This window comes from Ricinus communis, chromosome 1, assembly GCF_019578655.1.
Source record: "Ricinus communis isolate WT05 ecotype wild-type chromosome 1, ASM1957865v1, whole genome shotgun sequence".
NCBI classification, from domain to species: domain Eukaryota; kingdom Viridiplantae; phylum Streptophyta; class Magnoliopsida; order Malpighiales; family Euphorbiaceae; genus Ricinus; species Ricinus communis.
The window spans coordinates 7,321,410-7,393,498 of NC_063256.1; the positions used below are offsets into that span (position 1 = coordinate 7,321,410).

Below are 72,089 nucleotides of genomic sequence, written 5' to 3' on the forward strand. Positions count from 1 at the left end.
GTAAGAAATCTTGACTAATCTTAAATTGGCCAGAATTGTCACAAACTTATGAAATAAGAGTAGTTTTTGCCAAAACTAAAAGAGTTTACCAGGATTAAATTGCGCAAACTTTTTTTATAACTAATGGGTCTTGTAACAAATTTTAAATCAATGGGACCCTTAAAGGCGTTAAACATGTACATACATTGTACTACAAAGATTTGCAAGAAATTAGAGTACAGTAATTAAGGCAGCATTTTGCAATTTTGGCTAAAATAACACTAAGAGTGCAAAAAAGAGAGGCACTTTTTATTCAACTTTTCTCGTCTTGTTCCGCATCGTAATTATTAATCAATCAATTTGAATCTAAAGTTTGAGTTGTAATCATAAATTGGAAGATTTAGTCTGCTGGAAGAAACAATGCGTCTCTGGTGTGAAATTTTATTGCTTATGGATTTGTATAAATTATTGACAAAAGCTCCCACAAAACGTATTCCCCTATAACTTCGCTATACGAAGGAAAAAACCAAATGGAAGAGTAACTAATTGTAGATCAACATATATAATCTGCTTGGAAGCAGACTCCGTGTCATCATCATCATCAGGTTAAAAAGAAATCCCGAAACAAGTCGCACGATACCCATTGCGTTCACTTGCTTCTTCTGGTACTGCTTTGTTGTTTTCTCTTCTGTCATCCTTTGCTGCTTCAAGATCTTGCTGATTTAAGCTGCTGGAATTAGAGTTCTCACGATCTTGGCTCGTTTCAGGTTTACTTACTGCTAGTTCTTGTGAGGTGCTGGTAGGCAAGATCTCATTCTTTTTGTTCTTGTAGATCATGTACAGTACCATCTGAACTATACCAAACAAGAATCCTAGGATGTTTGGTGACTGAACAGGGAAACGAAAAAATAAGTGGGGATATTATTAAGTAGAGAAAAGAGAATAGTAATGCTAATATATATATATATACAGCATATATTAGGGTTAATTAAAGACTTACTGCGATAAAGTAATCATTCACAGCAAGGCCATATCCCAACCAGGATATAGCACAGAGAGTCAAGAAGAATGACAGTGAGAATGGCATGTACTCCACACTCTTTGTTTTAATAACAAGCCTCTGAGATCAAGAACGAACATGTGTACAGCAATTTATTAGAAATTAGCACATTGCTCATTCAAAAGTTGGTCATTAATCGTTCAAGTATTTAAAATTAGCAGAAGGCATATTATTTCATACCATGATACTAAGAGGAGCAGCGAAGACACAGACAGAGAAGACGGCGCAAATCCACCCAACAACTTGTACCCTAAGAGTGCCATGTGTCAATTCGGATGCCAACATTACGATTAACAGATATGTCCCCAAGTTGAAAAGGATAAGCAGTTTGAAGGTGAATTTCTGCCAAATGGAACAATAATATATATATGTCAGATTTTAAATGGTGGATTATAAAAGAAATACATGTAATAGAAGAGAAGAAAGAGAAATATATGGATGGAAAGTAATAGGTATATATTTACGTACCCTGGAGGTCTGTGTTGCATAGATCATATATATTGTTAGATAAATGCCTTCAATGAGGCAGCCAATGGAGTTTATGGTAAGGAGCAGAATTGCATTTTCCTTGAGAGTGGCATAATAGAGAGTTAACATGGCACTAAACAGTGCTACCGAATACGGAATGGACTGGAATCCTTCTGTTGATTTTTTCTTGACAATCCTCCAAAAGGTTGGCCTGAAAACAAAAGCAAATAAACTAACGAGTAAATCGAATGCAACCGATGATGAGTGCATATAAAGAGAGGGGGAGAAACAGAGAGTTAACTTACAATGGAGCCAAATATACGAGGAAGGACACGATATTACCTGAAAATGCAACACATATATAGATGAAATGAAAGCATTAGAAATCTGTCCAACATGCACTTGGAATCGGGAAAGAAAGAAAGAGAGATTTACCAAGAATACCAAAGGCAAGAATGAAGCGAGGATCATTTAGTGCCATTCCTGAAAATATGAAAAAAAAGTTGTTTGTAAGGTGATCTGATACTTGATTATGCTATCGAGATCACCAAGCAAGAAGAGCTTAACTTGTATGAATGTTGATTCCAAGAAATTCACACCCTTAAATATGGCTATAAAGGGAAGGAGGTGACTAGGAAACTACTCATTTTAGACACTCTTTCCATTAAGCTAAAGAACAAACCGTTCCCGGATATTTTGTAAGCTCAAGAAACCTAATACTAGATGTGCGTTTTTGAGTTTTGCCATCTTTTATTTCCCTTTTTGGTCGTCATCTACTCCCAGCTTTTGAGCTTCCCTGTTCGCTTTAAGCTTTAGATGATGTATCTGATGCCATCATGGTAAATGGGCCTTCAAGGCCCGTTGTTTGTTTTTCCTTTGGTAGTTTGCTGCTCAATGGACTATTGCCAGCTAGCATTAGCTTAACGTATATATGTCGTGTAAAGTAACTGTGACGTTTCGTTTGTTTCCTGAGAAAAGTTCCCATTGTCCAAGAAAATATGAATTGCAAAGAGATCTATTGAGCGATGAATTCCTTGATCGATGCGTGTGTTCGTTTGAGGTCATTATTTTATCTGGCTATTCCTGCTGGTATATTACCGCCCAATCTTCTCGTATTCAAGAGCGATATGCACTTTTTAAATGTTTTATGTTTAGAAAAGTGACACTCTTCTTAAATGTATAACTATTTTGAAACTTTTTCTTTTTCTTTTATTATGTATTAAATGCCCAATGAACCCATTACCTACCATACAATTATAAACTCTCACATTATATATAATATGGAAAACATTCTAACCTCCAAATTTATAAAAAAAAAATTATTTTATTTAAAAAAAATATAAAATTAAAAAAATATTTTGATATTATAAAATATACTAATTTATTAATATAAATCTCATTTAGAAAAATTCTACTGACATTGTTAAAATTTAATTTAATAATAAATAATTCTTTATAAATTTGATTATATAAAATAATAAATTAGCTCTCATTCTATTTAAAATATATAAATTTTACATTCGTAAATAAAAAATTTTATAATTTCAATTAAACACTATAAAAAATTTATATATGGAGATGCAATTCCCATGATTTTTAAAATAAATATCGCTTTATCTTGTTTCAAATTATTTGACATTTAAAAAAATTAATAAGATATTAATAGTTTCTTTTAGCTTTATTCTTATTTATTACGAATAAAAATATTATTAATAAAATAAGAATAAGAAAAATATAATAAGTGAGTATATAAGATTTATACTAATTCTGGACATATTACTAGAAAATTATTATATTTTTATAGTAATTTATAGGAAAGGAAAGCAAAGCCCATTTAGTGGCGGGAAATAGAGAGTAGCTTGGGGCTTGAGGGTTGAGCCATTTGCTGACGTGAAGCAAATGATTGATACATAAAAAAGGACAAAAGCGAGGTTATGATGGAATGAATCTAAAAGGGTAAATTGAAATGCTGTGTTTAAACTTGGTTGTTGCACGTGAGATCACAATTTAGAAAGACCCCACTGGCGGTTACATTTTGAACTCCTCCTCCAATCAAGGGGGGTAATTTCGTCTATTTATAGGACATCCTACCCTTTAACATTTCTTTCTTTTGTCAAATAAATAGCTAAAATAATTTCATCTCAGTTCCTATATATATATATATATTTGATATATTAAATTTAAGTTATATGTAATTTTATAAATTTTTTAATTTATTAATTATAAATTATATTTTTAATTATATACTAACTATAATTTTAAAAGTAATATATTAGTTATATTTTAATATTATAATAATTTTATAATCAGATAATAATATTAATTTTATCTTAAAAATAATATATTAATTATATTTTAATATTTTATTAATTAATAAATTAATTTTTAATTATATAATAATTTTAATTTTAAAAATAATATCTTAAATTATATTATTATTATTATATTTAATAATAAATTAATTTTTTATTATATAATAAATTTTTAATTTTTGAAATAATAATATTATTTTTATTGATAGTATTAATTTATATAATATTAAAATTAATTAATAGATATTTTTAAAATAATTTTTATATTATATTATTGTATTAATAAAATTTTAAAATTTAGAAAAAATAGCAGTGACCAGCAAAATTTAAATTTAAAAATTAGCTGATTTGAGGTACAATAAAAAGACAAGTGTCTTTTAACTTTAATTAAGCAATAATTGAAGGAGACGGGGCAAAATTGCCATATTTTATTTACTCTCTTTGGCGTGCAGTTAAAAAAACTCTTAGAATACTTATTTTGAAATCCCACATCATCTAAATAAAGAAATTTATTAATGTTACTAAAATGAATAATGCTAAACATCCTATTAGTATTTATTCCGACTCTTATCTACCTGATGAGATATAATATTTTTATAAAATTACCTTTTAATTTTAAAATATTAAGAGAGCTTAGTAAATATATTATATATTACATCATATAGAAAATAGTTGAGACAAATATTGATGGGTTGTATAGCATTATTTTATTAAAATTATTAGTAATTATTTAGTTATAAATTAAAATCTTAATATATTTTTGTTGCAAATCATAAAATGTAATAACTGCATTGTAATTCACCTTAAAAATATAATATTAGAAAAATTCACCGATATTATTAAAAGTAAATCTCAGTAATAATTTAATTATAAATATAAATTTTAATATTTTTTATTACAAATTGTATCCACTTATAAATTTCAAAAAACTGAATAAGAATTAATTTGAAATTTTATTAAAAAAAATTTAGGTATTTAAAAGAAATGTTGAAATTCAACTATTTTAGTTTTAGCAAGTCAGTTATTATAAGTATAATTCATACTAAAAAAATGTCATATTTGTGTAATCAGCAGATTTGATATATAGTTGGGGAGGAGGGATATACTTTCCAAATCATCACTTGGGACAGAATTGTTGATCAGCAAGAATGCAAAAGAAATGATATCAGCAATCACCCATTTAAGGGCTTTTCTCTCCAAAACTTTAATTTGCATTAATCTTTCTGTTATAGGAATACAGTGTAACCCTTCTTCTTGCATTGAATCTTACACATATTTCTTTCATATATTTTAATGCGATGCTTCTATCTGTATTTCCTTTCTTTGGTTTCTTCTTGTTTTCTCTTACAGGAAACCCTAGCTGCTACTCATTTAGAACGTTAGAAAGCACATTTGCAAAAACTTTTCCTTCTTGTTGTTTAGTCAGAGTTTGCAACAGCTGTTCTTGGAGCCTTGTGCTTAGCTTCTCTTTGATGGACATGAACACATATCGTGTACGTCAATTAAAATTAACTTCAATAGTTCAACTGGGGATCCGTCTTAGTTAATTCAGTGGCAACAAATTACGTACAATACATTACCTTTGATTTTATTGGCGGTGGAGGTTATATATATGAATACAACCCACCAAATAATTTAGGAAAATATCAAAAATATTCATATCTTTTTTTTAATTGTTTTTAATCAAATTTATAATATCTTTTATTTTTACTTTGTTAAAATATTAAAAATACGATTTTCTTTTTGTATTTCTTTGAATAAATAACTGAAAAATAATAATAATATTATAAATTAAAAAAATAGTATTTTTAGAAAATAAATTTATACAATAAGAATAATAATATTATTAATTTTAGAATATTTTTAAAAAAATTCCAATAATTTAGTAATACAACTATAAATGGCTTGTGGAGGACGTATAAATATAGTTTTAGGTAATTATTATTTACACGGTTCAGCTCAGGCAAAAGAAAAACATTATTTTGGAAGAAGATGCATGTTTCCATTTGTTAATTTTATGGCAGTGGGTACTTCCACTTTTAGGATGTGTTAGGTTGTTCTTTAACCTAATGTTTGCTTAATTAAATACCATATTATTAATTCATTGATTTACATGCCCATGACATCATTCGTAGGTGCATGAGATATTCTACTAATATATAAAAGACGATATGGTATTTCAATAGCTGATATATACATACTTGCTGAATCAATGGATTATTATTATAAATAACCTCAAAAATATTGCTCATAACAATGTTTTTATCATAAATAACAGCAAATCTATGAATAAATGCTTGCTTTCTACTTGTCAACCAAGTGATATTGTTTTCCTTCTTGTTTTCTATTTCAAATTCAAGCATCCAAAAGACTAGAATTTTCTCTAAAAAATAAGGATAGTTTTTCGGTAAATATATAAATGTTTTACACACTTTGATGTTGGATCATCGATATATACTCTATTATTTAATCTTCTATCGGTTTAGTACATGGATAAGAGTATATACCTGAACTAATAAAAAAATTTCAAGAAATAAAATGTTCACATTTTAGTTACAGGAACACAAGTATTGATGTTTCTTTAACATATATACAAGCTATGCTACTGACACATACACACTGACAATTTTCTGATACATAGAAACAAAGCCTAGCTCTTTCATACATGAAATCTGCCGATTTTGACATCTCTGATTTAATATTACTGTAAGAAAATATTTGAAGTTGAAGATTTAGTTTCACTTCAACTAGGATTATTAAACAAATAATAGTACACAAAATACTGTATAATTGTAAGCTAACAATCACATCATCTAAGGTCGTAGCTGCATGGCAGAATGCCAGCCATTCATCCTAGCAAAATATCCAGCATGCTGTTTTCTACCTTAATTTACCCCCATACTCGAGAAATCTGCTGTGTTTAACAGACGAAAGAGATTGCGTATATCAGGCATGAAAAGGTCACAGCACTATGCTAACAGCAAAATATATGTTACTAATGCAAATCCATTCTGCTATGACCAAGTTAATGCAAATAGCATACCAAAATTCAATGTCTGCAAATGAACCAACAATATATTGATGTATTTGTGTGGCCTACGAGCGCCATCCAATGCAAATAAAGCAATCCATATCACATAAAGCAGCAGTATAATAAATATTGCTTACCACTATTTCAGCGATCCATCTTTGCAAAGCGCCCTCTAATTCTCGTTCTGCTTTCTGCTCGAGCCTTCCTTGATTCATATCTAATGTGCTTATCGTACCTATTTTTTATTTTTTTAGAAAAGAAATGTTAGTTCATATCACATGTGCAGAGACTACAACTTCACATATGCCACATTAATGCTTCCTGTTTGAGTCAGGCTTTATATCAGCACTATCAGTGAATGATAAAAGAAAGCAATTTCAATTTGGAGAGTAAACTTATTTCTAGAGCAAATTTTGAGCACTACCTTCTTGTTTTCCTCTTCTCCTTGTACCGTGAGATTGCAGAGTCCCTCTCCTGGCTGTTTATGTCATGAGATACAACTTTTGGGAAAACTGATATCAATCCTGTAGAGGCAGGATATTGTGGTTCCCCTTCATGACTGCCATTGGCATAACTTGCACTGCCATCAATATTGGACTGCTTGTCAGGAACAACAGGACTTTCTTCCAAGTGGCTTCTTGGTAATGTACAAGGAACAGAAACTTGATTCCCAGCCTCACCATTATCACTCAACCAGTTAAATATATTTTCCTGCAGAAAGAGAATATCGATTATTTCCAATTACAGAATATTCTCAATCATGGCAGCTAACTGAAAGAAACAAGAACAGAAGTAGCTTCTTGCTGAACGAGCCACTGAATTGCAAATATAAAAATAAGCAATCAACTAAAACCAATTACAATGCAGACCGGATACCTTGGTTAAATAAGAACCTGCTTTAACATGAAATGAACAGAAGGTTGTGTGGATACCTATTCATAACCCAGGAAATTACCAAGGATAAGTTGAAACAGCACACAATTTGATGATCCGGTTGAAGTGATTGGAGTACATGGGCTACTTAGTAGAGCCAGTGTTTGTTACCTGATGGGACTAAGGTGATCTTAACATTTATATACTATATGGAAGCTTCTTTATAACCTTTTTCCATAATCTCTAACAACCAGTTTCAAGAGAATAAATGACTGCATTATCAATCACCCTAATTATAGCAGCTTTCATATTGATCGGATGGTATAAGTAAAAGATGCTTCTTTTGGCTGTTTCTACAATGTGAGATGCAAACTTGTACTAAAATAAATTCCACAAAATACAACATTTCTATACTGAAAGTCTGGTACAACTCATGGAAAAGTGATTAAGTCCTCTACTAATGAAAGTCATTTTTGGCAAATGACACAAATGTATTTTTTTAATTAAAGCGCAAGTCATGTTGAGGCTAGATGGAGAATAACAGTGTGAGGTGCACAAGGGTGTGGCACTATATGCGGACCTGCTAATAATCACAAACTCGCAACCCTGAACATCATATTTACTCTTAGAGTGTCTTACCTACCATGCACCGACACTACGAGCATTGCTCTCCCCATAAGCAGCAACCCTCATGTAATCATTGCACTGTTCTATTGAAATTCTCTCATTTAATCAAGTAAAACTTCCGAAACACATTCCTCTTTCCAATTTCTTTGATCATATACGTTCAAAACCAGATAAAAATGACACGGCATACAGTTTGAGTTAGAAATCATATCATGCATTTACATGCACAATTGTTATTACATCAAAAGATGCAACACAGGAGATATAGGAGTTCAATTTAGTCAAAATAGAAAGAATATAAGCATTACCTCATAAGAAGGTGATGAGATTGGCCGAGCAACAGGTTCACAACACTTATGCGTCATCCTCGTTTGCATATTTTCTCCAGCAGCTGACTGGAAGACATAGGTAGGTTCAGTCTCTGGATTGTGGCAATTTGGGTCAGGCTCCAACCCTGCTAGTTCACGGAGCTGACGAAGTATTTCTTCTTTGTGTTGCCCGCATACAGCATTACGATTCTGATGCAAGGATGATGTCCCGGATAAAGTCAAAAAATCACAATAGTCGCAGGCCAATTCGACACATCAGGCTCAAGTACACTTGACAGGCTTTGAACTTCTCTTTTAAACAGTGTTCGAAAAGTCTAAATATGCAACAACTTCTTTCAATTAAATTTGATTTTCATGGTTGGAAAGACTATAATAGTTAGAATTCAGTTATTTCAAGTTGAAATGAACCAACTCAGTATTTTATATCTAAGATAAACTGAACAAGACAAGCACAAGCAAACTAGACGCTTTGTTACTTGAGATTTACAACTAAAATAAAATAAGCTGAACCGGAACACAACTAATGATCAAATTTAAAATGCAAAAGGAGGGGAAAAGAAAGCATAAAATCCAAGACCGAAAAAACAACAAAAAGAAGCTAAAACTAACTTGCCTTTGGCAATGGAGGCACGCCTAAAGCCGGGAAATTTGGACCTGAATCACTTGAGACTATCAAATCATCAATGCTAACAACAGCAGGAGTTTCCCAAATCAACAAATCCGAATACCCATCTTCAAAACCCGACCCATCAGGCCCAGAACTGGCCAACCCATTATCGCCTTCATTAAAAAGCAAAGCTTTCTTATCCTTCTTATCACCAAGATCTTCAAATCCCAAAATACTGACCAGCTCGCTCACTGAAGGAAAACCACTAAACCCTTCAATCGGCCTACGGTTATGCACAGAAGACAAAGAAAGATTGTGCTTTTCCCAGTCACAATTTTGGCAAAAAACAGAGTGCTCTGTCTCGCAAAAGATAGAAGCAGGGGACGCATCACAAGAATCACATAACAAAGAGCGAGTGTGCTTAGAGAAAAGCTGATTTGTAGAGTGAACTTCACGGTCACATGAGATGCAAAGCTTAGCAGAGTCAGCTCTGCAATAAAGAAGAGCTGTAGTGTCATTACAGTAATCACAGAGTCGTTCCTGTTGGTGGTGCTGTTGAGTCATCATGGTTTGCTGCTCATCTGGGGTTCTACCAAAATCACTCATCAACCTTCAAAACTAATCTGTGGAAAGCTATGTTACGTCGGCCTGTTCGGTTTAAATTAAAACAGAAAGAGAGAAAGAGAGAGAGAGAGAGAGAGGAGAGAGGAGAGAGATTAATAAAAGAAAGGCACAATAGCCTTAAAATGGGGCTATTGCTATTCTAATGAATGGATAGAGACTGTACAGAGAGAAAAGAGTAGATGAGAAAAACATCTTATCATTTCTTGTTGTGCAAGATGTATCTTGAAAATCAATTTCCTGATATTTTTCTTTGTTTCTTTTTGCATTTCCGTACGCTTTTTGGCTGTATTCTTTTCTGTAATAATAAAATGGGATAGATTATAGCAAATTCAACCAATAAAAGAACATCATAGCGAATTGAAGTCTCGGCCGAGAGTCAGGCCCCCAAGGTTGTTGAATTTTGTACTGCCACTCTGCTCAAACGTCCTTGTTTCACCCCAACCATCTCCTATAAAATTGTACCCTCTCGTCTTCAACAATTATCTCAAATCAAAGCAAATATCAGTCCATTCATACAAACTGTTTACTTTTAAAATTAAAAAGAGAGTAACCTTTTTTTCTTTTTTAGAGAGTAACATATTAGTGCAAGTATGGCAGAATATGGCTGTACGAATTAGTAAAAAAGTTGAATTAGGACAGGACTAATTGAATTGAGATGTTAGTATATATTAATGACACAGCCAACAACCGGGCAGCGTAGACCAACGAAAAGGACCTGTAAAAGGAGAGATTCATGAAAGATTTTATTGTCAACCGCTCCTCTTCCACATTCTTAGATCACAATCGCTTTTACTAAAAGATTTCGCTGGAAACAAGAGACGCAAATATTTGTCATGCACTGCCCTTTTTTTTTTTTTTTTTTTTTTTTTATTACAATTCAAATCCTAATTTGAAGATAGCTCAAAATCACATGTGTGGATAAAATCACAAGAGTATGTAATTTGGCAAAGTTGACAATTCAATTCCCATGACTTGCTCCCTAAAGTCTATCTAAACCCACTTTCTTTTCATGCGAGTGTTGTGTGAGAAATGCATGGAGCCTTCCGCCTACCCTGTTTACTCAGATAATGAAAAAACAAATGTAAGGAAAACGGCAAAGCAATTATTTGGCATTTCCGACACAAACAAATTAAGGGAATGGTGGCCCTTTCTTTTCTTTTCTTTTTTCCGATTAGAGGCTATTAATGTTATATGATTACAGAAAGAAATTGGGATAACTGCTATTTGCTCCATGAGGTTTGGCATTTTATTAGTCTTTCCCAAACATTTAAACAATATTATTAGAAGCCCCTTTTCTGTCTTACTATATTATACTATAATCTCCTCCTATTAAATTTTCTAATCTAAATTGAAATGACAAATCTAACTCTTACAGAAAAACCCTCTCCTATTTGACTTAAAATCTCTCTCTCTCTCTCTCTCTCTCTCTCTCTCTCTCTCTCTCTCTTATGCTCTCTTTCTTAAGTTACTGACTAAAGAAACCCCTTTATTTAAACACTCAGCATCGCATGATCTTTTCTTTCCTTTTCAAGTTTCTTTAAAGAAAATGAAAATCTCTCCAACATCCCGTTGCCATCTTCTTTCTCTTCTATTCTCTTTCTTTTCTAATGGCCGAAGATCGTTGAACCACTAGCCTCTGTCGTTTGGATGGTGGCCAAGAAACTTATGATTATAAACCGATAATTATTTAAGAAGACAATGCCTTCTATTATTTATGAAGGAAAATAAAATGCTGTTTTCTTAAATGGGCCTAGCTAATGAGTTTGGCGATTTGGGTAATCATCCATGTCTTGTTTCTTTTAATAATATAAAACTAAAACGGTTATTATGCTTGGAGGTTCATTTAGGAATGTGATTTCTGATGAGTTGTTGAGCTTTCAAAAAGTTGATTTTGGCGGTTCATTTTCCCAACACCTAAAAGTGATTGTGCACATACGTACAGGGAGAAAGAAACTTTTGATTGCGTTTGACGGAGATGATGGCATTCCTGATGGTGTAGGCAGAGGTGTACGTTTATCGAAGTTGGTGATAGAGATGGTGATTGGCAATGGATATGCTTGTTAATTTATTAATTTCTCTTTTAAAAAGTGTTTAATGGTAAAGAAAATAAAAGAGACAGGAGAAAAAATAAGAAGGATAATTTTGTCATTTCCTTTAAAGTAACAGTTGGGTGACGAAAAATACAAGAGGATTGCAATTTTAATTTATATTTGAAATATCAGGGGATAGAACTAGGACAATATGACAAATATGGGGGGTAAATAGTATTTATCCCAAAGAAAATTTGGCAAAACAAAACTAAACTAAGCTCACTGCAAGGTTAGCAGTTTACAGAACCTCAAACGTATGTGGCTGATTGTTTAAACAACTCACTCATTGACCAGCTGGTGTTGAAATCCTTCGCGTGTTATAGGATTCGCAGTGACTGCACTTAAGCCCAATAACGTGAAATGCAACTTTGCTGGTCTCATTGCAGTCATTGCATAAAATTGGGACCTGCAAAATATCAAAAGCTGCTTCTAAGTAATTTGTTTGCTGCACAAAATGATTGAAAATTTACGAGCAGAGTATGATGTTTGCGAATGTTTCGGACCAGAGAGATCAGAAGCATGGGACAAGATCCCTCCGTCTTTATAAAATAATGCCCAAGACAAGATTTCACTTTTCAAAGAAAGAGGGGTAACGTCGAATGTAAGAGAGATCCAAATCCATGACATGGTACAAGAACAAATCTCACCGCACCCATTGCAAATCACAAAAACCATCAGAATAATCACTCGAGGGAATGTATCTTCTGCAGCCAAGTAGGCAACTTCTCACAACCAGGATTTGTAATGTGCTTTCCAATTTTCTACAGACAATGCAGCCTGATTCTCTATTTTAGGGCTTATTGATGGAGAAACATGCTCAATTGAGAAGGTTCCACTCTAGAGTTAAGCGAGGAGCGAGTCAATTTGTATTTATAGTATGGCATCTTCTTTTCTTTTTCCTTCTTACAAAAAGAATAACTTGTTTAAAGAGCTTTCGAGGGCAGTAGGATCCCGCGGAAAATAAACAAGAAACTTGAGAACTGTGCTGATGGATAATAGAGAGAGATGTTCATTGCATGTTTCTAACAATTGAACAAAAAAATATAAATATGAAAGAAGAAACTACCTCATAACGGTATTCTCTGGGCATTTGAACAGCTTCGATCTATATAAAAAAGATTCACAATGTTATTGTAGAATTTCCAATTCATATATGAAACTCGCAAATTTGAAGAACCTACAGAACAAACTGAAATTCACAAATTGTACAAAATCAGTAGCATCAGCTTTGCAACCGTCATCATACTCGAAAAGCATGCATGCTAATCATTGTTATAACTGAAATATATAGACTCCTAAAACTGGTTAAATAGACTTGGCTGAAAAGGAATTTGCTAGATGCTTGAGTCTTCACTGGTCAACTTAAGAATCCTCAATATTAGTCACTATAGATTCAAGCTTGGCAGCTCAAGTTTAAATCTCCATCAAAATAAAAAATTTATGGAGTCTTAACACCAAAACATACACAACGAGAGCCTAATAATCCCAAGCTCCACATAAGATAAATCAAGACATGCACAAACTCCTATCACAGCAAAGGCTTTGTTGAGAAATTGAAGCAAGTTTGAATAGTAATTAAGCATCAGTCTTATTTGTACATTCTAGACGACCGTCTGCATTGCAATGTCATCAATTGCCTATCTAAACACTGCTTTAACTTGACCCATTCAAATAAACTCAACAAAAAAATACACATGCGCAATTGATGTAAAAAGAAAAAAAGCATACCCAGTTGATACAGTCTGGTCTTCCACTAAACCAACAGATTCCACATCACTATTAAAATTTTGGAGTGTCTGATATGAGAAGACAATCTCCCATCAAAAAAACTCAAAGCTTTTGGCATAATACATAACAGAGAAGTATACATATGCCACAGATATCTGTAAGAGATTGTCGCTAAATGTTTAATTATAAAAATAAAAATGCATGAACATTGAAACTACTACAATCCAAGCATATTATCAATGATTTGATAAAAGTTTACACTTGAATTTCAAATTTGCACTGAACGCTTATGCTTAAAAGGGAACAACTTTATCATACCTCCTGGTCTAGCATTCTCCAATAGCGTCCCATTTCCAGTACAGTCTTGGAGCAGATTGGACAACGGTACCTGGGTGATGAATTAAACACATTATATTTAACATTTAATTTGTTGGCTTGTCAACGCTAGACAAAAAGATAAGCCATTATAAAATAATTAGAAATTTACTGATTTTGTTTAGCCATCTCCTGAAAGCAATCTGCATGCATGGTGTGTCCACACCTCATAACTGTTGCACCTTTAACTGAATCAAAAAGATACTGTTGACACAGACAAGGTTAGTTGTTACAGATAGAATTCTGCCCCATGCTTTAACAATGAAGATGACCAAATTACATACCTCATAACAGACTGGGCAACAATTCTTCATGGAATTCTCAACACATGAATGATTATTACGCAGCTCCACTTGATAGCAAGAACCTAAAGCAGTTAAAATTCATTTAATTAGAAAGTGAAAAAAATGTACAGGAGTCCACAAAGTAACATGTATACATGCAAGACCATATTGAGGCATCTTCAGTATCTCAACCATTAAAAAATAGATAATTGCAAATCAAATATTGTCATCGGCTAAAAGAACTAGTATAGTAAGACTACATACCACACTTCTCACAGTGGAAAAACTTGTCTTGACCGCCAACTCTGAATATCATAAATCATATCAAATCAAAAATTTAAGATACAATATAGAAGCCCTCAAATGAAGGCAAAACAAAAGAACGAATTGTTGCTAACCTACAAATTCCACATCCTTCGCAGTGAAATTGTCCTTTAGTTGTCTGTAGTAAATGCAAATAATCAAGTAGTACTAGAACTAAATAAAAATTACATACTCATTACTCAATATTCAAAAACTTAAATCCAAATCGTCTAAATGATTAATAGATCAAATTTTCTTACATCATCGTCATAAAATTTGCATATATTACAAAAGTATTCACCCATCTTGACTCCACAATTTGTGCAAACCTGAGCAACCTGAAAATACAAGAGACAAATAAATTCAAAAGAAGAATGTCTCTTATTGGCCAGTAGTGTGTGACAAAGTGTTAATCATTTACTTATATATGTGATTTTGCCTAAGGATGCGACCTTTGACATTTACTTTTGTTTCCAACTTACAAGATTGACAAAGAACATAAATGTAGCATTAACTTAAAGTAATATTTCACTTGAATTGATTAAGGCTTAAAGTAATTAACATAATTATATAAATTCAGACCTGCTGCTCAAAATTGCAAAGTGAACAAATAACCTGTAATGTCAATCATATACACCCTAATTAGAGCAGTAAAATAATAACAAACAATAACAATAATAATCTCATGTAATGTATTGAAATTTAGAAGACAGTAAGAGAACGAGAATATACTTGTTGAATATCATGCCTAACAATTTCATGACGATCTTTAGGTTTGCTCATAGCATTCTGTAGCACAAAAATAATTATAAAAAGAAAAAAAAGTAAGAAAGTCTTGAATTAACAAAACTAAACTTTCTCAATATGATTATTATATAAAAACAAGAGGGAATAGTTACAGTAGCCTCGTTATGACAATGGCGGCAGGAGAATATTTGTTGACAACACGGAGCTCGAATTTTGCATCTCCTACGGTAATGATCACATCTATTACCAAAAAAAAAAAAATACACAATTAAAAATCCATTACCTAACCATTGAAATTCAAAATGAAGCTTGTGGAACACAATACAAGTGCCTGTAAAGAGTGCATGATAAACGGTACCCGTATTCAGGTCTTCCAGTATCTTGTATTGACGGAAGAGGCGCCGTGTTTGTTATGTCTGCCTCTGCATCTGCCATTGCTCGTGTTGTTTTTGAGTAGTGAAAAAAGAGAGCTTCCTGATTTAAACTTCGGCTATAATGGGCCCGAATTTACAAAATCTTGGAACCTTGGTTCAGGCCTATCTGATTCCCTAATTTCTTTATTTATTGGATAGGGAATTTATTAAAGAACACGAGCATCAGCGATTAAATAATCAGGTCGGCGTGCAAGCTTGCCCTATTTACTTGTCTGAGACAACAACTCATAAATGCGAATTTTATCCGAGCAAATGGACAAGAGCTGTTAGATAAATAACATCCATTCTGAGTATTTATATTTAAATAAAGAGAAATTATATATATATATTTTTTAAATTTTATATTATTTATTCATGAAAATAAATCTAATGAGAAAAGTGGACACCCAATTTTCCTCTATCTTTGCTTCTTCAGCATTAAACTTCATTTGAATTTTGTTAATGGTATCAGCTTAAGGGAGTTGCTGTGGAATAAGATGGAAAGTTGCCCACCTGAATAAATTACAGGTCAATAAGGTCTGCTCGTAATCCGTTTTGTCTTGAGAATAAGGAAATCAGTTTTGTTGATTCTATATCTAAGGGCTGTTGTTTGTTGAATGAACTTCAAGCAATTGTATTATTTTTGTTATCTTTTGTAATGGATTTAAATTTTTGTGTTGGATTATAACACACGTGTTCCGCTCCATCTTATTCATGGCTAGTTTTTTTTTTTTATTATTTTTTTATTATTTTTTTACATTGGATTCTTACTGTCGGTAATTAGATAATAACTATTAAAAATTAATCTTTTCAATAATTATTATGTAAATTATTGTATAAGTTTAGTATATGTTTCAAATTATATATTAAATTTAATTAATACATATTTATTAGTCTTAAATAATAGAATATAATAAAATCTTTCTACAATTATATACTTGCGATTAAATAAAATTTATTACTACGAGTAGATTATAATTTAATGGAAATTAGAATCATAAAAGAATTTCTTTAGACTTAATATACTTAATTTTGTTAGTTAATCGATAAAAACTATAGATAAAATAAGTAAATATTTTATATTATACAAACAAAATTAATGAGACAAAATAATATTATAGTAAAACAAAATATAACATAATATATATTTTTTAAAAGTTATATATATAAATATTATTAGATAGAGAGAAAATATTTTCTTAAAACAAAATTTAAAATTTTATGATTTTACTAAGAAATTTATTCCTATTTATTAAAATTGTATCTGGAAGCTTTTATCATATTATATAGAGTATTAATAGAGAATCACCAAAAGTGTAAAACACTTGTATGTAAATGCACTCTCTTATTAGTTGTAGTTAGGAATGGCAACGTATAGTCCATTTAAAGATATCCAAACTCAAATCTGATTAAAATATTCATACCCGAATACGTCCCAAATTCATTTAAAAAGTTATATTTGTTACCGAACATATTCTAAACCTAAATAAAAATACCTTCATACTGTCTAAAATTTATTTAAATGAAATAATTATTAAATATATTTATGAAAATTTAAATGGATAGCGAGTATTCTGCCTGTTTATATAAATATTCAGATAATTATATAGATATCTATTTATCGAACTCGTTTTCCATAATTAAATTTTAAAATACATTAACTAATATTATTATAAATAAAAAATAAAAAATATAAACTAATTAAATCTAAGTGATGAATATACTAACACAATATAAACATAAATTTAATAAAATCTAAAATAATATATTGAATAGTAAAAATATAATATAATAATAATTAATTTTAACATAATCAATTTCAAATAATGTTATAGACGTTGGCTCAATCTGAAATTGATACGGAAAATAAAATAAAATATTAAATTTATTTATTGTTATCTGAAACTGTCTGATTAAAATTCAATTGGTTCGGATACTAAAAAATGGCGGTCCGAACTTTCATCCCTAATTGCGACGTCTCAATCACTATTGAATCCGGTTATCACACTTTACATTGAATTCTTATTACTAGCTTTTAGATAATCACTGAAGATTGATCTGAACCGTTGTTTTTTCTTATGGATATAAATCCACCTAAAAAAGAGTATTAAAAACAAATCACAATATCCACACACTATCACCGTTCATCTTCATTTTATTCATTTTTAAAAAACTCTATTTTCCCTTATTTGCCTCTACTGACCTGAAAATTACATTGTCTAACCATTATTTATAATTGACAACAGCCCCTCCTACTGAACAAAAGGAAATCCACATATTTGTTAAAAGGGGAATTCTATGCTTACTTACTTTATTTTCAATCCACTAATAACATAATAACAATTTATTTAATTTTTTTTTAAAAAATTAGTAACCTGTAATTACAGGTTTCCAAGTAAAATGGAGTTTGCCAAAGTAATATAAGGTAGTTTTAAAAATTCATACACCCTTAAAATATATGAAAAATTAGTTTAATTTACAAAAATATATAAAAATGATTGTCATTTTTTGTAATTTAACAATAAATTTTGCAACTATGAGAACATTTAATATTTTCACAAATTTATTAATTTTTTCATAATATCATTCATTTTTTCGCAACTAGTTTCACTTAATAAAAATCACTGTAATTTATAAAAAAATATGAAGATGATTGTCATTTTTCCTAATTTAGCAATATATTTCGTGATTACGAAAAATTTAGTATTTTTGTAAATTTTTCAACTTTTTAAAAATTATTAAATTTCGCAAAAATAATCAATTTTTCGTAATATCATTCATTTTCTCGCAACTAGTATATTTACGAAAAATTAGTATAATTTGTGAAAAAATATAAAAAAAATTATCATTTTTCGTAATTTAGCAATATATTTTGCGATTACAACAAATTTAATTTTTCACAAATTTATTAATTTTTTGGTAAATCATTAAATTTCATAAAAATAATTATTTTTACTTATAAAATTTTAAAAATAAAGTTTAATCTAATTAAGAATCAATAATTTTGTTTTAAACAAAGGGAAGCCAAGAAAGCACCTTGTTAAAATTATTTAAACTACCAGACATGATACATTTACAATTGCAATGTTCATAAAATGAGCTGCATTTGGTTTGGGGTACGAAAAAGGGGGCCTTTCACTTTTAAGAATTGAATTCCATAACGATTTAAATGGCTGTTGACCTAGATTTTTCGTTGTTCCTGATTCTTTGGCCATAGCAACCTTTTCAACTGAAGCCTCCATCATGCCAGTTTGTATGTGGTCTTGTAGTGTTGTTGCTTCGGCCATACCCATAAAGCAGAAAGAATGCAGCCCATAAAAAATAGCGACATCCATGATGTGAATAGTGGTTACAAAGAGATTAAAGTAAGAGATGGGATCTCCTTTTCTTTTTTTTTTTTTTTTTTTGGAGGAATTAAGATATAAGATCTAGATTCTAAGAAAGGGAAGTGTATTCTCTGCACATGTTTCAGTTTCCATCCCTAGACAAACCCTTTCTTCTGCTTTCTTTAAAGCTATATGATTTCTGTAAACTAGAGATGGATCTAGTTCCCAAGCTGGTCCCTTCTTTTGTTACAGAAAGAAAAACTATATAATTTCTATAAGCTAATAGTGTTTTGGAGTAATAATGATGGAGATAGATATCCCTTTCTCTTTGCCTTTGCATACGCAGAAATATCTGTTCTGAGGAATAAGATTGTGTAGCCACCCTCTGTTACTTTAATTTTTCCCCCTTTAGTGGATTGATCAGAATCCATCTCAAGAGAAAAGGAGGAGCCACTAGAACATCATTGGAAGGTTATAGAATCTGTAAACTTTAAACTAAGAGTTCATTTGGACCATTAAATGCAAAAGAATAACATTATAGATTTCGAGAAGCAAGGAAGCTAAGGAGAATTTTCTGTGTATGACGTTCGCATTCTTTTCCAGGAAAAAGAATGGGCAAGTAAACAACGAGGATAAACATAGAAATTTACACTTGCAACTATTGTTTTCTCCCTACTATAAAGTGATACTGAGATCCTGCATTGCTGATTTGAATATCAGAATCCTTTAACCATTTTCACAGGACTGTTCACTCACAAAAAGTAATAATTATAGTGCCTTGATTTATTAGCTATATAAGCAGACAACTTTAGCATTTTATGATTCTCCAAGACCACATTCCACTTCAATGATTGTGCCTTTTTAACTTTTTGTTGTTTTTATTCTTGTATCCTTACGCCATTAAAGAATCTACTTGCCAATGTTTGTGTACGGTTTACATTTAATTCGCCAATCAGCATCGATAAAAGAATGAAATATCTTTGATGTCTATGGCCTTCAAGTTGATTAAAACTCTTCTGTGAATCACATAAATCAAGTGGGCGAGGAACAGTGGAGTGGGGGACTGGTCCTGTCCGAATATCAGTGCCTGTAATCCTCAAGTTGTCGAAATCAATATTCTGTTTGCACGAGTTTACATTTTTATTACCAATAAACTAATTAATGCTAACATTGCCAAACGTTTCCTTGCCTTCTTGTCAAGTGCTTATCAGTTAAGTGTCTTTTGGTTGTGCTGAGACTTGTCAACCTGTCGCTATCCGTAGTCATAGCGAAATATAAACTCTTGTAACAGAAACATGTAGCATATCTGCTTTATGTTCTTATATATTTATTTTATCAAGCTACAGTTTGATCACCATTCACCCCAGCAGATATGACATGGCCGGAAATGGATACACATGGTACTATTGCTGTGGAAACAATTTGAGGAGTAAAAAAGAATTCCCTTTCTTTGTTTTTTCCAGCAATCTTCATTGTTATATGTTTTCTTTTGGAATTATTCACCACTTTTTTGGACGCTAATTTGGTTTCTCAACATATACTTTCCCATGTCTAATTAATTACAAGGGAAGAAGGATGCATGTATAAGTTAAAATGACAGAGAGATGTACTGAAGATGTCATGTGTGGCTAAGTAGTTCCTGTATTGATGTTATCTAAGTGCCATATAACTAGCTCCCAAGTTTCTGACGGACCCCAGACTATTATCACCCACAGAGACATACACACACAGACAAACCAAAACAAAAAGAAAGGAAAAAGGTAAAGGAATGTAATGCCTTTCTTTATCTGAGCTAAAGCAGGACGGTCGAATTTGGTAGCAGTATAAACAAGGAAAGTTAAGAATATTACCTTCAAACTTTCTGCATGTGGTGGAATACGATAGGGGGATCTAAAGTTGCCTCAAAAGTTCATTCCCTAGATGTCCCAATAAAATTAAAAAATGTTCTTTTCTTTTCTCCTTTTGGTGGACCTGTGCCTCGAAGAATTTTGTTTCTAATGGTGTTTAAATTTTGTTTGATGCCATAAAACTCAGGATATAGAATGCTAATAAAAATATTCTCCAGGAAATAAATTAATTAAAGCTGTTCGTCTTTTGTATATTCTTTTTCATTTGTTCTTCCCTTCAAAATGTAGTGAAATGTTGAAATTCTGCATTAATGCATGATGAACAAACAGATAAAAGGAGAAGTATATAATTGCTAATTAACTTCATTAACAAAGTTGAACTTATTACACACTAGCTAATGAAATACATGATAACACAAACAGCTACTTGTACTACTTAATACAGAGGGCACACTAGACTACTAAATCAAGCCAATCTTCTTATTATTTGAAGCCATTGAAGTACTGAAAATTTAAGACAGACTCTGATGCTGATATGGCTTGAGCATTTGACTGAGATTGCCGCTTAGATGAAGTGACATGATTTCATTAGTAGATCCCATCAGCTTTCCGCCGATGAAAACAGCCGGTACAGGTGCAGTACACCCCATCCTCATCAGAGCTCTTTCCATTTCCCTGCCTTCAGGGTCTTGGTCAAGCTCATACACCAGAGGGTCCACTCCAATTCCTTGGAATAGGATTTTCACTGCATAGCACATGCAACACGAACTCTTGCTGAATATCACTACCCCCTTCTCTGAAGCCAGTCCCATCACCTTTTCCATTGTTCTCACAATTCCTGATTAGGAAATGTTTCCCTTAATAATATTATAAAGATATGTGCAGAGAATTCTCTAATGTAGAGAAGTTTCTCCTCTAGCTTTTCTTTATACTTTAGTTTAGAACCTCAAGACCATCGGACCGAATTCTGATCGAATTCGGTCTAATGGTTAAATGTAAAAGGTGGGAAGTATTGAAGGGAAATGGACTAGCTAGCTAGAGAGGAAGAAATTTAAAGCTGAAGGTTGTTTGAACTTATGCCCTCATGCTAGTCTATTTATAGGGACAACTTAGGACTGGAGTCCTTTGTTTGAACATGAACATTCAAAAGTAGAGGAACTTTTGTTATTACTTAAGATGCTCAAGTTGAGTTACTTTTAAAGATAGAGACTATTATTCTTCCATGGGCTGAACAACTTGCCACCCCCAAACAAAATTTTCTGGGCTCTTCTTATTCTGGAAATCATATATTTACATTTATACTAATATAATTAAATAATTATTAGCCATCTAATCTAATATTAGTACTATTTTCTTTTGCACCCCAAGAATGACTGTATTGCTGCAAAAAGTCATAATCGCTATTGACCGTTGGTTCGACTTCTGCAGATTTATGAGAAGGCACAGCACCACAAAAGCAAGAAAAGAAAATAAAAAAAGGAAAAGGAAGAAGATTCTCAAAATGCTAGTCAATTTTACCAGATTCTCACAATCACCATGCTTTGAATCCTTGTGCTGAAAGATTGAGAATGAGAGGGCTTTCGGTGGCTAGCTTAGATTCTTCGTGTTGCGCCCACCAACTTGGCAGGGATTCCCTTCTAGCACCCATACAAGGATGTGAGGCTCTTTTCTATATAGCAATGCTAGCTACACGCTTCACATCACTGCTCCCCCACACATGTGTGGATGAACAAGTAAACGATGCACACGTGCTAGATAGAAATGTAAAGTTCTACTTGACCCTAGTGGGACTATGTTCCTGAGTTGTTTGAACAGGCTGCATAAATATTTGCAACTGCAAGGAATGTAGACAAGTCGTCAAGTTATTACAGTGAGTGACGGCATATAAGACTGATGATGGTGGAATTCTTCTTCCTCATCTTTTGTCCGCTGATGTCCGAGCTGATCATGAATATGTGAATTCTTCTGCAGTGGTCATTTTGAGAGTCCGACATCTAAAGAAGGCCTGAACCTGGTAAATGGTTGAGTTCTTGATAAGCATCATACTACACATGTTTTAATACCCGATTGTTTACATTTTTATGCATGATTATCCCGTTTTATGCTAGAATCACCTGTCTTTTATTTCCTTTCTCGTTTCAGGTCATTTTAGAAGGACACCATCAATAATCAAGAAAAATACGTGTGATTATGGACCAAAATCCATCAAATTGGGCGAGGACTAGCACCCCGAGGGTTGAGCACGGCCTGGACTCTGGCCGTGCTGAATTGCCAAGAAGCTATCCCCAATTGTGCCATTTCAACACGGCTTCCGAAGCCACCACGGCCTCCAAGATGCGACTGTGGTGGCTCAAGACCGCTTAGAAGGAGTCAAAGACACTGGACTCGGCCATGTCGAATCAACTATATAGGCAATTTTGAGTTCTTTTGGAAAGGACACAAATTTTTGACTCAATTCCAAGACACACACTCAATCAATTGTTTCCTATACCTCAATTGTAGACCTTGAGAAATCAAATTCATCAATTGAAGGAGGGATTTCACTTGTTCCAACATCGAATTAAAGATCAAGATAAACTTTGGGAGCATTCAAGAGGCAACTAGGGTTTGAGATTTCGAATTTGCTAATTTAGGGTTTCTCATTCAACTTGAAAGAGAAGGGTGTACATGCCTTTAATTTTCTTTTTCTTATTTTGTTCCTTAATTGCTTTAACCATGAACATGAGTAGCTAGATCTTTTAAACCCATTGGGGTTCACCTTTGTTGATGGATTATGCTTAATTGTTAGATTTATAATTCTATTTAGTAATGAAAGTTTGATTCAGTTAATTTGAGACGTTGAATTAATTGTTTGTGGGTTGTTTCTTGACATTGAGAAATGCTTGTTACAATTGGACATTGAATAGTAAGAACTGGTAGTTAACATTTAGAGATAAAGTTGATTTACTCGCCGGATTAAGAATTAATAACTCTTAATAGTTTTAAATCATGCTTAATGCTAATCTGTAGTAATCCGATAGAAAGAGATTCCATTAGGTTAGTGCAGGTTTAGGAACTCGGTAAGCTCGAGAGAGGAGCCGGGTTCAATTCAGGATTTAGGCACGGGTAAGCAAGATCGGCAATCCATAAAATCCATCTTTAGAATTCCATCACTTAGGCCCCTTTTTGGGTTTGTTTCTCTCTTTGCAATTGTTTTTTTTATTGTTCATTGTCCTTCATTTACTTATTTGCACTCATAACCATTAGCTGGTAATGTTAGAACTTTCACAATCTATTTCAGACTAGATAACATAGCAAACAGTAGTAACTCTAAGTTCACCCGATCTCCAGGAATACGACCTTGATACTCACTAGTGCTAGGCTGCATCGGTAGGTTCACTGCCTTAGGTGTAAGTTGCATAAATAGACCATCAAGTTTTTGGCGCCGTTGCCGGGGAACAGTAACGGTGAACTAGAGTGAATTATTTTTATGTTAATTTAGTCATTATTTGTTTATTCATTTATTCTTTATTATTTATTATTATTTATTGTTATATTATTTTTGATTGATTGGTAGTTGTTTGGTTGTCGGTTTCAAGTAGTATATGACCAGGAGCTCTAACCTTAATCCCATAGCACCCTTATCTGACCCGGAGTGCTCTTTCAGATTATTGAGACGACGTTTGCAGGCAATTGAGGAGGAGAACAGAGTTACAGTTCAGGTTCAAGGAACTGACGCGATGGAGAACCTCAATCCCTAGGCCGATGAGGATGAGAGGACGATGTATGAGTTTGCTAGACCATCTTTGGATGGGACGAAAACTAGTATAGTCAGACCTGCTGTAGCGGCCAACAATTTTGAAATAAAAGCCAACGTGATCCAGATGATCCAGCAGAGTGTGCATTTTGGAGGATTGCCCAATGAGGATCCCAATACACATATCTCTAATTTTTTAGAGATTTGTGACATATTCAAGATAAACGGAACAACCAATGACGCCATTCGGCTGAGATTGTTTCCATTTTCCTTGAGGGACAGAGCTAAGAGATGGTTGCAATCCCTTCCACAGCAAACGATTACTACTTGGAGGGCGTTGGTTGAAAAATTTTTATATAAGTATTTTCCTCCCGTTAAAATTGCTAAACTTAGAAATGACGTATCTTTTTTTGTGCAGTTTGATGATGAAAGCATGTACGATGCATGAGAAAGGTTTAAAGATCTTTTGAGATGCTGCCCACATCACGGATTGCTAGTGTGGATGCAGGTTCAAACCTTCTACAGCGGGTTGAACCTTGCAACGAGGCAGATGGTGGATGCTGCAGCAGGGGCGCTAAACAAGAAGACGCCCGAGCAGCTCGAACCCGATAGAGGAAATGGCCATGAACAACTATCAGTGGCAATCCTCTAGGAGCCGACCAGGAAGACAGGGAGTGGTCAACCAAGTGGATTCTACAGCAGCCTTGGCAGCTCAGGTGGAGCTTCTAGCCAAGAAGATTGACCAACTCCATATACCAGTTCATGCAATGACGTTGGTACGCGAAGTTTTGTGGTGGCCCGCATTACGCGCGAACTCGCATCATGCGGGAGGTATGTTTGCTTTATCCTATACTACTTTTCCATCTAATTTTTTTATGTCTTCTGATGTTGAGCAGGTTGACTATATGGGGAATGCCCCAAGGCAGCAGAACGATCCTTACAGCAGTATATACAACCTTGGGTGGCGCAATCATCCCAACTTCAGTTGGAGGAATAATAACGCTCAGGATCCACCTGGTTTTCAGAGACTTCATCAGCAGCCGCAACAACATTCAGCTGGGCCTGCACAAGCTCCTTCTCTACCAGAAAAGAAGTCAAATTTAGAGGAGCTTGTGATGAAGTTTGTGACGTCTACAGAGATGAGGTTCTAGCAAACTGATAGTGCACTTAGGAACCAGTAGGCCTCGATTCAGAACTTGGAGACCCAGATTGGCCAAATCTCTAAGATGTTGTCTGAGAGGCAACAAGGAGCGCTCCCGAGCACCACTGAGTCTAACCCGAGGGAGCACGTGAACGCCATCACTTTGCGTTCAGGTAAGTTAGTTTCAGCTCCTTCTAAACCTGTTTTTGATGACGCCACTATTGATGTGCAGGTTGAGGCGAGCAGTAAGGTTTGGGAACCTGAAGAACAAAAGGTGAAATCAATTCCAGTCAGGGAATATCAACCTAAGATTCCTTATCCTGCTAGAGCTAAACAAGCAGAGGCGAAAGAGCAGTTTAGTAAGTTATTAGATATTTTTAGACAACTGCATATTAACTTGCCTTTTATTGATGCATTGGAGCAGATGCATATAAGAGCAATGAGAAAGTCTGATGTGTGCGGTAGATGACGAAGGATGCGCTCTCTGGACCGATTTGGGATGTCCATTCATCCACTCCAAATTTCGACTAAGTGACCTGTCAAAAACAAACTTGCAACTACCCTTCTCGGGTCTATCATAGCACAAAGTCTCATATTGATACAAGTTGTTTTTTTCAAATGAATAACACATACTAATAGGGGAAGAAACATGTATAGCATCATCCATTTGTACATCTTGTGGTTGTGTATTACATGCAAGATCAATTCCATCAATACTACAAATGGCATGAACATGGTTGGTGGAAGAATTATCAAATGAGGGTAAACTAAAAGTGGCACAGTCATCCCCTACATTAAGTTCTAACTTCCCATCAAATACGTCTATTTTAGCTCTAGCTGTGGCAAGGAAATGTCTCCCCAAAATTAATGGTACACCATGCTCATTGTCCATATCCAAAACCACAAAGTCCACAGGAAATATGAACTTATCTACCTTAACTAGCACATTTTCCACAATTCCCCTAGGAAGCTTAACAGAACGGTCAGCTAATTGAATGCACATCCTAGTGGATTTTGACTCCCCCAAACCTAACTTATTGAACAAACTAGTGGGCATGACATTTATGCTAGCCCCCAAATCAGCTAATGCATCATCAACACACAAATTACCTAAAGTGCAGGGAATAGTGAAACTCCCTGGATCGTGACGTTTCTCTGGCAACTTGCTCTGAAACACCGCTGAGCACTCTTCATTAAGCTGAACATAGGCGACCTCCTCCAACTTCCTTTTTTTGCTAAGTATGTCCTTTAATTGAGCCTACCTTTTTAATTTGCCCGCGATGCAGGAATGCTGATGCAGAGTCCAACTAGACGACTCGAACAAAAAGAAGCACCTTCGGGAGGCATTCCTAAATCTATTTTTGCTTTCTGAATTTTTGGACATTTATTTTATTTTATTTTATATTGTTATTTGTAGTTAGATATTTCAGTATGTTTTTAGTGAGTTTGATTTTTAGGAGATGCTATCTTATTGAACCTTTTACTAGATGTTGCTTGGGATGTGTTTATTCTTGAGTTTTGCATGAGTTAGCCTACTTGATGCTCGTACGTAATTTTGAGGACTAACATATTTTGAAGTGTTAAAGTACACATCAAAGGCAGTATCTAGTAGACTTTCTAGTTTTTATCTCTTTTTGTCGTCTTATTTTTCTCTTAGTTTTCCAATTTCTTTTATGGACTCCCATAATTAGCTTCATTTTATGTATTTTATTCCTTTTATTTTGGAGTGCCTACCTTGTTCACACTGAGGACAATGTTTTTCACAAGTGTGGGGTAGGTACCGTAGATTTGTGCAGGTACCAATTTTGTCTTTGCTGTTTTTATCTTGTTTTAATTTTCCTTATTGATTGAGTCCGTTCATTATTACTGTCCTTATCTTGAGTTTTATTTTAATCGAGTAGTTAATAATTTTTTCTCCTTTGAATGGATTCCCTTATAGCTTTTATCGAACCTTGTTGGAAAAAGGCAATAAACAAATCTCTTAATTACAATCCAGCCAGGTAAAACTGGTGTTTTTCCTTAATTCTTCCATTTTACTTTATCTTAGATATAGAACACTGTTAATATTGCTGCTTATTATTGTGATTGACTGTTTAAACTTTGGTTTGAGAATTCATGCACTTTTAACCTACTCAAATGGTGAGATTTTGAGCCAATTTGTGCATCACTATTTTTATGCTCCCTTTTGTTTCATTAATGAGCATTGGACAGAATCTCTGTTTCTAGAACTTGCTTTACGATATTTTTTGAGATTACATGAATTGTCGATAATCGTGAGATGATTTGGACACATACACAATTTGGCCAAAAGCCTAACCCTGTTTTTCCCTTAATGAACCAATTTTGAGCCTTAGCCTTTCCTTTCGTGATAATAATAACAGTGACACTCATTTTATCATACTTCTATTCATTTTACCATTCTTTCTACCATTGTTACTGGAAATTATGTAAGTTTATTCTGCATTTCATTTTGGATCAATCTGCATTCATATATTTCACTAAGTTGCTAGATTTTTCATAGGTGCTCCCTTCAATTCAAAATTTTTTTTTTTTGGATATTCAGTCTTATTGTATGTGTCAATAACCAACAACCGCTACATAAGCTGTTGTAATATATATACATAGTATATAAATTGAAAAAAAAGAGAGAGTATTAATTTAGTTCATTTCGAGCATCATCTTATTTTTAGAGCAACTTAGTGTTCATTTTGGTACAACACTTGATCCTTCGTTACTTTCTTGCATTACCTGCTTAATTTCCAGCAACTTGTAGCCTACTTTCCATATTTATCCGTATCCTACCTTAACCCCATTACAACCTGGCTCAAGACCCTTTGATTATGATTATTGATTATTTCATAGTAATGGAGATTGGATCTATAAGCAAGCCTATGGTAAGCACTTTTTCTGTATTTTTGCGTTGAGAGCTTGGCGATCTTCTTTCACCTATATACACTTGTGTGTTTTGAGTGACATCTAGTGAGGCATGGTTCTCAATTTCTCAATTTAGATGGTTTATCATTTTAACTTTAGCAACTTTATTAAGTTTGTTCTCTCTCTTAAGGATTTAGTCATTTGGGGATTTTGGGGAAAATCATTACGGAGTTTTGAAATTTGTTTTGAGGTAACCTCCTGCAATGCATTTGATTGAGTTATTTGGTATCTGTTTGAGGAGTAAGTTGTTGATTGCTTGAGGATAAGCAAAATTTTAAGTATGGGGTAATTTGATAAGCATCATACTACACATATTTTCATGCCAGAATGTTTATATTTTTATGCATGATTATCCCGTTTTATGCTAAAATCACTTGTCTTTTGTTTCCTTTCTCGTTTCAGGTCATTTTCGAAGGACACCATCAATAATCGAGGGAAATATGTGTGATTACGAACCAAAATCCATCAAATTGGGTGAGGACTAGCACCGAGGGTTGAGCACGGCCCGGACTCCGTGCTGAATTACAAGAAGCTATCCCAATTGTGCCATTTTAGCACGACTTCAAGCCACCACGGCCTCCGGCCGACGGCATGTGGTGGCTCGTACCGGCTTGGGCATGGCTTGGAAGGAGTCGGCCTGATAGACTCCATGATTGACGCTCGGACTCCGTGTCTTGAATCATCACACTGGACTCGGCCATGCAGAATCAACTATATAGGCAACTTTGAGTTCTTTTGGAAAGGACATGAATTTTTGACTCAATTCCAAGACACACACTCAATCAATTGTTTCCTATACCTCAATTGTAGACCTTGAGAGATCAAATTCATCAATTGAAGGAGGGATTTCACTTGTTCCAATATCGAATTAAGGATCAAAACAAACTTTGGGAGCATTCAAGAGGCAACTAGGGTTTGAGATTTCGAATTTGCTAATTTAGGGTTTCTCATTCAACTTGAAAGAGAAGGGTGTACATACCTTTAATTTTCTTTTCCTTATTTTGTTCCTTAATTGCTTTAACCATGAACATGAGTAGCTAGATCTTTTGAACCCATTGGGGTTCACCTTTGTTGATGGATTATGCTTAATTGTTAGATTTGTAATTGTCATTCTTGCAATCTTCTTGCTATTTAGTAATAAAAGTTTGACTCAGTTAATTTGAGACGTTGAATCAATTGTTTGTGGGTTATTTCTTGACATTGAGAAATGCTTGTTACAACTGGACATTGAATAGTAAGAACTGGTAGTTAACATTTAGAGATAAGGTTGATTTACTCGTCGGATTAAGAATTAATAACTCTTAATAGTTTTAAATCATGCTTAATGCTAATCTGTAGTAATCCGATAGAAAGAGATTCCATTAGGTTAGTGCAGGTTTAGGAACTCGGTAAGCTCGAGAGAGGAACCGGGTTCAATTCAGGATTTAGGCACGGGTAAGCAAGATCGGCAATCCATAAAATCCATCTTTAGAATTCCATCACTTAGGCTCCCTTTTGGGTTTGTTTCTCTCTTTGCAATTGTTTTTTTTTTTATTGTTCGTTGTCCTTCATTTACTTATTTACACTCATAACCATTAGCTGGTAACGTTAGAACTTTCACACCCTATTTCAGACTAGATAACATAGCAAACAATAGTAACTCTAGGTTCACCCGATCTTCAGGGATACGACCTTGATACTCACTAGTGCTAGGCTGCATCGGTAGGTTCACTGCCTTAGGTGTAGGTTGCATAAATAGACCATCAGTTCTCCTTCTCCATTTAGTAGATATTTGAGTCCAAACATAGTGAGTGCTTGAGTTTTCCTTACTACAGTCTCATAATCTAGGATGTTTCGTTGTTAACTGATTAAGACAATATGTCCATCTCACAGCCTCCATTTTGGAGGCACAAGGAGAGATGTTTATGTCCAGTCTCACTTTGAGATTGGAAGTTAGACGATTATACATCGTGGTTGATGTAAGTGAGACCGAATTAGCTCAGTTACAGTTTCTGAGACGTGTACAATATGCGAGATTTGTGTATTGATTGCTTAAATAAATAATATGATACATAATCATCATACAAAATATATAAATATTTGTTTTGACTGATTTGAAAGGGCGATTAATGGTTGAAATCGAGGCAACTAATGCTAATCAGACTGGTTCATATGTATAGACAAGAAAATGTTTCCAGATTATGGTTGCCTCATGTTTTAGCTTTCATTAGACAACAGATTTCACCTATCATCCAGACTTATATGGTCTTGGGAATGTAGGAAAAGGTATGCTTATAGCATGCTATATATTTATTCATTTGCATTAATTGATGTAAGATCATATTGACAAAAGTGTTGGTGTTGCGTGTTTGCGTGTCATGTTCTTGATTTATGAATAATAAGTCGCATCAGAAAAGTTCTTGGCATTTTGGATATGGAAGAATATATTGGAGGCAAAAGTTCCAGCATCACCTTTTCCTTGGATCCTTCCTCTAAATGAGGAAATACGCAAGAGACATAAAATACTATATAAAAAGAAACTTAAAAATGCCAAGGTGCATATAAAGGCAAATTGAGTGATAGCAAACAAAAAGATGAAGAACCAACTATTAATTAATAGTATTCTATGTGTTTAATTAAAGATTAATTAGAGAAAGCAGAAGCAAAAATATTAAATATAACACAGACAGAATATAACGAATTATAATAAACTAAAAACATATAGAAAAGAAATAAAGAAAGAAAACGCACCATGCCATATCTATCCACAAGCATTTTTCAATGAGTTGACGGTTTTGCAAAGGAAGTTCTGCTGACTGTTGCAATTTTCACTTCAGGACACAGGGTATCATTCACGTGACTTAGTGGATAAAATTTTTTGGAGGAATATTTTTGATTACATGGCACGATGATCTGCAATTGTCATGAAAACTTTAATAGTGCAGAAGCGATTATGTTAGATGTTCCAAATTTTCAAGCATAATTCTGCAGGATTCTGCCTGATCTTCACATACGAAAGTTTACAGTATTTAAGTTACTGTATTTCCACTCTTTACCTTCATACAGGCAGAGGAGATTGACAACACATTTGTTAGTAATATTATCATTAGAGACCAGTCTTCTCAGTATCAGACAGAAAATATATAGGAACCTGTTAGTCCATTTTGATAGATTAATTCACTTTTTTTTTGCATACAATGTAGTCAAGAAACCAGAAGAAACAAAAAGAAAAAAGAAAAGCAAAGCCCTTAATACAGCATTGTTTTCAACACATACAGTATTAGAGCTAATACTTGTTCATATTACTACTACAATAACTTAAGTACGAAGTGTATTATTGCTGTTTTGTTTCAATACTAGAACCATATAGCTCTTGCATCTATGAGCATTTGCTTCAATGAACCATCCAAATGCAGGGATAAAACATCTTTAGCTGAGCCTACATATTTTCCACCTATGAACACAGCTGGAACTGAAGGACTACATCCCAATCCTCTTAAAGCCCATTCCATTTCTCTCCCATTGGCGTCGCGATCAAGCTCATGAATTGCAGGGCTTGCACCAAGTTCGTAAAAAAGTGTCTTGATGCTATGACACATGCAACATGAGCTCTTGGTAAAGATCACGGCAGCCCTTGTTGATGCCAAGTCTCTGACCCTATCCATTTTTTGCAAAAAGAAGTTATGTTCTGGGTTTTTGCTGAGAAATAAAGCAATTCTTTTTCTATATACAGATGATAGAATGAAGAAAGCAGGAAAGAAAGAAAGCTAGGTATAAGGTTATGTGAAGAGGAAAAAAAACGAACTACTAAGTAAAGTAAGGAAGGTTGTATGTTGTGTGTTGCTGCTGATGAGCTACGGTACACTCTGAGATTCATCAAGGCTTATTTATAAGGGGGGGGAATTGCATAATTTAATCCTTTAAGAAAATTAAAAGGATAAATAACAGAAAAGAGAAAGTTCTTTGAGATATTTGTTTGGATAAGAAAATTGCCACTTATGATTTGTTTGATAGTGACTCTTTGTGCTGTGAACAAGTTGCATTAACACTCGTAAGTAATCCATAAATGGCTTACTTCTTATTCAAATATCTCTCTCTCTCTCTCTCTCAAGTCCGTACAAGTTAATTACTAATTAAAGTTTTGAAGCATTAAGTATTAGCAGAAGGCACTTTCGGCTCCGGTTGGTGGCATAAATATATATATTATATATAAGAGATTAAATATGAAGATATAATGGTATCTAAAACGATTTTCTTTGGTGCAAGATGGAATAGAATAACTGACACTTTCTCGATATCAAATATTAAACAATATAATCTTCCAACAGCAAGAATTTTCAGGTAATGTCAAAGGCATGGAGGGATCTCAAGTCTCAGAACCATTAATCTATTTTTTAATCTGGCTAGAACTAACAAAAAGCTTTTCGTAAAACATGATGATGATGATGGTAACAAGTGTGATCTTGCTTAATGGATTAAGGGCCTGGATATCTTATATATGAAATTGCATGATATATGTATGACGTATAGGTATAGTCCTAAACTCCTTTTCTTTGTGATTGCATGTCGTTTTTAAGTAATCTGCATGTCATTGTATAGCATCTGTTGGCTGATGTGGAGTACGATAGAGTTTATCCAATCCATTCCCACCTTCTTGCATTTTGGTTTTTGGTCCCCTCTCTTCATATTCATGGCTTACAAAATCTCACTAAACAGACCATCTTTTTCCAAAATAAGAAGAAATGAATGGGTAATAATAACACCAAAATCTGAGGGCGAATGTTCCTTTTTTCCAGTAGTAATAACTTCAAATTAAATGAGACGTACATGTGTTAGCTATATGATTTTTAAGAAAATATTAGCAAACGAAAAACACACTTTACTTTTTTCTGTTCATGATTTCATCAACGTGAAAACTTAGATTATATTCTGAGAATTCTCCTTGTCAGATTGATAGTAACAATTTTCTGTACAGATATATTATTATGGCGTCGATAACTTATGCCCTTAGAAAGATGGCAAAGGCCAATACACACAATAATTCACGTAAAGGCAATTGGATAAATAGAAGGCTGCTAAAAATCGAATCTTTTATATAAAACTGCATCTTCTTCCCTTGTTCAGTTGTTCTGCCTCATCTAAAAGAGAAACGTTCAAGAATCCTTCTGTATATGAAAGTCTCAAACGAATATGCAGTATTCTTTGTTCTGCATGCACATGTCGGCCAATTTCAGTAGAGATAGTGATGACACGTAAAATTCTACCCCTTTATACATGGTAAACGTGTACATGCCCCATTTGCCGATTACCCCATTCATGTTTGTTTCCCTTATCCTGTTTGTCGACTTCATCTTCATCTTCAACCTTTTTATTTTTCCTTTTAGTGCGTGCGTTTTGAGTTTGAGAAGATCATGAACCAGACAAAGTCTATAACAACTAAGTTTGATATAATAAGTTTTCTCATGCACCAACAAATCATTGTTATTATTATGTAATATATTACTTTTGGTTTATAAAAATTACATACACCAGAATTAAACAAGTTAAGTAATTTCCAATTTACGTTTATCTCGTTACTACAAAGTCGCATTAAATATAAGATTTTTTTTTTCATCTTTTATTCTTTACTTTTTCTCTTGACGTGCCTCAGAAATTCCCGACTTCTGATATTATGAAGCAGATCTTTATCAACATTTGCCCAAAAAAAGCGATTTACATTTTCCCAAAAATTAATTTTGTTTATGGATTGACGCCTTGATATTAATTTATAGACGACAGAAATTCTTTTGTGAGAAATGAACAATTAGTACTATGAAATTGACTCAAAAGTTTGGTAGAATCACTCACATAGTAAACAGTCAGTAGTGGGAGATACTGATGAAATATACAAATGAATGAAAACGTCTTCCTTCAGCTTTTATAAAGCATCATTTTTCATTTAGCAGGATTGTCTGCTATCCTGAAGATAAATATATCATTTTCGGATTGAAAGTTTGAATAAGATTTGAAAACTCTAAAAGCATCGATGGGACTCTTTATTTCAAAATGTACTATATTTTGAGTTACTACATATCCACTCTTTACCTTCAGACAGACATAGGAGATTGACAACACATATGTTAGTAATATATCAGCAGAGGCCGGTCTTCTTCAGTATCATACAAAAAGATATAGAGGAACCCTTTAGTCCATTTTGATAGATTAGTATACGTTTTCTTTTTCTTTATCTTATATATGCCAAGCATTTCAAGAAATTTTTTATTAAAGTAAAAAGTTTTAATTTAGTTTATAAATTGGACTTATAAAGAATTTAAAGGTGTGTACAAAAATTAAGCCAAAAAAATCATTTTTGATATTTATTTATTTATTATTTATTATGGTATATATATCAACTAAAATTATCTATTCTATTATCATTAACCTAATGTTTGATTAGTGGAGATAATCCAGTTATATTTGCTTAACACTGTGCATTGTAGACGTTATAATATTGACTCTAAAATACTCTCATGATACACATTACTTTCTTCTGTTTCTTCTTTGCTGGATTACCTGAAATACTTTTCTACTGCTATTTATTGGATCTTGGAGAATTATTGAAATTAATCGTGCTTTTTACACGCCTCAAACTTTATTACAACTCTTTTTATCTGACATCTTTTGGATACAATGTAGTCAAGGAACCAGAAGAAAGGAAAAAAGAAGAAGAAGAAAAGCCAAAAGCCCTTAATTCAACATTGTTCTCAACCCATATAGTATCAGTGCTCATCCGTGTTGATATTAGTGCTACAATAACTTAAGTATGAAGTGTATTATTACTGTTTTGTTTCAATACCAAACCCATATAGCCCTTGATTCTATGAGCATTTGCTTCAATGAACTATCCAAATTCAGGGATAAAGCACCTTTAGCTGAGCCTACATATTTTCCACCTATGAACACAGCTGGAACTGAAGGATTAGATCCCAATCCTCTTAAAGCCCATTCCATTTCTTTCTCATTCGCATTGCGATCGAGCTCATGAATTACGGGTGATACGGTAAAAAAGTCTTTATCAACATTTTTCAAATAACACTTTTGATAAATGTCAATAGAACATATATAAATAACATTTTCTAAAAACATCATTAAATAATTGTCTTCTATGACACTTATTTTATAATAAATTAATACTTAAAATAAATTTTGATATAATTGCACTTTAATAATGTTTATTTTAACTTTTACAATAGATATCACTAATGATTTATTTTATGTAACATTTATTTTGACACTTTCACAATTGTTACTAATTGCTATAAAATATTTAATGAATTATTTGTTCTATTATTACTTAAAAATCATTAATAATGTTGTTAAGAAGTTATAATAATTAAATTTAGATAATATTTTTTTAAAAAAAGTGTAATCAATTCGATCTTGCTCGTGAGCAATTCGAGATCGATTCGAAAAATACTCAAATTTAATTCGATATTAATTGAGTTGTGTTTGACGTTTGAACTACAGTTTTATAATATTCAAATAGGTCGATGTTTCAGTTCAACAGGTTCGCAAGTTTTATCGAACTATTATACTTTTATTGCTTTACTAAGTTATATTTATACCTAAGGATAAAAACAAAAAACCTCTATTGTACCTATTTCCTTATGCAAACAAGAAATTGTCATCTCTAATTTCCACCCACGCCCCTCACATCGCGTCATGCCTTCACACCTACCCACCCACCTAACCACTATCTCCACCACCCATATCGGCAAGCCAAGAAAACTATGGAGAAAACCAAGTAATTATATTAGATTTATTGTCGATTTATCTTTTAGTTAAAATTCATTTTCAATGTCTGTTACAAAATAAATAAATTTATATTTAAAATGAATTGTGGGCTAAACCAAATGAATATATTATATATAATTTTAAATGAGATCTTTTCCTTCCTTATTCTTGTTGTGATGTTTCTTTCTTTTCTTTCTTAATTTTTTTCGTTATAAATAATTTTATATGTAATATCAAATTCTAGAATATGATTTAATTACTTAGTATGTAAATAAAAAAAAAAGTATGATAAAAACTAAACTAGACTATGCGTTTTATAGGCATTTTTTTACACATTTTCATATAGAAATAGAAAAAAAGAACTAATAACACTCTTTGTAATTTATAATCAGTAATTCTATTTTCATTTCAAGCCTCTCTAGTTTCTATCTTTAACCTCCCACTATAGCCACCATTCCTAACTTCACACAGCTGACATTCATTTTCATCTCAAGCCTTCATCATCATCTTCTTAGTCTAAAAGCGGGTTTGCTAGGCATTCATCATCTTTCTCGTTGGATTCGAACGGGTTTGAAGAACTAGTCATCTCACTAACGCTCATCTCAAGAAGTTCTTCATAGACTGGGAAGTAGTTGAATTTGAACAACTGGTCATACGTTTGTGAACCTGTCTTAAGTTTATTTTAATGATTAAATTAAACCCGTCATAAGTTATTGGTTGTTGGGTTCTATATATTAATTTGTGAATTTCTTTTTTGTTGAAAGTTAAAAATAAAAATCTCATTTCAAAATTTGAATACTATATTTTGACAATAGTTGGTTTTTCTATTATTATGGTGTTTGCTATAGTTAATCTAGTGCTAATTAATGGTTGCGTAAAACTATTGTATCCTAAATAAAACTCATCCAATTTCTATATTTAAAATAAATATGCAGTTTTTGAAGGAGTTGAAAGAATTCAATAAATTTGAGAAAACGCCCTCAAGTTTCTTTTTTTTTTTTTTTTTTTAACAAATGTAACTAGCCTGAAAATAATAGAAACCATTCGAGCTCATGCATCTCAGAAGCAGCAAGAAACTGGATCATGCGTCTGATGTATGAATCTGATGTATGAATGCTTAGAAGCTGAAGTTTACTTTTGGGATTGATGCTCCAGTTTAATCTTAAGATTAGATGGATTAATTTACATGAACTTTTCATGGAAAAATATCTATTCATAAGAGTGCTGTTCCTCCGATTGGTTGATTTATATTGAGGCTTATGTCTAAAAATTATATGCATGCAGAAAGGAGATAGCACAATTGAACTGAAAAAAGCTGCAGCAAAAGGTCGCAAGGCTGAACAGAAAGCTAAACAGAAGCAGGTTGAAGAGCAAATCTCTCAACTTTCTGCTAAGCTAAAAGAAAAGCATGCTGAGGAACTTGCTTCTTTAGGTTATAACAGCGTTAATGGAAATGAGAAAAGCAATCTCGACAATTTGGTGATGGCCATAGCTGGTGTTTCAGTTGCCAACCAACGGAACATGCAAAGGTCAGCAAGGGTGCAAAGAGAAGGGGAAAAAGAGCTCAGCAAGAAGCAGAAAGGGAGCAAAGAATTCAAGAAGAGCAGAGCAACCTTGTAAGTGTTGATTGAAAATGAGAAATTGAAAGGAAAGCTTGAACCCCTTGGATTGACTGTTAAATAATGAAAAAAAGCCAGATGGGCACTGCCTTTACCGAGCCATTGAAGATCAGCAAGTCCTTTCTGGAGGTTCTTCTCCCTATACTTACCAAGACCTTCGTAAATTGGTGGCTGCTTATATGAGAGCACATGCATCAGCTTTCCTTCCCTTCCTTCCTATCGGATAACGCAACAGAAGGAGATTCTGATGATTCACTAACAGAAAGATTTCAGAATTACTGTAAAGAAGTTGAATCGACTTCAGTATGGGGTGGACAATTAGAGCTTGGAGCTTTAACTCACTGCCTCACGAAACATATCAAGATATTTTCGGGATGGATCCTTTCCTGATGTTGAGAAGGGGAAGGAGTACAAAAATGATGAAGGAGCTGGCTCGTCCAGCAGAAGTATTTTGTTATCATATCATAAACATGCATTTGCGCTGGGAGAGCACTACAACTCTGTGGTGCCAAATTTGATCATGTAGGCACTAATTATCACCTGCAAACAGTTACCTTTTGCAATGCAGGTTTACTTTCTGTATTATCATAAGGGACAAAAGATATTTTTTGGAATGCTAAGTAAACATTAAAGTTTCAGTAGCTGAAGTTGCATAGCATTGGCATTTCATAGTGGATTATCCTCTAAACACTTGGAAGGTTCAAAATTTCATCGTCTAATTCATAACCTTAAGATTCTTCTAAACTATTTAAAGATTGTCTTTTTAGTTTCATCATACGTTTAGTCGTTGAGAGATTATATCAAATCGGCGTCGGCCCTTTTACCATCTCCATTGATCATCGTCCACCGTTTACCACCAATACTACCTTAAGCTTGAGCCTATCTACTTCTGGAGGTTATTTATTTCTTTCTTTTTTTTGGATGAGAAATGTCTACTTTTTTCATGCTAAAAAATCTCACAAGATGAATTGGAAAAAAGAAAAGTCATGAAATCACCAAAATACTATGATATTCTAACATCATCATCACCACCATCACCAATTAACTCTCTCTTTCATGAAAATAGTAATAACATCTAAAGCATCAAGACGAACAGGAAAGAAAAGAGAAAAGACATGAGATTTTTATCAACAACTATAGACCTCGTAGGCTCCTTTCAGTAAATCCAATAATGGCAAAACCAAAAAATATTTATTATCAACACAATCCCCCAGCATCACGGCGCCACCACCATGAAACCCAAAACCAAACATATGAAACCCATAAAAAAAAAAATATAAATTAACAAAACTGATATTAACTGGGTAAAAATATATATTTTGGGAATTTCAACTTTATTCATTTGATCACTTTCTCACTTTAATTTTAAATATAACCCCATAAATACCTCAATTTGAATACTCTGTGATATTTAAATGTTTTTTAAAACATTATGTAAACAATATTAGAAAGTTTAGATGTCTGTAAGATTATATTAAAAATTAAAAATATTTAAAAATTATAAAAATAAAATATTTATTAAAGTAATTAAAAGTTAAAATATTAAAATATCAAAATAGTTAAAGTTTAAATGTTATATTACATAAAACACATATATACTCCCGAGCTAAACAATCCAAGTTCAAATTGAACAAATTGCAATTGTAAGAAAACGAAAACGAGAAAAGCCCAAATCAATTTCGTGGTAGATTCTGTTGGGCCATCGTTTTGGGAGTTCCTTTCCAGCCTTCGGCGATTATTGGCAATAATGACTTGGGCCTTGACCTCTAAACCCAAGTTGGGGAGGAAAATTGACCCTCTTTCCAAGTGAAAAGCATTCCAAAACTAGAGAGAAGAGAGCATCACGAGAATGCAAAAAATTTACCCCTCTTTGCCCTGTCCCAACGCCACTTTGTCCATCATTTTTGACTTCAAACATGTATTTTCAATCAGAGCAGACTGAGAGGACTTCCCAAATCAAATCTTTGAGACGCGACGTTCAAGAATTATTGCCAAACGTAACACAACGATTCCAACTCTGTATATAACCCCACCTTACTTCAAAGACAAGTACTTGAAACTGGGCCAAAATGTCTCGAACGTTTTACGTAATCTTTGAAGTGTCAGGAAAAGCCATGCAAGAATTGAGATCTTTAATTGTTCTGACTGTCCGTTGTCCTTTTTCTTAATGCAAATGGATCCATAATCCATTAAAGTGACAATTTTGTAGAAACAGCAATAGTTGCTTCCGACAAGCAAAACGACAAAAGAAAAAAAAGAAAAGAATAGTTAACCACGTGGTGTAAGTAAAGTAGAAAATAACTGCATATGCTCAAAGATATAATATATATACCCATATCCACCCAAGGGATTTCTTGATACTGAAATACGCGTATTTAATTTATTTATTCTATTCTCCACAAAAAATCTTAACTATATACATTAAAATTCTAATTAAAATCAACATGGACTTATCTTATTATCATTGAAAAAGTAATTGATCCAGTTTCAAAAAATAAAAAATTTACTAATAGATAATAAAGTATTTTTTAATTAGATGCAATATAAATTAAAAAATTTAATAATATTTATATTTTATTTTATTAGTACATAAATTTTTTAATAAATATTAATTTTATTTTTTATTAGAAGTGAAAACCAATATAGAATTCCTGAAAAGAGAGTTAAAATAGTTCTGATTTTTAAATATTTAGATGGTACGTACTGACAATAGGAACCGTTACGAACAACTTAACCAAATAATTGCAAATATTAATAATAGCCATGCAATAAAATATAAAATAAAATATGTGTCTGTGATGCGAAGAGCCGACCTCGCTTGCACCTTTATATCCATCCATTTTTTTTTTATTATTATTTTCTAGATTGTGTATATATGTAGCAAAGTGTCTAAGAAATTCCTTCACCAGAACTTTCTTTTAGGCCTCACATTGCATGTCCTTGTCTCTCTGTATCCCACTTCGTAAGATTTGTGAAACAAACGCCTCTTTCACCATTTCAATATGGATTAATTCAAAGACTTTCTTAAAAGCAAACAAATCCCTATACAGTACTTGAAAAAATTCCTATCTACATTCTATCAATTGCTTAATATCAATTTGCAAACCTTTTCTATGAACAATAAGATATGATTAGTTTTGAAGAATTTGATAAAATGGGCGTGCATGTAATAATAACTTAATAATAGGACCAGCAGGGCAAATATTGTGGGATTTACCAATTAAATTATATAAGGAATTTCAAAATTAAAAAGGGGAGGGAAGGGGGTACCATACATAAACTGATAAGTGGCTTTTCATTTTATAAGGAGCCGTTTAGAGAAAAGCATATATCGTACGTGTACGTACCTCATAGTGATAGGATTCTTTTCTTTTATTCAAGGCCATAAGGACATTGAAAAGAAAACAAAATGTGCTGTAGAATCTAGTGAGCAATAAAACTTAAGCTCAATGTGATGAATAAATTTATTGCACGAGCAAATTTTCTTTTCTTTTTTAATATATAATTCATTTTATTAGAATTATGCAGTTATTGATCTACGTCTAAGCGTTTTTGTTTTTTTTACTATTTTTCTGTGTTTATTTTATGAAATTTTATAAAATTTAAATTAAATTTATCTAAATTTTTTGAGCAACTTACATAATTAAATTTTAATATGTACAATCTATTAGTTTTACATAAAAATTACAAATTAAAATTTTTATATAAATTAAACGTAAATTTTATAAAGTTTTACTGAATAAATGCATAAACACATTAAAGAAAGAATTGTACCATAATAAACAACCGTGCCGTACCAAATTCTCCAATCAGATGTGATGGGCATTAGAATGCTATGTTTTTCAGATTAGGGTTAGAATATGTTATTCTAGTATTTTTAGAGGCTGTATAAGTACTCAGTGACACTGCTTTAAGATTGCAGATTAGGGTTTCTTTAAATAAAGGGTTTTTTTTTTTTTTTTAGTTAGGTTCAAGCGTTTAACCTGCGGCCTGTAATCCTCTGCTATCTATGCCTTCTTGAAGGCTGTCGTAAACGACTTTACTACTTGAAGAAGAATGACGAAGAAAGGATATGATCTGCATCATAATGCTACAACTTTAAAGGTTATAGGCCTTTACTTCCAAATGCACCTATTTCATATGTTTGCAATAAAACCACTATGGGAAGTCACTCTCCTATGCGTAAAGCTGGTATATTTGAGGAGACCAGTTGAGCACTTTGATTGTGATTATATTACTGGGCAAGTGGTTGTATTAGCAGGTATTTATTTCCGACGAACAAATTGCGACTACAACATAAATATGCTTGCTATCAAACCAAAAACTGAAAGCCGTGACAATGTGTACAACAAAATGCTCCGGAAACTATATCAGAACCCAAACTTAAAACTTATGGTTATGGCTCTATAAAAATTAACAAAAAAGTTCAAAGTTCTCACATACCTAGCTAGCTCCTACAATGTAACCAACACAAAACCAGTAAATCTAGATAACGATTATGATGAAATTTAGCTCTAGCTCTGGTGGGCGACACCAAAAAAAGGTCCAGCAAAAGAAACGTCGGTGGCGTTGCTGTTGCCCGAGACGAGGAAGACACCAATGGCGACATTCTGATGTGCTGCTATTGATCGATATTGCATTCAACAAGACAACAGCGCTATTGGCGTTTCCCCAGTTTGATTTCTTTTGTTTGATTACTTATTTATCAGATATTTTTTGTTTGAAAACAAAAAGTGTTGAATGATAAAAGAAAACTGTTTGATTAAAAATAAGTGTACTTTTGTTAGGTGGTTGGAGGAGGAGAGGAGTGAGTACGGCTGTCTTCTTTTCTGTTTTTGATGATAAGTGTTGAGGAACAAGCTCAAATCACAACCAAGTCCAAGACCTCCAGGAAGAACTAACAGATAAAGACTGTTGGTCATAGCCTCAGACCAGATCATCACAGGCACCAAAAACAGAGAAAAGGAGCAAGAAAGGTCACTTCCACATTTCCCAAGCTAGAAAGGAACGTTAGAATAGGATCACAGATAGCAAAAGAACCGTTGCAAGTATACATGTATATAACAGAACACATGTACTCAAATAATCTCATAATTCTTATGTAAGATAATCATTATAGATCAATATAATCAGTTTCAACATGGTATCAGAGCAGGCTTGATCCTGTCATCCCCTACCAATCCAAACCAACCAACAAACACAAATAATCTCTTTCGCCAATGGCACACAGTGATATCACAAAGTTATCCAACATAGTGCTAAAGGATAATCAAAATTATTTTGAATGGTCAAGGTCAGTTTACATCAGCCTTAATGGCAGGAAGAAATTGGGGTTCATCACAGGGACCCGAAGTAAACCTCAGCCGACCGACCCAAATCAACCGACTAAGGAAGAAATGGAGGCAACTGAGGAGTGGCAGACGACAGACCATTTGGTCATGTCACTGCTCACTAATACTATGGAGCCTCAGATAGCCAGGCTTTGCATGCTCCTGGAATCGTCACAGGCAATATGGAACAAAATGAAAGGCCTCTACGGCCACGAGCGAAATTTTGCTCACATTTTTAATCTAAAGCAAGAATTAGCACAGATTAAGCAAGGGACCAGAACAAGCACCACATACGCAACAGAAACTTTGACAAGATGGGAGGAGCTGCAAAGCTACCTCCCACCAACTGTCGATCCAGAAGAGGCAAGAAAAAGAGCTCAGCAAGACCTAGTGTATACTTACCTAGGCGGGTTGGACACAAGCTATGAAGCTCTTCGATCCCAAATCCTGCTGTCGAGCCATCTCCCCTCAATAGATGCCGTCATAGCCACCATCCAGCAGGAGGAAACCAGACGGGCAACCATGAGCATCAACAGCAGCCTTGACACTGCATAAACCAAAGGTTACATCGCCTACTCATCGCACCCTCGCGAGGCAACTTGGGCGAGAGAAGTGCTTACAAGCGCCGAGAGATGCGACCACTGCGGAAGGCAGGGGCACTCCCAGGAACGCTGCTGGCACCTCCATCCCAGCCTTCGGCCAAGGAGCAGCAGGGGCGAGAGGAACGGAAGTGGGAGACGAGAGAGAGATGAAAGAAAAAGGTTCGGCGGCACAACAAGTCTTCATAACCCTAAGGGTTATGAAGAAGAGTTGGGGCGGGTAACTTGTCACGGGTCGGGTCCTTTTAATTTACACCGACCCGACCCAGTTGTTTTGACCCGGATCTGGCCCACTTTGCTCAACTGACCCGACCCGGATCCGAATCCGGATCCAACCCTACAGAAATAACTCAACTTAAAGATTTAATTTCTCAGCTTCAGACAATGATCCATCGCCAGCAAACCCGGGGGTCAGGTTTGGTTTCAAAAAATTCAATAAAAGCATTACATGCCTTTCACAATTGGATCATTGATTCCGAGGCAACGGATCACATGACATGGGATGCAACAAAATTGCAAAATTTTGTTCCTACTAATTTCCAACATGTAATTGTTGCCAATGGAAATCAAGCCAAAATCTCTGGCTTCGGCTCTTCTCAATTATTGCATAAAAATATTTCTGATATTCTCCTTTTACCTGACTTTAACTCTAATTTATTATCTGTCGGTAAGATTACTAGAAATTTAATTTGTAATGTTATATTCTCACCCTCTAAAGTGCTATTTCAGGATCGAATATCAGGGAAGATGATTGGTGAGGGTCACTTTGAAAATGGCTTGTATTATCTCACAAATTCCCCCAACCGGTGTCTTGTCTCGACCAATTCTGCCAACCCTGCAATGTTGCTTCATCGGCGGTTTGGTCATCTGTCTGATAGAGTTTTAAACCGCCTTTTTTGTTTAAAAATGAACTCTAGTAGCTGTGAAATTTGCAAATTTGCTAAACACACTAGACTTCCTTCATTCCGACGTTTGGGGACCTGCCCCCGTCACTTCATATAACCTTTTCCAATACTTTGTTACGTTTATCGATGATTATTCTCGCACCACTTGGGTTTATCTGCTCAAAGGAAAAAAAATGAAGTTTTTTCCTGCTTCCAAAACTTTTTTAATTTTATTCAAAATCAGTACAATGCCAAAATTAAAACTTTTCGCTCAGATAATGGTACTGAATACGTAAATAAAATTTTTTTGGATTTTTTCTCCACCCAAGGGATTCTACACCAAACCACTTGCATTTACACTCCCGAACAAAACGGGGTCTCTGAAAGGAAAAATTGACATCTTCTTGAGGTTACTAGATCCCTTCTCTTTCAAAATAATGTTCCCCACATTTTTTGGTCCGATGCCATCCTAATCGCTGCCTATCTCATCAACCGTCTACCCAGTCCCAAACTCAATAATCTCAGTCCCCTAGAAACTTTCAAAGGCCGAAAAATTGACTTAGGACATATTCACACTTTTGGCTATACAGCCTTTGTCCACATTGGGCGTCACCATAAATTCGACAGCAGTTCTGTCAAGACTACATTCCTAGGATACTCCTCTGCCAAAAAGGGGTATAAATGTTATGACCCCCCTAATCATAAGGTCTATATCTCTCGGGATGTGTCATTTGATGAGGGTTCCTCATACTTCACCACCATCACCATTCCCGATCATGAACCCCCTCCCTTATTATTTCCAAATAACTCTCTCCTTTTTGACAGCTTCACCCAGGAACCTACATCTAACAGGGAGCACATATCTGAGGCACCTCCTTCAGGGGGAGACAATCTCACTACCGAGGCACCTTCTTCAGGGGGAGAGAATGAGTCACAAGAAGAAGAAATTGCCCTACGTAGATCATCTCGGTTAATCAGACCTCCTGCCAAGCTAAGAGACTACGTGTCTCACAAGGTTTCGTATCCAATTCAACACTTCATTAATTACTCTTCAGTATCTGAACAATATAAAACATATTTAGGGAATCTTAAATCACACACTGAGCCTACCTCCTTCTATGAAGCTAACACTGATCCAAATTGGTGTAAAGCTATGAAGGAAGAACTTCGTGCTTTAGAAAAGAATGATACATGGGATATTATCACTTTGCCCCCAAATAAAAAACCCGTAGGATGTAAATGGTTATATAAGATTAAGTACCAATGTGATGGTACTATTGAAAGATATAAGGCTAGATTAATTGCAAAAGGATTCACTCAAACCTATGGAGTTGACTACCAGGAGACTTTTGCCCCTATAGCCAAAATGAATACTGTTCGCATATTATTATCAATTGCAACTAATTCAGGTTGGAGTTTGTTCCAAATGGACGTAAAGAACGCCTTCCTTCAGGGATCTCTAGATGAAGAAGTCTACATGACTCTCCCTCCAGGACACAAGTCTTCCTTAAACCATTCCTTAGTATGTAAGTTGAAAAAGGCTATCTATGGATTAAAGCAGTCCCCAAGAGCATGGTATGCCAAGCTAAGCCATTTTTTGTTAAAAATTAATTTTCATAAATGTGTTTCAGACTCATCTATGTTTGTAAAACACACTCACACATCCACTATAATTATCCTAGTTTATGTCGATGACATTATCATAACTGGTAATAATAATGAGAAAATTGAAGAAGTAAAATCAAAACTAAAAGGAGAATTTGATATCAAAGATTTAGGTCAACTATCATACTTTCTAGGGATAGAAATAGCCAAATCACATAAAGGCTTATTTTTATCCCAAAGAAAATACGTTCTCGACCTACTAAAGGAAACAGAAAAAATAGGAGTAAAACTAATGAATACCCCAATGGAGACTAAAATCAAACTAAACTTAGAAGAAGGAGAACCTCTTGACAACACAGGAAATTATCAGCGCCTAGTAGGAAAATTGATATATCTTACTGTCACTAGACCTGATATTGCCTATGCTGTGAGCATGGTAAGCCAGTTTATGCATGCTCCTCGTACCAGTCATCTAGATGCTATCGATAGAATTCTGAGATACCTTAAAGGCACTCCAGGTCAAGGTATATGGATGAAAAATAATAACAATGCTAATACTATAACTGGTTTTTCTGATGCGGTGGAAGTGACGAAAGTCGACTGGATTCTGCATATTCGTGGGAGGGAATTTAGTAGCTTGGAAAAGCAAAAAACAAACAGTGACTGCGAGATCAAGTGTAGAAGTAGAATATTGAGCCATGGCATCAACAACCAGCGAGCTCATTTGGATCAAACAAGTGCTTACCGACATGAAGATAGGATGCAAAGGCCCAACGAAAATGTACTGCGATAATCAAGCAGCCGGGCACATTGCATCCAATCCTGTCTTCCACGAACGAACCAAACACATCGAAGTTGACTGTCACTTCATAAGAGAAAAGGTTCAGTCTGGGGAAATTAAAACTTCATTCATCAGAAGCAATGAACAATTGACAGATATCTTTACTAAGGTTCTAGACAAATCACGTCTTCATAGCCTTCTCACCAATATGGGTTCCATTAACTTATTTGAACCCACCTTGAGGGGGAGTGTTGAGGAACAAGCTCAAATCACAACCAACAAAGACTAACAATCCAAGACCTCCAGGAAGAACCAACAGATAAAGACTGTTGGTCATGGCCTCAGACCAGATCATCACAGGCACCAAAAACAGGGAAAATGAGCAACCTTTCTTCCCTAAGGAAGAAAGGTCACTTCCACCTTTCCCAAGCTAGAAAGGAACGTTAGAATAGGATCACAGATAGCAAAAGAACCGTTGCAAGTATACATGTATATAACAGAACACATGTACTCAAATAATCTCAGAATTCTTATGTAAGATAATCATCATAGATCAATATAATCAGTTTCAACAATAAGCTTTTCTGTTTCTTTTTTTTTTCCTCAGAAATAATAATGATTAAACAACAATTATTATTTTTTAATCTTGAGTTGATAAAATAGGATTATTTAACCTAAAAATTGAAAGTGACGTGTCAAATCATAGTCTGGGAGAATTAAAAGGACTTATGTGACTTTAAACGATAAATTCATGGGTCAAATTGAACTTTGTTCCTATTTAGAAACACATCAATATCGATTATATGTAAATATGCCAATTTGTAAGTTTTGGTATGGTTCCTTTCAGATATACGCATAAATTCTGAATTCTCATCAGCTAACCTCATAAAGAAGAAAAGTCTTCTATAAGAAAAAAAAGAAAAGAAAAGAAAAGAAAAAGACAATTCATCCGTATTCATATATATGAATCAATTTGGTGCATGAACAAAGAGGCATAAATAAAAATAATAGAAAAATATAAAAACTAAATAAAATAAAATTATAAAGATTTATTATTAAAATCTTTAAACAGTAGAACAATTATGTTGGCTTTTTATCAGATTCAATTATTTAAGTAATTAATTAGTAGAAGTTGATGTTGTAAGAAAAAATTGAAAGTATTATTCTCAAATGTATTCACCAATATCCATGGATACTTGATTTAACATAAAGAACTGAACCTTTTTGCCTTAATAACAACCGACTCTTCGCTCTTCACTTTTCTGGAAAGTCACTGAGTACGGAAAATTAATCTACAAAGTAAGATATCAATGGATTGGATATAGATGGCCTCCTAAATACGGCCGCCTCTTGCACAGAGCATTACGTGGGATTTTGATTTTGTTAATCTTTCACAAGCCATGAAGGGCAGATGACACACTTTTCTTTTCTTTTCTTTTTCCAAGTAGAAAGCATCTTGCTTTCCAAATTTCCTCTTTTTCTTGTCCTGTCTTTCGGTTTAATTTCTTGCATTCAATTTATGCGAATCTTGTTTTGTGGAATATATATACATATATACTTGAATAAAAAAGCTAGCAATTGGATAAACCCGAATTCTCTTTGCTCCTTGGGAGATGCTCCATATGAAAATTACACCATACTCAATTTGTGCATATGTTTAGTCTTTCCGCTAAAGGTTATAATGCTTGTAAAAGTATTTAAATATAATGTTATTATTTAAATTTGGTGTATGCAACATAATAAATAAAAAAATAATATATATTATAAATATTTGATATTTTAATATTAAATGATTGACACATATTTTATTAATTAAAATTAATTATTTATATTAATTATTTATAAATTTAATATATATACTAAGTTTATAAGAAAAAAATTATTTTTATTAATTATTATCGTCATTCTATCATTATTATCATCCTCTAAACTTCAACGAGGTGTGTATTATATATTGATAGCAACCTGTCATTCGGTGCAACAATCACAAAGTAAGGATTTGTTGTCTTCAAATACCAAGTTTCAGCTTTGATATAATGTAAACATTTTATGGGTGTTATACCAATAACAGTAGCATATATTCATAAAATTGGAACATTAATTACTTGTATGAAGTCAACTGACTTGTGTTTTGAAGTGGGATATTTATTTGATAATAAGAAAAATTAGTTGACTGTTGGAGATTTAAAAGTTTAGTTTGTGAAATTTGACCAAATAAACATTTTTTTTTAAAAAAAAGGGACAAGGTAAAAAAGAAAAAAGAAAAAAGAAAAAGTAAACGTGGAGGTACTTTAGGAACCAAACTAACGACGCACGTTAACATTTGTAGCTGATAGAATATCGCATATCAAGAGGACCAAAATTCACCCTCATTGCACTATAAATATATCTCCAAGCTTGCCTAAGTTCCTCACCAGAAAACTTCAAGCTTTTCTAGTTCTCTCGAAAAACTTTTCACATCATAAACATTTCGAACACAGCAATTCCCCACTCCACCGTACATTCTTCTTTTCCGTAGCCATGGATGCAGTGACAAGAATGGTTGCTGAGAGGCCGCTAGTGATCTTCAGCAGGAGCACTTGTGACATGTGCCACTCTATCAAGATGTTGGTGCGTGGATTTGGTGCAAATCCAACAATTTACGAGCTCGATCAAATTTCAAATGGCCAGCAAGTCGAACAAGCATTACGGCAGCTAGGGAGTGAAAACTTGCCTGCTGTTTTTATAGGAGGAGAGTGCGTTGGTGGTGATAGACAAGTGATGAGTCTCCTGCTCAAGAATCAGTTAGGACCATTGCTAAAGAGAGCTGGAGCCATATGGGTGTGGAACGACTAGTAATTTTCTTTCTTTCCCCTCTATCCTGTTTTGGGTAGCGTAATAAAAAGTATTATGGCGAGAGCTAGATTTAGATATCTATAGAGACTCTTTTAACTTTGTTATAATTTGTGAAGTTGTTTTAGCTAGCTGTAGTTAGCTAGGCCAAGGGCAAAGGGCAACTGTTTGTATATGTTGGCTAAGTTCTTGGCTATTGACTTCTGTGTATGTTCATGTATTACTGTAATGAATATGCATGAGAAATAAAAAAAAAAAAAAAAAAGTAGAGTCACCTTTATTTAAAAATCAAACTGCATTTTGGCTTCTGCATCATTGTATAACCAAATCAGTACTATAGTATTATTCCTATCCATACGCATATTTGCTTTTGTAAAATGGCGTCGTTTTTAAATTCCAGCACACAGTTGGATAGAGCTAGCTAATTAGAATTTATAAGTGCAAAAATGGATTCAGTAAGCAGGTAGCCAGAGACAGCTGGGATGCCTCTCTTTTGTACGTATGCTTGCAGGCAATTGTTCTGCGTGCTTGTCGGTGAGAAAGAGTTTGAATTATTTGCCAAGAGGAAAAACTACTATCTTCTTTTATTATAAAGAAGAAAGAAATAGAAAAGCGATCATCTTATTAAGTTCAAATTGCATACTCAATTACTGAATTACAATCTGCACTGAATTTCTATAGGATCAAGTTTAAAATAATTGAAAAATATCTAAAGTTAATCATGTATATTATCTTTAATGCAGCATATGGTCTGTTGGCCCTCCAATGAATAAAAAAAGAAAATTTGTAGTTTGAGTTTGGTTAGTTATATCTCACAGCACTTAATTTGCTATGAATCAAGATGATGAAGTAAATTAATATGATTTACTCATATACGTGAACTAGGTTCTGGTTGCAGCTTATATGATCTTCATATATGACGCAATATATATTTAGTGAAACGGAAATCTTGTTTCGTTTGAGGTGAAAAATAACATTTCCATGTCTCAATCGAAAAAACAATATTAAGTCATTGATTAGGTAATAACTTAATTCATGTTGCAGCAGCCTCTAACATTGTGAATTCTCGGGTTTAAATTCTTGTCATAATCAATTAATCAATAAAGCCAATATCAAGTCAGCCTTAACTGGGATAGAATGCTGTTTGCCAGAATTAATGGTGAAATTCAACTTTGCCGGAAAACAGATTTTCTTTTTTCTTTTGTCAGGAACTTTGGTTGAAAGGAAGTAACGTAGAATTTTTTATTTTTTATTTTTTTAAAAACAGACGTGTTCAATTGAAATTCACATATTGGTTGCCAAATAACTTTCTTTTTTGGGTATCTGGGTGGGTGTTAATCCTGGAAATAAATGGGAATAAATAGTCTACACGAGCAAAATATTTCAGAAGTTTGGCGATCCTGGCCATTTGATGGTTATCGCCGACCTTGCGTATTGCTTTTATAGCTTTGGTTTACTATTTTTTCTATTATGAATATAGTTAACACTACAACAAATGTTACAGACGCACTGAATATCAATTACTCAGTTGGACTTGCACAAAATTTCTTGTGATGTCTTGTTTTTAACTTAACCGAGTTCTCACTTCTATTACATTTTTTTTATTTTAGTTACAAAGGTGGGGAAGAACCCAAAAGAAAAACACAGGGAACGAAAGAGAATTATGATTAAGCTGCCCAACAAATCTTGCAGCTCATCCGGAGGTTCTGATAGATAGTGTGTGATGAAAAACCATTGCTAGCCAACGAGTCAGAAGAAAGAATTTTATTTCTCTTAACATATGCTGCTGCATGGTTTACTTCGCAGTCGTTATAATAAGCGCACGAATGTTTGAAATAAGGCTGCTGTTTGGACCTCTGTCATTCTCCATGGTTTTTTGGAGCATTGACAGTAGGAAGAGAGTCCAAATCCCAACATTATCTTTTTGAATACCATTCTACTGATAATCCTTTGTTTCTTCAATCCTCTATCATAATAAATCTTTATCAATTGGATATGGGGATGCATCCCTTAGACAAATTCAATTGTTTCAGGAAAAAGGAATTAGACGATTTTTAGTTTGGAGGTCTTGTTTTATTTGTTATTTTATTTCTCAACTAAATGCTGGACCAAATCTATTTAGTAAAATATAAAAATCAACCATTACTTACTGATTTAATTCCAATCAGTTAAATACTTTGCGAGTTTTTTTTCATATTTTTTTATTGACTAATAATTGATCTTTAAATTATTTTTAACAATATTATTTCTATTAAAATAAGACTCAATTAATAATTAAGTCTTGAACTTTATAAATTTTTAACAATTTTATTTAAGTGTTTCAAAATTTTGAAATAAATACCAATACTTTCAATTATTTTCATTGGTAACAATTTTTAAGATTTTACATCGAGAAAAATAATGTGGCAAGTTAATTCTGCTCACTAATATAAAAATTAGTAAGTTAATAAAAAATTTGTTGCATTTAAATATAAAATATATAAAAAAATGCACAAACATGAGATTTTTAATGGTCATATTATTAAATTTGGGATAAACTATTTGTACTAATTCATAATTATTATTCTTTCAGTGAGCATAATCGATTTTTTATTTCATCTTTTTTACTATGAAACTTCAAAAGTTATTATCTCAAAGTATTTTTGAAAATAAATTAAGAGAATAAATATTTGTTTTAAAATTTTGAAATAATTAGATAAAATTATTAGAAAATATAAAATTTGAGATTTAATTTGTAATTACGCATTAAAATAATTAGTTAACAAAATATTTTATTTTAGATTATTTAAAAAAAAAAACCTTTACATTGGTGAAATTTAAACTTTAATACCTACGCTTAAAACAGCTTCTACATATATATTTAATAATAATAAAACTGAATAAAATTAATTATAATTTTTTAATTAATATAAGTTCGATTTGATAATTTGTACAATTAAAAAATTAATATGACATATATGAAAATGTATGTCAACAAAATTTGTATCTTAAACGGCCATTTAAATATTAATAAGAATATTTTAAAAAAATTATCTGATAATTTATATTATCATTGATCAACCATCACTAACGGTATTATGAAGCTAAACTAAAAAGACCCTAAATAGTAGAAATGTAATATTGAAACATTACATTCTCTTATAAATTATTAATTTTTGCAGGTCTAACAATTTGCAGAAAAATTATGTATATAAATGAAACTAAGATGATACGTTATCACACAACATATAATGGAGATAATGATATAAATGATTACTGAACTTTATATTTAGTTTCATTTTAATCATAAAATTTTAATTTTTAGTCATTTAATTTTAATTTTAATTTTATTTTAATTTAGTAACTTCGTAAAAAAAATTGACACGTGGCAAAAATAACTAATCAGAAAAATATAATTAAGTAAGAAGAAATGTGACATGTCAATTTTTTATTGGCAAAGTGTTACAATCAAAACTAAAGTTGAATGATTGAAATATAATAAATTAAAATTTTATGATCAAAATAAAACTAAATACAAAATTAAGTGATTAGTTATATTATTGTCCCGCATATATTATGTAGCAAATATTATCATTTTCTAGGGAAACATTTGCCACTATGCAATTCTTAGATTTGACATATTTTGTGGGGAAATATACAAATGTTAAAATTGATTTATTCAGTAAGACTTCAGAATGCGTCTATCACAAAATTATAGTTTTATCATTAACATATTTTAGGATGCTTAAGTTTTAATGGCAGACATTTTGACCGCTAAAAGCATTACTTCTTGCATTTTATTTTTAGTAACAATACCCTTAAATCTACTTCAGTAAAAAAACTTCTATTTTCTTCAAAAGTTTTAAAATCTGATTTTCTTTATATTTTGTGTTCTTTCACTCACCAATTCCTATATAAAAAACATAAATACTGCATACGGTTTGAGAGTGTTAATTACGGAATGGATGGATTGTGATTCAATATGAATAGTTAATGTGCAGTCTTCTATGTCAATAAAAATAGTGAGATAGAAAGAGGAACACCTAGATTGGTGATTAACTACAAACCTTTGAATAAAGCTCTAAAGTATATTAGATATCCCATTTTAAACAAAAAAAATCTTCTTCAAAAGATTCATTCTGCTTTTATTTTTTCAAAATTTGATATGAAATCAGGATTCTGGCAAATCCAGATTCATCCTAAAGATCGGTACAAAACTGCATTTACAGTTCTATTTGGCCAGTACAAATAGAATGTGATACCTTTTGGATTAAAAAAATGCTCCTTCTAAATTTTAAAAAATTATGAATGATATTTTCAATCCTTATTCAAAGTTTTGCATTGTCTATATTGATGATGTGTTAATATTTTCAAATTCTCTAGAGTAGCATTTCAAACATTTGGAGACATTTTTCTATGTTGTTAAGAAAAATGGTCTAGTAGTTTAAAAGTCCAAGATATCTTTATTCCAAACGAAAATTAGATTTCTTGGACATTACATCTCCCGGGGAACTATCACCCCAATTGAAAAGTCTCTAGCTTTTACTTCAAAATTTTCAGATAAAATTTTGGAAAAAACTCAATTGCAAAGATTCCTTGGCAGTTTAAATTATGTCATGGATTTTTATCCAAATTTGAACTGTTTAGCAAAACCCCTCCATGATAGATTAAAGAAAAATCCCCCTACATGGACTAATAAGCATACAAAGATTGTCCAAAGCATTAAAAAGTAAGTTTCTGAAATTTCATGTTTACACCTAGCTGATCCATCTACATTCAAAATTATTGAAACTGATGAATCAAATTTAGGTTATGGTGGAATTCTCAAACAGGTTACTTCTGCACACTGAAATGATACACAAAAAAAATTATTCAACTATCAAAAAAGAAATTCTTTCGATAATTTTATGTATTTCAAAATTCCAAAGTGATCTTTTAAATCAAAAATTTCTTCTAAGGATGATTGTGAATCCGTGAAAGAAGTGTTACAAAAAGATGTTCAAAATATAGCTTCAAAACAGATTTTTGCCAGATGGCAAGCCATTCTTTCCGTTTTTGATTTTGAAATCGAATACATAATAGGAGATTCGAATTCAATTCCAGACTTTCTAACCAGAAAGTTTCTTAAAAAACATGAGTGACAATGCCAAGAAAATCGAGAGTAAAAGACAAAGAAGAAAAGCCAACAGCAAATACAAAAGCTGTTCAAAGCCCGAAAAAGGAGATTTTACCCTCCTCTTCAAAGCCTATCAGAACCTGGACTGAGATCATCCAGGAAGAAATAGAAGAAGAAGACCCGACCCGAAAGCAATTCCATATTCAGGAGTGGCTTGCACAACAAACTCTCGAATTTTTAAAGATGGTCGAAGAATATTCAAAGCAAGTACCAAGGACTGAAGTCCAACTAAAAATTTCTCCAAAGTCATCCTCCTCTTCAAACAAAGGTAAAGGTATACTCTCTATCCCTTTTTCAAAACCTGAGATATCAATTTTCTCTCAAAATCTATCTCAGAGCTCTCAAAATATTTCAAAGTCTAACTCATAAAAAATAGTTTTGTCACAAACAAAACTTTTCAAAATCAATGAATATGTAGAAAAGCAAAACTTTCAAAGTATTTTAACTATTGAGGAAGGATTCTGTACAGAAAGCCCCTCAAAGCTTGTTTCAAAATTTTTTCCTCCACGATGGTACTTTAAATCCTGGAATAAATCAAAATCCCAATCTTACTACCAGTCTATCCTTGAGGTAACTCGTTCTGCAAAATTCAAACACTTCAAAAAGCATAAGGACCACAAAGACTCAGCATATTCCACATGCACCATCCAAAGAATCCTTCACCCTTCAGATTGGGGAATGGATTTATATTCATCAAGATCTTTTCCAACCTCCCTCCAAAGTACCTACCCTTCAAATCTAAATACTTCTTTCAACTATTGGGATTACCAGCAAGCTTGGTTTAATACCTTTCTTTTACAAAACGAAGGACAAAGCCATTCTTGGCTTTTTTACTTCGACACAAACACAATCCAAATTTTAAAAATCCTATATTGGTTTAAACAATTGTGAAATTTTTATGGCAATATTCCAGAGACCATAATTCTAGAAGTTCTACCTTTCTTTAATCTATTCAAAGCTCACTACAAACCCAACAAAATAGAAAGACGTTTTCCTCCTTTACTTCTATTTTGTTCAAACTTCTTTCTCCCATGGGTATGTGTATGGTATTTCCATTTCAACCAAGTAGCAGATGGAGAAACCATCCTTGCCCGAAGATTCAAAGTTAAATGGTGGGATAAATTCAACTACCAAGAAAAATTATCTCTAAAGATGGTACAAAGTTTTCTTTCAAAAAATTGCTTCTTGCCACCTCCGAAAAAACATAGCACTTTCCTGGCACATAGTTCTTTCATTATTCCAAAGCTAGCGGCGACTCAAACAGAAGAAGATTTCTTACAATTGATCAAACAGTTGTCAGAAACCGCCTTTTCAAAAGAAAAATCTAAAGCTTCATCTTCTTCTTCCAGCACCAGCTCAGCAGCAATCGACCTAGATGGTGACTCGAATGAAGATGACTGTTTTGAGATATTTAAGCCCATCAAATGACATCTTTGTAAAGCTCTTGGTTGAAAAGCAGAATTGGCAGCCCAAAACAATTCTGCAATGGGCCAAATGCCCAATATACATACAAAAAAGTCTTTTTAAAAGAAAAGAAAGAAGACAAAAGACTTTGCACCGTTACTTTTTAAAGTAAAAGATTCCTCATTGTTGAAGCGTGGCAGGCAACTTCTGTAAAAGACGTGGAGCCCCTCACTCCATTATCAAAAGCATCCAAAAGACGTGGAGTCCCTCACTCTATTATGAAGAGCATCCAAAGTAACAATTATTGAGCTTGAAGACTGAAGACCTCTATAAATAGAGGAGCTACCAAAGAAGAAGGCAGACTGAAAAATAACAAGAAACTCTTGTATTCTTCAAGTCATACCATTAGAAATATAATGAGAAAAGAGAGTGTGAGAGTGATAGTGAGAAACCACCTTCCTCTTGTATTCAATTACTCTTGTAAGTTATATTTCTTTTGTTTAAAGCTTTCATTTTAAAGCTTTTATTTCAAAGTTTGTATATTTCTTCATCTATCAATAACAAATTCTTATTTTATTATCTTATTTTCCATTTCTCATTGACATTTAACAAGTGTATGCTCTGTACTTGCCTCGTCTGAGGATCCTGCACACTATATATATATATCCAATTAAAAGAGTAGATAGTTACAAATTAGAGATAAGTACATAAAAGTATCTTGTGGTTTCATCAGTTTACAATTTTCAAATGATGGTTGACCAAAATAAAAATAGCTAAATTTTTGAATCGAGATACTTTAATAGCGTAATATCTTTTTTGTCATAATTTGTAGGGATAAGTACATAAAAGTACTTGTTGGTTTCATCATTTTACAACTTTTAGTATATGGTTCTTTTAGACAAAAAGAGGCATGTGATTATAAATCGTGACAAAAAAAAGTATTTCACCGTCATAAAGTCTCAATTTGCAAGGATTTAGCCATCTTTACTCTGATCAGCTACCATTATCATATTTCTCGTATTTGATATTTAGAGCTTAACAACTCAAAACGTCATTTTTTGACTGTTAAATAGATATCATTAGATTAATGACTTCATAAATCATGATTTATCGGTCAAATATTGAAATTATGAGTTATTATGCTTCAAACTCACGATATCAAATACAGACAATATGATGATGATGTCGGTCGATGTAAAGGTGGTTGAATCCTTGCAAATCGAGACTTTTTGACGGTGAAATATATTTTTTTGTCACGATTTATAACCACATGCCTCTTTTTGTCTAAAAGAACCATATACTAAAAGTTGTAAAATGATGAAACCAACAAGTACTTTTATGTACTTATCCCTACAAATTATGACAAAAAAGATACTACGCTATTAAAGTATCTCGATTCGAAAATTTAGCTATTTTTATTTCAGTCAACTATCATTTATTGTTAGTGTTTAATAATATGAGTTTAGAGCTTAATGACCTTTAGTTTTATTATTTGATTGTTAAATTGATATCATTAGATCACTAACTTCTTAAATCGCGATTTAACAACCAAACAACGAATTTATGAGTTATTAAGCTTTATACTCACATTATCAGATATAGATAATATAATAATAGCGACTGAACAGAATAAAGATGGTAAATTCTTACGAATTGAAATTTTTTAATGATAAGATATTTTTATTTTTATCATAATTTATAACCACGTATCTCTCTTTATTTAAAAGAAACTAAATAGTAAAAATTATAAAAAAAGGAAGATCATAAGATTTTTCTTTTGTAATTTATGCGGATTATTAATTTGATTTTAAGATTGCCTTAGAAGAGGGAAATTGTATTGGGTGCATATTGTATGAGGTACTAGTTACATAACCCTACCCCATTTCTTAAACCAGAAGCAAGAAATAGTAATCCACATGATGAAACAACAAAAGAAGACAAAGATGCTTCTATCCACCTGACGAATTTTATGACACTGAAATTTATCTTGATAACGATTGTGAGCAATCTCAGCACAAGATTTGGAGAATAATATTTTATCTTCGATGAGAATATATATATTTTTTCAAAAAAAGAAAGAAAGAAAAGTATAGTGATGATTTCCTGTGAGTTCGTATCCTATATTTTGTACTTGAAATGACATTACATTTCAACAGTTCTCTCACTGACGTACATTTCTCTCACTTCTCCTTCAATTGACCTTCTTCCCATATATTATTTATTTAGGCACACTGAAAAAGAAAACAAGATTATGGGGATGCTTTCTATGGTTATTTTGTGTTTCTCAAAGTTATTATGGGGTTGTGTTTCATCCTCCAACAACAGTGATTATTAACGGATTAGAAATTAAGTTACTGCATTTTGCCCTCTAAATCTTATGAGTAATCAACATTCTGCCCCCAAATTATGTAATGTGGCTAACCAATTCTTTCTTTTACTAAATAATCTATTTCTCACAAGCCAAAAAAGACAACTATTTAGCATCTGATATATGGCAATTAATTAAATTTGTTCCATACCACCAATTGCGATGCAAATTAAAGTAGAATAAAATGATTTTCTTTTTTCGAATCTCAAACTTTATTCTTCTATGTATTATTTATTTATTTATTAAGGCCTTATATTTTTTAAAAGGAAACTGATGATAGAAGTATAAATAATACATTGACACCTATAATACAATATTAGACTCCTCCGAAGAATGTGTCAATCAACGTGTGAATAAAATCCATGGGGAAACCACTTTTGAACTTTGATTTAAATGAAATAAAAAAGAACTTCCAGGAATCTTTACTATTGGTTGGTTCCATTAGATCATAACAAGTTGGACGCATAGATCCTATAGTAGGACAAGAGTTTCACTCGCCAAAGTAAATCTCATCCATATATGTGATGCCAGGAACCGACCTCGTATTGTATTCATACATGTATCCATATTCCATGTTAATTTCCTGATATGCGATTTCCGCCATAAGTTGACATTCTCATATAATTAGCATTTCAGGTTCAATCAGCAAATGTATAAATCTTTCATGTCTCCCATGCCATGCATGATTCTTGTCTTTGTCTGTCTCTGATGCACAAGTATTAGTTTATCACAATGCATTAGCCATTCTAGAAATCTTCCGGATGCACATCTTGATAGCAAGAAACGTGGCAAAATGACCATGGAACTAGGGTACGTATCTAAAGAAATTGTGTATATATACGCTCTGTGCACCACAAGATCAGCATATTTCCTCGAAAATATGCTGATACTGAGCTTGTGAAAGTGCTCCTGGCGTTCCTGCCAACTTTATTTTCTCTTTACATGACAGCATCTATAAGTTTTCCCTATGCCACATTACTTAGCTCGCATCAAGAAACATCGATCCGTTAGTGGTCCTGAACCCCAAAAGAAGAAGGGGATTCCAATTCAGAACTCAAATTCTGAAGAAAACTTTACAAAAAAAAAAAAAAAGAAAAAAAAAACGCTAGCTGTTAGCTACATGAATTTAAACCACTATATGTGTCTCTGTTCATGCTGCGGTAGATACATGTGAGAAGGATAAGATTAAACATCATTATCGTGATGTGTAAAATTCGACAAATAAAAAGGAAAAGATTCACAGGATCGACAAATCGCTATCTAAGAATGAATGTTGTAGTTGGTCGAAAAAACTTATGTTTTTAGGTGCACTGAATAGGTCTAGTTAGAGAGAAACTGGCCTTTCGCTTTACCTCAAGCCAGTTATTGCAAGCTGGTCCTCTTTCTCTGTATACTTTCGGCCATGGGCGATATATATCTACTACATTGCAATATCTGGCACCCACAACACAATTTGAATATCTTTGCCTGCCATATAACATCTTATTCTAATGCATAGAGGAATTTTACCATATAAAATCTAACATGGTTGAATAATTTCATGATTACAAATTTGCTCAAATTCTCAAGAATATTGCTATCAATTTCTCCGAATTTTAGAATATATATATGATAGAACAATGGGTCCATAATTGTAATATCTGAATTTCATCTTAAGATACAATGAACTTTTAAAATTAAGCAGAAGTCCGATGGTATAAGAGCTTTGCATATACCAACTCCAAAAAGATAAAACGCAACTAATAGTACAAGTTGCCTCTCTCTTGTTTTTTCAATTACTGTTTGTTCCTATTTGTGCGTATAAGACTAAGAGCTTTTACCTCGCAGAAAGCTCTTGTAACCCTCGTAAATGATAAATTTTAACATTTAATATAATATATTTTTATACAATCTCAACCACTAAATTTAAAATAATGTTATTATATAGTAAATAAATAACCACTCACATTCTGAAATAGCAAAATGAATTAATCGTGTCAGAAATCTCAATTCTAAATCAATATTGATGTGAGAAAAAATCGTTACATACATTAATTCAGCAGTGATTCACCTACGTTTTCCAGCCATGTCCATAAATAAACACAAATTATAATCTGGACCCCGGTCCATGTAGCTTTATAGCAGGACTCATAAACACGTGTGGGAAGAAGTAATGAAACACACGTTTCATTAAATTGAAAAACGCACCATCTTGTTGCGTTTTGAAACATAAAGTTTATAAACAGAAAGTTCCACACTTTTTAGCAAAAAAAACCAGCATATCCCATGTGTCATATATCAATGACTTTTCACCATCTAAAAACCCAAAGATTTAACTTTAAATTTTAAAAAATAAATAAATGAATATATCTTTGTAACAGAAACTGTGATCTTCTCAAACATCACTCCCTATTTCATCGGTGCATAAGCCCACTTTTCTCTCCACTAATGACAGTTGATTCAAATTTCTAACTCATATAACACTATATAATCCTCTATCAAATCAAGAATTATTATGTTCATCAAAATTCAACACTTACAGAAGTCTATTATAATTATTTAGTAACAGATAAGAGGTAAGTTTCATATTTTTAAGGATTTGTGTTGCAATGAAAAATATATCTCATGAATCACTAATATTTATTTGAATATGTTGTTTGGATTTTTATTATATGATTTAAAAAACTAATGATTATGATCATTTTACTATATTCATTCATGTTGTTTGGGTTATCATCTCCAGAAATGAGATGGGGGATTATAAAGATGAAACTTTGAATTAGGGTCTTTGAGGATGAATCTAAAAATGATTAGGGAAGATTATATTTGTAGATAAATTTGTATTATTTTCTTTAAGCATTTTATGCATTTATAATGAATATTACTGTTAATTAGTATGAACATTACTGAATTACTAATGTCATTTATATATGAATGTAATTATTCAAGATGTTGGGTTATTATCTCCTGAAATTGACAAGTTTGTATTAATTTCTTTGAACATTTTATGGATTTTAAATGAACATTACTGTTATTGTTGTATGAACATTGTATATTTATGCAATAAACATTCATCGTACTGCAAAATATAAAACGAACATTAATATTATACATAATGAACATTATATTATAGCATAATGATTTATATACATTGAATGGACACATTCCTATTTGATTTTTATTCTAAATGATTACAATTTAGCATAATGATTTTTATTTTAATTTAGATCATATGACAAAAGAAATACAAATAAAGCATACTCCTAAACCAAAGAAAAGGAAAGCTAGAGAAGAAGAGAATACATCATGTGCAAAAAAGCAAAAGAAAGCTGCTCCAATTGAAACTAGTGCTACATAGAATGGATCACTTTCAAAATATATGAGTAAACGTAATCCTACAACTCCATAAAGAGAAGAACAATATGAACAACAAGAGAGTAACTTTTCAAATGAAAATAGAAGCATGGATGGTGCTTCTGTTGGTGAAAAGAAAAAAAGAAGGAAAAAAAGTATACCAAACTAGATTTTATTACAAGAATGTCAGTAGGTTTGATAAAATTGATTGAGAAACTGTCCACAAAAAAAAAAAAGAAGGTTGTATAACAAATTGGGTTTGGAAGTCTGCTGGACATGAAACTATCAGAATGTGATGGGAAATTAACTAAACTTCTCATCGAAAATTTCAACCATTGCAGATACGCAATAAAATTGTAAGGAGGTGAGCTTGCAATGATAGAAGAAGATGTTGTGTCTACAATAAATCTTTCTTATGAAAATATAATAGTTCTTGAAGCAAGCAAAACAGTAAAAAGCGAAAGTTACAATGAATTACTATAAAATTGGAAATTAAGATGGAATGTGACAACCGGAGGTCCTGTCACAAGTAAATTGCCAAAAGAAATTATAAACATAGGAGATTATGGAGATGAATTCAAATGAGACTTCGTTGTAATCATTGTGTCTTCTATGATAAAGGGGTTTCAGAACAGTTAATGCAACTTCAAGATCTTATACTCTCTCATTGAAGTACAAAAAATAAAATAAATGAATTAGTGTCATTATACGACCAACAGCCTGGTGCATTCTATAGAAGATTGGAAGAAGAACCCAACATCTTTCTTTTGTGGACCTATCACTTTCTTACTAGTAAAGATTAATTTTTTTAATATTATTCATTCTCAAAAATTAAAATGTTCAATAGTATAATGATATTGTTCATTAGCTTATCTTTTGTTGTGTGTTGTGATGATATTTATATTTATAATATTTGAATGTTCATTAATACCTCCACAAATGTTCATTAACATATTCTGAAATGTGCATACACACTGTCTTTCGTGTTCATTTATTTATTAGAAAAATATTTATATCATATCTGCTTAATGTTCATTATAAATAAGTTAAATATTCATTAGTATTATTATGTATTTTCTCTGTATTATTTTTTCAATAAAAAGTTATCTTACCTAGATAGAGTAAAATTCAGAGGAAGAGATGTTAATAGAAAATTCCCAATACTATTGAATTGGGATAAAAAAAGCTATTTTAAAAAGAGTGAAAAAGGAAATGGAAGAAGACTCTTTTGGAAAAGTAAAAGTTGTAAGAGCCTTAAAAAAATTTCAGAAATAAAAAGACGGAAGATAATATTCCTACTGATGATAACATTGTTCAAGAATCAATAGAAACTACAGATAATGTTAGAAAGATAAATGTTCATTACTTAAATATAATAGTGTTCATTTGTTATAGAATTAGTATTCATTAATAGAAACTTTATCCATAGAACTCTATGGACAAAGTTGCTACTGCATTGAAGAAAATGGCAGGTACAGTAGTAGAGTATGGAGAAGCTATGGTAGAAGCAGGAAGGGTGAAACCAGGAAATGATATTTTGTTTTAGAAATGTATAACAACTTAACAAGCTCACAGAAAGAAAAACCAACTAATTCAAGAAATTAAGATCAAGATGATGATTTCTTTAGTGATCCAAAATTTCTTGAAGCAGTAGCCAAGCTTAAAAATGTAATTCTGAAACAGACAAAAGTTGTTGATGAACCTACATTTTCATTAGAGATTGCCAGATGAAGAGAGTGGAGAGTATCAACCGAATGAAAAAGAGGTTGAAATGTTCAATAATGCAGCATTTTCTGATGTTCCAGATAGAGAAACATTGATAAGTATGGTCATTAACTTTTAGAAATTTATTCATTAATCATTTCTGTAATATTCATTTACTCTGTCATGAATGTTTATTAATCATTTTTGTAATGTCCATCTATCATGAATATTCATTATATAAATATTAAATGTTTATTAACTTTACGCTTAATATTCATCATTGTTTAATAAAATGTTCATTAACTCTGTGTAAAATATTTTCAAGTTTTTTTATTGATGTTCATTTTTATATAAAATCTAAAATAAATGAAGAGTCATAATCAAAAATTGAGAATGTAAACAAAAGAATGAGACCAGTAAGGAAACATAAGCGCCTTCCATTCAAGTTGAGGTCTCCTTTTTTGATGAGATACAATCAGAAATTGAGAGATGTCACAACAAAGAAGAGCTTAATATCATAATATACATTTATGGAGACTGATCAAAAGTAAGATTAATATTTAAGTATTTTAATTTCTTAAATTATATACAGAGCATATCACATCATCTAACTAATTATTTTATATATATAGTGAATATATGTTCAAATTTCAAAAATGGCTAGGTTTTCGTCAAGATTTAAGGAGCTTGTGTGGAGATGAACAAATCTTAGTAAACATTTTGAATATATGGAGTGTAAGAATAAACATGGTTGAGAAAAGCACTCAAAACACACCTAGAAGACTAGTCTTTTTCACACAACCATATGTGAGTACGTCAATAACACCAATATTCATTAATTAACAATGTTCATTTACTGAACTATTATATTTTAATTTTCTCACCTACAATTAAAAAATCTAACAGAATACATGCTCAAAGACTTGACAAGAGATAAACATCAAAAAAATTTCAATGAAACAATTGATTTAGAACTGAGCTATTTACCAGAAAATATCTTGAGAGATCCAGAACTTGTAAGTAATTGGATAAATTCCTATCAAAAAATTATAGTTTAATTTATTATAGATCATTTACTTACATATACTTAATTTTATAGATATTCTTTGTTGTTCTCCGTGAAAATCATTACTTTCTTATTTGCTTCAACTTCATCATAAATAGAATGCAACATATAAACAACAAGAGCCATAAAGAAAATTTCATACTCTAAAAAGTATAGATATTGCTAAAAAACACTCGTAATATTCATTATTTAATCAAAACTTATAATCAAGATGTTCATAGCTTATAATTAAAATGTCCATAACATATACTGGTTTTTATATTTTTAGCATACAACATTTCAAAATTACAATGTGAAAATTAATTCTTATAATTACTACAACTATTACAGATGTTAATATTTTTTTTATTAATAATGTGTTATTTGTAGTTTAATGAATTGAAAGTGCTTAGAGTAAAATATTATTCCACCAAATCAAATTTAAACATCTACAAGAATGAAGTGTTAAAAGAAGCAAAGAAAAAGTTCATTTGAATAAAAGAGAAATGAAGCATAACAATGGACATATTTAATTTTTTAGTAAATTTTAACTGTTTAGGAACATATTTCATTTTCTATAAAGTTTTAATTTTTTTTATCAATGGACAAGTATTTCTTATAATATTATTTTTTTATATTTCTTAATATTTTTTCCCTTGATAATCGAATGTTCATAATAATGAACATGAATAAGATGTTTTGATGAATAATCTTTAATTAAGTATTGAACAAACCACTAATATTCATTCTAGTATCTTAACATGTTCATCACCATACAAAAAAATATTTATAACGCTCCTACTCATAAGATTTAGATTAAATTTTTTTGCTCATTTCTCTCTAAATAAATGTTCATTGTGATACTATTAAATATTCATAAAAACATATGGTTAAAATATTAAAGCTAGAACATAATAATAATTCTTACAATATAAAATAAAATATTAAATGTACACAAACTATTCTCATTATATTAAAAATCACATAAAAAAGTAAATAAAATTACAAAAAAAAAAATCAATTCTTACCAACCATTTGAAGTATTAAAATTCAATGAATGAACAATTGAAGTATAACTTCTTGAATTCGAATTTGGTATAACATTTACCAATTCCGAGCAGCTAAAACTTGGATGTGCAAGATATCCCTCTCCAATTATTACGTGAACAATTTTCTAAAAAATATCAAAATATGAGCTTACAATAAATATAATATATAATATATTAAAAAAATTCAACAAATAAAGTACCTGAATTACATTATGAACTATCATTTTTGTTTGCAATACAACCATTTGAGCATTTTTTTCTATGCCATTTTGCTTGATTATATTTTTTCTCTATAGCACTCTTGACCTTTTACTCTACGAACAGGAAGAATTTGAATTTTCTCAACTGAACTTTCATCACAATCTTTCAAAAAAATAAAACCAATCTCACTCGCAATGTTACTTTTTGCATTATCAAAAGCTAACTCACATTGTTCTCGAGCTTTAACATTATGTTCACTAATTGAAATGAATCTTTAAAATTTTCTAGCCATTTGAATTCTCCAAAGTGGAGTAGCTACACTAGATTCATTTAACGAGCATAAAGTCATAATATTATCTCTTTCTCTACTTTCAATAACTTCTTTCCTCTATCTCCTAATTATATATTTATCTCAGATAACTTCAATATAATGAACATTTAATATACGCAAACAATGGCAACAAATAATTTCCACCTCTGAAATCATCTTGCAAGTGCAATATTTATTCAAATCATGTTGATTGAAATCAACCTTATGTCCAATCGCATCCACATCTGGCCGCCAAACATGATATTTAATGTTACTACCATTTAAGATCATACATTGTTGATGATATGCAGCCCTTTTTATAAATTGCTCTTCAAATAAAAAATAACTTTCTATTTTGTATATCTCCCTAGCATATGAAATAAGCTTCACATGATTCATTACTATAGCTGGTTGATCTACTATGCAATGTAAATCTTCTCCATTCTCTTTATTTCTCCATTCTGAGATTATATCAACAAATGAATTATAAAAGTCACAAAGATCGGCAATCCTAAAAAGTCTTTTATACACAAAATTATTTATTGTCTCACTCTTTTGAGATGATAAAACACTACCTCAAAAATAGTTTTTACTAAAAGTAGGGCACCATTTATCTCTGGACTTGTAGCTTTTCTATCCAAGGGATATTGTGACAATGAAATTCTGTAACCAATTTGCATGCAAAAAATATTAATGAACATTTTAGATAAAAACAATGTATATTTCAATACTAGATAATGAGCATTAAGATAAACACTCATGAAAAAAAAAATTAGCATGAATATTAATCCAAATGAATATTAATTTCACAAATAATAAATATTTAAGGCAAAAAAAATAATTAATATACGATATTTAATTAAATGAACATTATATACATTTACAATGAACATTTTAGTGCATATAAATTAAAATCAAACAAAATTACGTGCTTGGTCCAATAAAATTCAAACTCAGCCACTGTATCAATATATTTCAATAAAAAATTGAACAAATCTACAAACTATTTCTCACTTCTTACGGATTTAATATTTTTCTTTGAATTCTCTCTTATATACCATATGCAAAGTATATGGCATGAGTTAGGAAATACTTCAGCAATTGCAGCAGCCATGGCAGAAAATTGGTATGTCATTATTGTTTATGGATGTTTTCCTTCTGTAAATCTTAAAAAGGCGTTGAAAAGATAAACGAAATACTCAATTCTCTCATTCAATAAAAAATCGCATCCAAACATAATATTCATAGAATGATGATTCATACCTACAAAAAAATAAAATCACATATTTTACTATAATAATATTAAATGTTTATGATGATTAAAAGAATCAAAATGAACATTAAATATCTATAAGATATACTAAACATATGAATATTAGAGATATTAGTCATGAACATTGTAACACCCGTAAATTTTTTTAAAATTTTAATTGCATTAGTTTTCGGGGGCAGTTTGATAAATTAATATTTCTCGTGAATAAACGAGTACTATTTAATTTAACATTTTTAAATAATTATATAATATTGATTTGTGAATTTAAATAAATAAGTGTAATTTTATTAAGTTAAATTGTTGTGACTAATTATCATATAAATGTAATGTATTTTAAGTGGGGGTGTTTTTGTAGCTTAATTAAGATGGGGGACTAGAGCGAAATTTAAAAAAAAAAAAAAAAAAGAAGAAGGAAAGAATATGCATTGAGGCCTCTCACTCTCTCTCTCTCTCTCTCTCTCTCTCTCTCTTTTCCTCTCCTTCCTCCTTCCTTCCCCGCCACACAGCCCCATCCTCATCCTCATTTTTGTCGTCCCTTACCACCAGCCACCGATAAACGCCTCTATCCTTCTTCCTTTTTAGCCGGCGCCGCTCACTTCCCTTCACTCTCACTAGATTCCGCTGCAGCAAGGAGGAGAAGACGTCTCCCCGCTGCCACCACCGGTTCGACCTCCTCCTGACATCCCTTCATCAATCTGATGCTGGAAACGGGGTCCTAGACTCCAAAAAACCAAGGCAACCCTTCTTTCCTGTTTTTCTCCCCCCAACGGACTTTTTTTCTTTCTAGGTCATGCAAAGGGGGGATTCCGAGTCGGATCCTATTAATGAGGGAACGCCATTTGGTTAGGAGCATTATTTTGAGGGGTCTTTCTCAACCAAAGCATGTTGATTGCACGAGATGCAGATAAGTGATCAAAGTGAGGCTTTACTTGACGAGTATGAGGGATTACTCAAAATAGAGAAAGGCGGGTACATAACTAAAGAAGTTGGTTATGGCCTTTATGAGGAATTTTAAGAGATGAATTAGGTTCTCCTTCCTCTCCTGGTGTATGAGCTTCACCGGAGCCAAAACTTTCTGGCCTCGATCCAGTGGCTTCCGACGAGATTTCAATAGAAACAATTGTATATTCAGACTCCTCACAACTCAAGCTTCACGTAGGCACCTTCAGATTCGAACTCTGAAACCGTTTTTGGTACCGGGTTTTAGACTCCAGTATTTTTTAGACGGGCAGAGTTTAGATTTTTGAACTCAGTAAATTTTATTTAGATCTTAAAAATTATTTTAGAATTTTAAAAAATCTTATTACTATTAATTATTAATTATAAATAATTTAATTAAATTTAATTAATTAATAATTTAATTATAAATATTATGAATTAATTAGTGTGATTAGTTATTATTTGGTTTTGCGATCATTATGGTTGCGAATAATTAAATTAGATACCAAGAATTATTTGTGAACTAGTTGTGAAATAAATGCTAATATCGGACTGTCTATTATTAATTGAGATCTGTGTTGTATTGCAGAGTCGGAAAAATAATGCAGTTATGAGTGACTCGATTCCTAATAATTATGTAATGAATATTTGAAGTGTTTTTAGCAGGATTTGGACCCGTTTTACGGAGGTTAACAATCTATATTTTATGAAAGATTCTGCCAAATTTTTAATAGAATTTCTAAGTCGGATCAGTCGGAATTTCTTTAAGCAGTCAATTCTACGAGTCTAGGCCTAGGGTTGTTTACTAAATATTTTATTTTTATTGATTGTATTATTTCCGTGAATAGATAACCCGTCGATTCAGTTAGCTCCACCTAAGGCATAGAAGCAGAGCAAGGGGGTCATCAGAACTATGAGTTAAAATTATATAATGTTTGCATATGTGCCATGCCAAATTTTAATGCAACATTTTTTGTTAATAATTATTATGAATATTATTAGTATTATTATCATTATTAACTATTTTTTGTTATTATGGATATTGTCTAAATTTTTTATTATTTATTATATATTTAATTAATTAATTAATTATTTCTTGATTTATTTATTTATCATTTATTTAATTATTATTTTACCATCATAAATCTCATTATTATTATTATAGCGATCCATATATTCGATGCTATTTAATTTAAATACTTAATAATTTATTGAATAATATTAAGAATTCCTGCGATCTATACAATTTTCCATATTATTAATGTTATGATTGTATTATGACTCAGAATGAGGCGGCAATAGAATATGCCACCTGATAGGTTGTATCGGTACCACGTGTGCATCGGTATAAATCAGAGACAGGTAATAAGGAAATATTTTTGTGATGTGTCCTGGTCGAGTATAACTCTTTGGGCTGTGGAAATTTGGTTGCCGAAGGAAAAGTCTCTGGTCCAACATTGCTCTTTAGGTGCCGGATAAATTGGAAATTAAGTGTCCAAACTGGATTTAAGGACCCTGGTTGAGCTTCGCTCTCTGGGCGCCACTCTTATTGGAATAAGAGAGCAAATTGGCTAATAGTATTGGAGTCCAGGATTTTGCTGAGGTACTTGTCCCGTACATGCTAAATGATATTTTTCTGAAATATGACATGACACACGTTTTAATATAATAATATGATTTATTTTAATAAAATAAATATTTCACCAAGATTGGTGTATTTACTTGGATTATGCAATTTTAACTCACTCTTGAAACTGACAGTCTCAATTTTGATTTTTCAAGTGACAGCTAGGTCCTCCGCCGTCTTTTTTCAAACAGTCCAACTTCCTTCCTCCTTCAGGCCTATTGTAATTAATTTTCTTTCTTTTACTTTTTGAACTATTTAAAAATCTAGACTGTCCGCAGTAGTGGTTCCAGAACTTTAACATTCATTTTGGTCAGTTAAACTATAGAAAATTTTAAGCACTCAAGCTTATGGATTAATTTAATTGAGTTGTGATTATGTGATTACGTGAATGAATTATTGGTATATTTAAGTAGTTTGTATATATATATATATATATATATATATATATATATATATATATATATATATATATATATATATATATATATATATATATATATATATATCCATTTATCCGAATTATTGATTAGTTAGGCTTTTAAGCCTACCATTCCCTAGCGTCAGTCATATGGGCCCATAGATCGGATCATAATAAACATTATAAGAGGCTAGAATGAATATAATGTGAAATAAAATTAATTAAGTAATGCTGGTTAATACCTACAAAAGGACCACAAATCATATCATATTTGTTAGTACGATATGTAGAATCATAGAATAACAGATCTCCAAACAACTCATAATCTTGTTTCATTTGCCCATCTCTCCAAAAAAAAGCTGCATAATCTTGCTTTACTATCAACCTCAAAATTAAAAAAAAAAAATTCATTTTCATTGGATTGTTCTTTTCTGAAAATTTCAATCAGAGCATTCAAATCACTATTATCCAATTTGTTCATATTTTGCAAAGCTAAATGATTATAAGTATTCCTTGCTGTAAATCCAACCAATGGTGATTCTCCTTCAACAATCTAGTCCCATCAGCCACTCCAACTCCACTTCTTTTTAAATCATTAAGATAATCAAACTGGTTTTTGTAATTTTCTATGAGAAAGAATAAGGTGGATTTTACTATGTGGACATAGGTCATGATTATGCTCTTTTCGGTGTTTATTTATAGTCCAAACTCCTTCTTTATCAACATAGAACTCTATAAGAGCTTAACAACCAGTACAAATATCAAGTTCTGAGAAACATTTATTTTTCTTGTCTATCTTTTTTTTTATACCAGCCTTTGAACAAATAAATTTTGTCTTTGTTAATAATTTGTCATCTGCTCTATACATTTGCTTACTCTTTCCCATACCAAAACCAATTCTAAGTGCATAATCATTATATAAACAATAAGCTTCATCAGCAGACTTCACAGACATTTTCAATAATTCATCACCAGAAGAATTAGGTCCACAGTCAACTGCAAACAAAAATAATGAACATTGTAACTC

The 72,089-nt window shown here is 32.4% G+C and overlaps 7 protein-coding genes, 1 long non-coding RNA gene and 1 other non-coding gene across 19 annotated transcripts; 3 read left to right on the forward strand and 6 right to left on the reverse strand.

Annotated features, from left to right (window-relative positions):
- Positions 1-385: 385 nt before the first annotated feature.
- LOC8287177 (bidirectional sugar transporter N3) lies at positions 386-2,096 on the reverse strand. Its single transcript, XM_048370910.1, has 6 exons — positions 1,943-2,096; positions 1,813-1,849; positions 1,508-1,718; positions 1,220-1,381; positions 980-1,099; positions 386-867 (listed from the first exon to the last, which is right to left on the reverse strand). The coding sequence occupies exons 1-6, from the start codon at positions 1,986-1,988 to the stop codon at positions 586-588; spliced, it is 858 nt and encodes a 285-aa protein (XP_048226867.1). The 5' UTR covers positions 1,989-2,096; the 3' UTR covers positions 386-585.
- A 4,227-nt stretch (positions 2,097-6,323) lies between these two features.
- Positions 6,324-10,125, reverse strand: LOC8287176 (zinc finger protein CONSTANS-LIKE 13). Of its 4 annotated transcripts, none has more exons than XM_015720135.3 (5): positions 9,293-10,125; positions 8,659-8,868; positions 7,275-7,561; positions 6,988-7,085; positions 6,324-6,523 (listed from the first exon to the last, which is right to left on the reverse strand). In XM_015720135.3, exons 1-4 carry the CDS (start codon positions 9,890-9,892, stop codon positions 6,995-6,997), a joined length of 1,188 nt encoding a protein of 395 aa, XP_015575621.1. In that variant the 5' UTR covers positions 9,893-10,125; the 3' UTR covers positions 6,324-6,523; positions 6,988-6,994. The 4 variants fall into 4 exon arrangements, with proteins under 4 accessions (XP_015575621.1, XP_015575620.1, XP_015575619.1 ...); XM_015720134.3 differs by having other exon boundaries at positions 6,324-6,730; positions 9,293-10,124; XM_015720133.3 differs by having other exon boundaries at positions 6,324-6,733; positions 9,293-10,124.
- Positions 10,126-12,038: 1,913 nt separating this feature from the next.
- LOC8287175 (E3 ubiquitin-protein ligase MIEL1) lies at positions 12,039-16,178 on the reverse strand. 8 transcript variants are annotated; one of them, XR_003079329.2, is made up of 14 exons: positions 15,796-16,178; positions 15,590-15,677; positions 15,423-15,479; positions 15,273-15,305; positions 14,951-15,028; positions 14,786-14,829; positions 14,652-14,692; positions 14,388-14,470; positions 14,216-14,307; positions 14,047-14,116; positions 13,729-13,796; positions 13,067-13,105; positions 12,648-12,980; positions 12,267-12,406 (listed from the first exon to the last, which is right to left on the reverse strand). XR_003079329.2 is itself a non-coding variant. In XM_002520631.4 (13 exons), the coding sequence occupies exons 1-13, from the start codon at positions 15,870-15,872 to the stop codon at positions 12,280-12,282; spliced, it is 897 nt and encodes a 298-aa protein (XP_002520677.2). In that variant the 5' UTR covers positions 15,873-16,160; the 3' UTR covers positions 12,039-12,279. The 8 variants fall into 8 exon arrangements, 2 of the variants coding, with proteins under 2 accessions (XP_002520677.2, XP_015575695.1); XR_007216295.1 differs by having other exon boundaries at positions 12,648-12,985; positions 15,796-16,176; XR_003079330.2 differs by having other exon boundaries at positions 12,648-12,899; positions 15,796-16,173.
- A 5,192-nt stretch (positions 16,179-21,370) lies between these two features.
- Positions 21,371-22,099, reverse strand: LOC8287174 (monothiol glutaredoxin-S11). The gene has a single exon (XM_025157626.2). The coding sequence runs from the start codon at positions 21,845-21,847 to the stop codon at positions 21,536-21,538; it is 312 nt and encodes a 103-aa protein (XP_025013394.2). The 5' UTR covers positions 21,848-22,099; the 3' UTR covers positions 21,371-21,535.
- Positions 22,100-25,144: 3,045 nt separating this feature from the next.
- LOC112535136 lies at positions 25,145-25,251 on the reverse strand. The gene has a single exon (XR_003079332.1). It is a non-coding gene; the product is annotated as a small nucleolar RNA R71 (small nucleolar RNA).
- Positions 25,252-31,955: 6,704 nt separating this feature from the next.
- Positions 31,956-32,697, reverse strand: LOC8287173 (glutaredoxin-C11). Its single transcript, XM_002520629.4, has one exon. It carries the CDS (start codon positions 32,476-32,478, stop codon positions 32,170-32,172), a length of 309 nt encoding a protein of 102 aa, XP_002520675.1. The 5' UTR covers positions 32,479-32,697; the 3' UTR covers positions 31,956-32,169.
- Positions 32,698-36,872: 4,175 nt separating this feature from the next.
- On the forward strand, positions 36,873-38,731 carry LOC8287171 (OVARIAN TUMOR DOMAIN-containing deubiquitinating enzyme 5). Its single transcript, XM_015720139.2, is given in 6 exon segments — positions 36,873-38,099; positions 38,102-38,207; positions 38,209-38,263; positions 38,265-38,417; positions 38,419-38,577; positions 38,579-38,731. Coding segments are annotated over 6 exon segments (861 nt in total). The 5' UTR covers positions 36,873-37,864.
- Positions 38,732-49,436: 10,705 nt separating this feature from the next.
- LOC8287170 (monothiol glutaredoxin-S2) lies at positions 49,437-50,591 on the forward strand. Its single transcript, XM_002520626.4, has one exon. The coding sequence runs from the start codon at positions 49,925-49,927 to the stop codon at positions 50,237-50,239; it is 315 nt and encodes a 104-aa protein (XP_002520672.1). The 5' UTR covers positions 49,437-49,924; the 3' UTR covers positions 50,240-50,591.
- A 17,445-nt stretch (positions 50,592-68,036) lies between these two features.
- Positions 68,037-70,024, forward strand: LOC125369218. The gene is made up of 2 exons (XR_007214858.1): positions 68,037-69,233; positions 69,866-70,024. It is a non-coding gene; the product is annotated as an uncharacterized LOC125369218 (long non-coding RNA).
- Positions 70,025-72,089: the final 2,065 nt, after the last annotated feature.

Excerpts from the sequence above, each read along its gene's own strand:
- LOC8287173 (XM_002520629.4), bottom strand. The coding sequence starts at position 32,478 with ATGGATAGGGTCAGAGACTTGGCATCAACAAGGGCTGCCGTGATCTTT.
- LOC8287177 (XM_048370910.1), bottom strand. The coding sequence starts at position 1,988 with ATGGCACTAAATGATCCTCGCTTCATTCTTGCCTTTGGTATTCTTG. Across the intron at positions 1,719-1,812 it reads CTCGTATATTTGGCTCCATT|GCCAACCTTTTGGAGGATTG; the intron begins GTAAGTTAACTC and ends TTTTGTTTTCAG. Across the intron at positions 1,382-1,507 it reads ATGCAACACAGACCTCCAGG|AAATTCACCTTCAAACTGCT; the intron begins GTACGTAAATAT and ends TCCATTTGGCAG.
- LOC8287175 (XM_002520631.4), bottom strand. The coding sequence starts at position 15,872 with ATGGCAGATGCAGAGGCAGACATAACAAACACGGCGCCTCTTCCGTCA. Across the intron at positions 15,678-15,795 it reads ACTGGAAGACCTGAATACGG|ATGTGATCATTACCGTAGGA; the intron begins GTACCGTTTATC and ends TTTTGGTAATAG. Across the intron at positions 15,029-15,272 it reads TTTGCAATTTTGAGCAGCAG|GTTGCTCAGGTTTGCACAAA; the intron begins GTCTGAATTTAT and ends TTGTATTTTCAG.
- LOC8287176 (XM_015720135.3), bottom strand. The coding sequence starts at position 9,892 with ATGAGTGATTTTGGTAGAACCCCAGATGAGCAGCAAACCATGATGACT. Across the intron at positions 8,869-9,292 it reads GCGTGCCTCCATTGCCAAAG|AATCGTAATGCTGTATGCGG; the intron begins GCAAGTTAGTTT and ends TCCTTGCATCAG. Across the intron at positions 7,086-7,274 it reads GAGAAGAGGAAAACAAGAAG|GTACGATAAGCACATTAGAT; the intron begins GTAGTGCTCAAA and ends AATAAAAAATAG.
- LOC8287174 (XM_025157626.2), bottom strand. The coding sequence starts at position 21,847 with ATGGAAAAGGTGATGGGACTGGCTTCAGAGAAGGGGGTAGTGATATTC.
- LOC8287170 (XM_002520626.4), top strand. The coding sequence starts at position 49,925 with ATGGATGCAGTGACAAGAATGGTTGCTGAGAGGCCGCTAGTGATCTTC.